Source organism: Rutidosis leptorrhynchoides, unplaced genomic scaffold, assembly GCF_046630445.1.
Source record: "Rutidosis leptorrhynchoides isolate AG116_Rl617_1_P2 unplaced genomic scaffold, CSIRO_AGI_Rlap_v1 contig152, whole genome shotgun sequence".
NCBI lineage: Eukaryota > Viridiplantae > Streptophyta > Magnoliopsida > Asterales > Asteraceae > Rutidosis > Rutidosis leptorrhynchoides.
Window position 1 is genome coordinate 15794 of NW_027266404.1, and position 72089 is coordinate 87882.

The 72089-nt window shown below is 36.2% G+C and overlaps 2 protein-coding genes and 2 pseudogenes across 2 annotated transcripts; 3 read left to right on the forward strand and 1 right to left on the reverse strand.

The window, feature by feature from the left end:
* The first annotated feature begins 18685 nt into the window (after nucleotides 1-18685).
* Nucleotides 18686-19618, forward strand: LOC139881427 (uncharacterized mitochondrial protein AtMg00810-like). The gene is made up of 3 exons (XM_071865900.1): nucleotides 18686-18882; nucleotides 19016-19289; nucleotides 19364-19618. The coding sequence occupies exons 1-3, from the start codon at nucleotides 18686-18688 to the stop codon at nucleotides 19616-19618; spliced, it is 726 nt and encodes a 241-aa protein (XP_071722001.1).
* Nucleotides 19619-25942: 6324 nt separating this feature from the next.
* LOC139881428 (uncharacterized) lies at nucleotides 25943-37866 on the forward strand (annotated as a pseudogene).
* A 2005-nt stretch (nucleotides 37867-39871) lies between these two features.
* On the forward strand, nucleotides 39872-42578 carry LOC139881430 (polyadenylate-binding protein RBP47-like). Its single transcript, XM_071865901.1, has 6 exons — nucleotides 39872-40186; nucleotides 40627-41107; nucleotides 41468-41550; nucleotides 41653-41783; nucleotides 41991-42087; nucleotides 42435-42578. Exons 1-6 carry the CDS (start codon nucleotides 39902-39904, stop codon nucleotides 42576-42578), a joined length of 1221 nt encoding a protein of 406 aa, XP_071722002.1. The 5' UTR covers nucleotides 39872-39901.
* A 1913-nt stretch (nucleotides 42579-44491) lies between these two features.
* LOC139881429 (pentatricopeptide repeat-containing protein At4g16390, chloroplastic-like) lies at nucleotides 44492-45301 on the reverse strand (annotated as a pseudogene).
* Nucleotides 45302-72089: the final 26788 nt, after the last annotated feature.

Genomic DNA, 72089 nt, shown 5'->3' on the forward strand with positions numbered 1-72089 from the left:
TTGCTTGCTTGACTGTTCTTTGTTTACTGTTCTAGAGCTGTGTAATTCCACATAATCACTTCTGGAAATTGCGGTTTGATCTACTGTAGTATATGAACTTGACTTGGGTTGTGACTGATTTTGATTTGGTTGGGTAAAATGTTTGGCTGACTGCCTGCACTATTTGTCTGTGTTGAATGCTGCTTGTCGGGTGTTTGAGAGGGTCTAAGTCAGTTTAGAATGTGGAGATTTGTCTGCTGATAATTCCTCAATAGAATATGATGGTTTGCATGTATATTAGTGGGTTTTAGGAGGCTGCCAGCTCACTGAAATGTGGCTGGCATGCAGGCAGCTTGCAATGACTCACTGATTACTGTATTTGGTTGTCTTACAGGTGTAATTTCTTGTTGTTAGTGACTGATTATAGTGCTTTGTGCAGAGAAAGTCAAAACTGCACTTCCATAGGTATTTGGGCAGTTTTGGTGGACAGTTTAGGGCTGCCTGGCTACTGTGGGGGTGCTTAAATGGCTGGATTTGACAGGTTTAGTGGCTGCCCAGCTTAGTTATGCTTGCTGGCCGGCTGGCTGCTTTGGTTTCAAGGCTGTGTATTTTTTTTTTTTTAAGTAGTAAGCATAATGTAACATTTTATTCAGCTAGCATTTTGAAATTTGTAATTGGGCATGGGCAAGTGTAGACAATCTACAATAACATTACAATTAGGTGACCGGTCTATCACTCGACTTGAGGGAATTTTGGAGGATGTATTGGTGCAGGTTAGCTCTTTTATGTTTCTTGTAGAATTTGTGGTGGTGGATTATGAAGCGAACCAAAGTGTCCCTCTCATTCTTAGAGGACCATACCTTGCAACTAGGTATGCCTTAATTTACGTCAAGAAAGGGGAGCTCACAATGCAGGTGATTGACGGACATATAAAATTTAATGTCTTCAAAGCCATGCAACATACCAGCTCGAAGAATGTTCAATGATCAATGTAATTGTTCGTGCAATCCAAGGTAAGTGTCTCAAAATTCGCAAAAAAGAAAATCCCCTTGAATTGGCCCTTATTTTTTATGAGGATCCCGAGGATCCTGAAGTTGTAATTATGGTTAATCAATTACATGAAGTGAAATTGAAATTTAGGAGGTTAGCGAATCAAGTGCCTCTTGAATTAGATAACAAGAACCATAAAATTCCTAGATCTTCTATTGAAGAACCATCGAACCTAAAGCTTGAACAATTACAAGACCATCTCAAATACACCTTTTACATACTAACCCCACTACAGGAAGATAAGTTGCTGAGAGTCCTGCGGGAAACACAATGGAGCCATCGGCTGGACTTTGGCCGATATCAAAGGAATCAACCCCACACTTTGTACCTACAAAATAAAGATTAAGGATAGGTTTAAACCATTTGTTGGCCAACAAAGGTGTTTAAACCCCATTATGGAGGAAAATGTATGGAATGAGGTCATCAAGTGGCTTGATATAGGTATCATCTATCCTATTACTAATAGTGAACGGGTAAGTCTTGTGCATTGTGTTCCCAAAAAGGGTGGCATGATTGTTGTTCAGAATGAGAATAATGAGCTAATCCCAACTAGGAATGTAATCGGGATTAGGGTGTGCATGGACTATAGGAGGATGGATAAGGCTACTAGGAAATATTATTTTTCTTTACCTTTTTATTGATCAAATGCTTGACAAGCTAGTTGGTAAGAAATATTTCTACTTGCTAGATGGTTTTTCCGGTTTTAATCACGTACCCAGCTCCTGAGGATCAAGAGAAAACCACCTTTACTTGTCCTTACGAAACCTTTGCTTTTAGAAGGTTTTCTTTCAGTCTATGCTATGCACCCGCCACTTTTCAACGGTGCATGTTGGCAATCTTCTCAAACATGGTCGAATGAATCCGAAAGGTATTCATGGATGATTTCTCTGTCCATTGGGATACATTCTATCAATGTCTCCCTCATTTGAATTAGGCACTCACCCACTATGAAGAGACTAACATGGTTTTAAATTGGGAAAAGTGTTATTTCATGCCGGAAGACGGTATAGTATTAGGCCATACTGTTTCTGTGAAAGGTATACAAGTGGATGAAGCAAAAATTGAAATCATTAAAAATTGTCACCACCTAAAATTGTAAAAGGAGTTAGAAGTTTTTTAGGACATGCAAGTTTTTACAGGAGGTTTATATGGAATTTTTCTAAAATCTCTAAACCCTTATGCATTCTCTTGGGAAAAGATGTGAAATTTAAATTTGATGAGGCTTGCATGATTACTTTAATGAATTGGTTAACATCTGCTTCTATTATAGTTGCTCCTGACTAGAATTTACCTTTGAGATTTTGCGTGATGCTAGTGATTATGCAGTAGGAGTTGTGTTGGGGCAAAGGAAGGACAAGGTGTTTCACTCGATCTGCTATGCTAGCAAAACTCTCAACAGTGCGCAAGTAAATTACACAATCACCGAGAAAGAGTTAATAGCCATAGTATTTGTAATTGAGAAATTCCGAGCCTACTTGGTCGGTACAAAGGTGATAGTTTACACCGACCACGCTGTAATTCGTTACCTGATGGATGAAAAAGATGCAAAGCTAAGGTTAATCGAATGGGTCCTGCTTCTCCAAGAGTTTGATCTGGAGATAAAAGATCGAAAGAGGACGGATAACTAAATAGCTGATCATCTATCTCGGCTTGTAAACAATGAGGTAATACAGGACAAGTAGGAAATTAATGATGCCTTTTTGGACGAGCAAGTGCTCATAGTCAATTGTACGTCTTGGTTTGCCAATTTTGCAAACTATGCCGCATATGGTATTCTCCCTACTGATTTAACTAATTAACAGGAAAAGAATTTTCTCCATGATTGCAAGAATCACCTTTGGGATGATCCCATCTTGCTAAGGAGATGTGATGACCAACTACTTAGACAATGTGTCCCGGAGGAGGAGTTTGATTGTATTATGTACAATTGTGATTCTACACTGTATGTGTGAGTCTAGTGGTAAATCATTTTAATTATTCTAGCTCACACTAGAGCCTTTATAATCTAAATCTTAGATAATAGTTATTTGCTTGCCGCCGGAGTCTCCTAGATGTTTCTCCGCAGAGGATAGGCCTTCGAGTGTAAATCTGGGTAGGACGAGCATCATTATCATTTGACCGTAGGAGAGAGGCCGACTCGGCCAACAAGGCTCACCCAGAGACCGATAGCTAGACTAGGTCTTGGGGCATTGACACGAGTCTCGGAAGAGAGGTATCGGGATGAGTGTATGTATCGAGTTTTATCTCTAGAGAGAGACTGAGAGTACGGAACCGAGCTAGTGAGCTATGGTTGCGGATAATACAATTATGTGACAAATGTCCAATCATAGGGTATTTATAGTGAGTTATTAGGGTTCTCCCATAAATGACCATTTTTCCCCCAAGTGAGAGTCGAGAGAGGGAGGTCAATAGACCCGTGTCGAGACGGTGTGACTATCGGGATCTGTCTTAAGGACTTCAGAGCCGACCATATGTCGGGCTCTGTCCATAAGCGATCTCTCCCTTCTATCATCTTTCCTCTCATTCTCGGGCTCGGTCCTTCCGAAAGTCCTTTCTCTATCAGAAAGAAAGATCAAATCGTGTGAGAGGGTGAGGAAAAAAGAAACAAAGTGAAGAATTAGATTGGGAAGAAGAGATTAATTAAAGGAAGTGGTTAACTATTGTAAGAAAAGAAAGAGAGGGTGTGATCTAAAGAAGTGATCAATCGAGACACTTAGGAGAGGAAATAATTAAGTCGAATCCTTTCAATTAAGTGAAATTGTCTTATAATTGATAAGTGTTCTAATTGTTTTGTTTAAGTTAAACTTAATTAATCTTGAAATCATTTGAATTGATGAAGATATATATATATATAAGACTTGGAATCTTTTTATACATGTTATGGGTATGTTGATTGTTAAAGTAATTTGGATTAAAGGTTATATGATAATGTTTTATTGATATATTGATTGCGTGCATTGAAATCGACATTAGGATGCATTTCTACATTCACGGCATTTCATATAGAATTATTGGCCGATATTAATTATCAAAAATGCTATAATAATATTAAATGTTATAGGTGATGGAGATCGAGCGGGTGACCAGACTTGGGTGGTTCCGGTCATAATGCATTTTGGGGGAGGTAAGTATTGTATATAAGATACTTCGTAATATAACGGTTTTCTAATAAACCGTTGTCTTAAGTATTTTCTAATGATAAAATTAATATGACTTCATTTATAATTGTTGTTTCAGAAAATACGACATTTATAACGCGATATTTCTATATGTTAATATCGAGATATATTTGAGAACTTGATTTGATTCACCTCGATTTTGAGCTATGTCGAGATTTTGAACATAATATATATATTGTTGAATTCGAAACTTGATTTTGTTGCCATCTTTGTAGGATACGGCCGTATACCGATTATCGGAATATCTAGTTTTGGATCCTGTCACTTGCTATCATTAATGATAGAGTGACTGATTTGTAACGATGATGGGCCCACGATGAGGCTAATGGTTGCGCACCTAAACCAAAAGAAGTGGTGGCGTGTCGTTAAGTGGTGGCGTGTCGTTACTCATACCTAGACATGAGCACGTGCTATAAAAATCATGCCATGATAAGCAATTATGATATTATTGAGATTTGAAATTGCATTTATATTGTGATTTACTTGGCTTATCGTGGGATCGTAACAAAATAAATTTGTGAAATTGATATTTGAGAATATTAAATATTCTTTCGATTATTTGATAAATCTATTTATGACATTTCAAATAAGATTTTATAAATATTTTGGAGATAATTTTGTGACATAATTTATTAGAATATTGATATATTGCATTGTATATTATATTCGGTACTTACTGAGTGGCCCCCACTATCCAAAAATATATATCTCTCTTTTTAGATATTGCGGGATTAGGATCGATGTCTTAGTCTCGTCTATTCGAGGATTTGGCTCAAAAGCTTTCGAGCACTCGATCATCCTTTTGGTATATCTCCCATGTACATATGTCGTCTACATTTGTAAATTATTGATGTAAACTCTTAATCTAGTTAAACTCCGTGTTGGTGGAACTTGATTGTATGGTCTATGATTTTTAGCTTGTGGGATTGTTGTGGGCGTATATGTTATAAAGCCGAGTTTTGTTTTAAATCGGAGGTCGTTATGTAATTATTTAATGAAATCATGCGGTTGGTTATATTTGGACGTAGTTTGATATTTTGAGGCTTGTCATGATCTCGGGGTTGAGTGGATTACGACGCCGGTCATAACATGGGGTCGGGGTCGTGACATTAAATCTTGATATGTAACTTATACTCTGCGTTCTTTTTCCGTTTTGTCTTGATTTCTCTGGACTTTACTTACTTTGATTCACTTTCTCTCAAAACAAACCTTTACTCATATCAATTAACTATAGTTAAAAAAATTAGATTTTATTATCATAATAATTTTTAATAATATTTTAATATATATTTAACCATACATCAATCATCTACTATCTAATTATACTATACTTTTTCATATTAATATAATATATATTTAACCATACATCAACTATCCACTAACTCATCCAATCATCCAAAATCATACTCATTCATCCAAAATCATAATCAAACATAATCAAATCAAGACACGTCGAACAAAAACGAAAAAAAAAAAAAAAACGCACCCAAACCTATTAGGCTTGCATATAATTCAAATTATATTAATATTTATGACTTAAAATTAGTAAAAATCAATATTAAAATTCACATAAAATAATACTTAAAACTATTATGTTTAGTAAATTTTTACACATTTTTAATTGAGTTTTGTAATTAACTTTTCAGATTTCCCTTATCGTCTTGAAAACACGCAAAAATCATCTTGACCACAATTCTCTCTTCTCTCTTCTCAAATTCTCTCATAAAATTTACTTACAAGAATCGACGGTCTTCTTCCTCGAAGCTTTGCTTTTTGTTCAAATGTACAATTTGGATCAAAATTTTCTGTTAATTTCATATTTTTTTCTGTTGTTAGTGTTGTGGATGAATGATTTGATGATAATTTACTCTTTTGCGTGATTTTGATAAGTAAATAGAACTTTGCATGTAGTTTCTATTTAAGGAATGAGAAAAGATCTCTTTCCGTTAGTGTAATAATTGATATTTATGGAAGTATTCTGATTTACTCTCTCATGTTGTTTGATTCGGATCGAAGACTTAATAGTAACTGTTGTTGGTATATTTCCTCTGCATTTACTCTCAATCAGCTCTGTTTTGCTATCAATAGTGTTTTAATTCGTGTGCTCATGGTCTGTTATTCATGAATCATATATATATGTTCGTAGTTGGTAGTTGTAGTTGTCGTATCTTTCTGATCTGTTAGTTTACTCTATTTTCAAGCCACAAAATGGTGCACCACTTGGAGATGACTATTTCACATTATCAAGAAAACAACAAAGAAGCGTGGTAAGATGAATATAATTTCATCACCATTTCAATTGTTACACTTATATAAGTTATATAGAACCTTTTACTTATGTTTTATATTATATCATTGCTTTTCAGTTATTGCCAAGGGCTTGCCTGACTGAAATTCCAGGCAGTGAAGCTGCAAAGCGTATTCTCCTCAGTTTTCCAGGTTGAGGACCTATCCTATCTGTTTATGTCGTCTTCAAAGTCCTGGCAAATGGGTCATCCACACTTGGAATGATTTTGACCTAAACTCTATTTCGAGAGATCCCGACGGTAATACTTTGCGGTTTTCGATAGAGGCTTTGAAGGATCTCTTCTTCAGTGTTGATGTGACCCACAGACATATTACAGAACAAGCAGCATTGGTATGTTCTTAACATCTTTTGTTATAATTATATGATCTGTTACGTATATATACCATAGATATTTGTTTAATATTTTTATTCATTTCTCTTTTCAAGTTCTCCACCCTAGAGTGCTCTAACGATTACGACTTGCTGTTGATGAGGTCTTTCAAGTCCAACTTCTTTCCAAGTCGAGGGTTTACAGATGTGAGCTGAAGGTCGGCATGGAGGACAATCTTTCCGATAATATATCAGGCCATGAGTGGGGATTATTTTGTAAGGACGAGGAAATAGCTATAGGGGACAGATTTAGATTGCTATGAATGGGAATGACCTCAGTGGAGTACATGGTCTTCCTCGCTAAGGTTATGAGAGTAGGTCAGTAGGCCATCTTCGACTATGTCCATCAAGAAAATTAGCTTTCTTTTTTTAATGGAGGCAGCAGTCGCTCCCTCCATTCCATTTGAGTGCAGAGGCATTGGGGTAGGGTAAAGTTGTTAAAGGAATGGGCATAGAGTTGATCAAAAAATTGATCCAAAGGTTGGATCAATAGTCATCAACGCATTTCTAGTTACCCCAAATAGCCACCGCGTGAAGTGGCATTCAGGTAAGGTACAGGAGCCCTCTATCCACTTTTTCAAGAGAGGCGGCTACTCCTTGCCTATTACCCCAAATAGTCACAGAGTTCAGGGATGATGGATTGGTGCTTTAAGTACAAAGATGGTGGATATCTGACTCTGTGTGACTTTAAGTAAGTACCAACATTCTGAATTTCGATTTTTATTTTTATTCTTTAATCCCTTGATGTTATTTTTATTTCATTATAATATTTTAATTGGGTTTAATCTCCAATTCACATTTCTTGGTACTGACCTTCGCATTTTTCTATCATCTCAGCCATGCACTCGCTAAGGTCAAGATCAGTACATGAAGCTGTTAGATCGTTCAAGGCTAGCCATCCTACTTTTGGGATTGTATTTACAGTTGAAGGTAACTGTATTGTACTATATTTGGTAAGTGATTGATATTGCTTTCTTTGTTTCATTATAATGTTTTAATTGGTTTTATCTCCAAATCACATACCATGGCACTGATTTCCTGTCATTTTTCTATCATTATAGCCATGTGAAAGCAACGGTGACGTGGTAATATCGGACCGAATAGGTCAATTACGCTAAGAGAAGGTTTGGCGATGGGTGGTAAAGGATACAGAGGTCGAGTGAAGTATTGGCGTACATTTGGAGACATCATCCCAGTTTATGGTACTTCACATTCGAGTTAGTAAACTATGTGATGTTTCCAAATGTACGCCAACACTCCATTCTGATCCCTGTGTTCTTTCCCACTCATCCAAATATCTTCCTTCGCGTAATTGGCCTAATCGAGAAAGTTTGGTCACTGCGTCATTAGTTTCTTCTTTGCTGTGGCCAAATGTACCCCAATACTGCACTCCATTGTAACTGCCCCACGCAGTTTGTAGGTCTTCTTGTACGCCAACGTTAAGGTTCTCAACAACAAGAAGGGATCAATAATACACATTAATCCTTTTCAGTTAAGGACCAATGAGCTCAACTACTCCGTCTTCCAACAAAAGGATGAATGGGATCAATAGGAGGTCTTAGATCAGCTAGAGTCAGCTGTAAGTACACCTCTTGATGCCCACATGTGATTTTTCAGTATCCTTTAAAATAAAAGGATGAATGGAAGGAATGAGTAGGAAGCAACACAGAGTCTGAAGGAAGAAACCCAGATTCTGAGAGACTGAAACTTTTGTTCTCCACCAATAAAACGAGCTTGGTCTCATGAAGATGTATTAGAAGTTTCTAATGAATTGTGTTCTTCCCAGAATTGTCGAAGAAACGATGAAGAAATATAATGAAAGAGAAGATCCCAGAATTGTCGAATTAACGAAGAAGAAATATGATGATGAACTACATATAGTTTTTGTAACCATCAATAGTCATCAACTCTTTCCCTATTACCCTAAATAAATGTTTTGATCTTATGTAACCATCAATAATATTGGTATATTAAAGAAAGATCCCAATTGTCTTTTAATATACTGAAAGGAATTGAAATTATGTTCTGAATTTCAGATTTATGTTCTAGATATCTGTCCCTTTATGATATTTTATTATTGGAATTGAAATCGAATTGTCTATGCATATAAACTAATGTAGGTTGGTTTCGAGATAGAAACTGGATCGATTTTTGTTGTGCAGCGTATATTAGCCATGGTTCAGAAACCTTGGATAAGTAAGACATAAAACCGTGGCATATAATAATAAAAAACCATGGCGTTTCAAATAAAAAACCTTGGCGTTATTAAAACGTCATCGTTTGGTGACGGGTATTTGCAAAAAATTTTGCTAAGTTAAAATGTGACACGCATGCCAATCAACATATCGTTTTCAATATTTATTATTAAAAAACAATCACTTCTCAGAGAAGTTGGACAAACCCTCACTAAAACTAGTCACTCCCTCTCTCTGAAACTCAACAATCGTCAAGTACTCGACTTTCAAAACTCGACACGCCGATCGACGCTCGACAATCGATCGCCAAGTTGTACATTAGGGTTCGAATCTCGACAATCTCAGTTTAAGTTCTAAAAAGGTAGCCATTGTAAGCTATTATTGAATGGTCTCTATAACTTTAGGGTTTTTTGAGTTCGTCTTAGAACTAATTTTGGATTTTTTCTTAACTTATATTAAGGTTCATACTAAGATTTGGGTACTTTGTTGATTTTGAATGTAATCTTCAGTTGTAATCGATCTTTGAAGCTTTACATATATATATTTCAATTCTTTCTTTTCTTTGTTTGGAGTAGCGGGTGATGTTTCATTCACAACTTGAAAAAAAAAATTGTGAGTTCACCTTGAAGTTAAAATGTATAGAAGAACATGATTTTTGTGATTTGATGAAAAGCATCGACTTTTAATTGTTGGATCGAAATGTTCCTATGAATGACCATTTTTCCTTTAAAGCTAGGAATGAAAATTTGCACAGAACGATTTATGCATTTTGGTATGTATCGTATTTTTTTCAACTATATATATATGTGCAAAACATTTAATTTGGCCATGATATGCTCTTTTGTATGCGTTAGCTTCTTATTACTTCCTTTGTCCCTTTAGACCTCAACACTCATCCAGATTGGTTAATTAATATGGAGCGTAAACTTGGCCTAAGGTTCGTTTCGAACAATGACGAGTTGATAGGTTACTACCTAAAAAACAGAGTCATCGGGAACCATTTGGATAAGCTCAACGAAACAATCGTAACCATTGATGATTGTAACAAGCTTGAACCATGGGATTTACCTGGTTCGTGACTTAATTTTGTTCTATATATGTATTTGATAATCCTTTTTGGATTAATTTTGCATTATTAATTATTTTCTTCTGAAATATGTATACATATTCAGGTCTCTCACTTGAAACATTGTTGGAGAACAACTGGTTCTTCTTCTGTCAGTTGCAAAAAGATGTAAAACATGATAGTTTTAAAAAGACTACCTTTGAAGGTTATTGGAAAGTCACTGGTTCTGTTAAAAATTTCTCAACTCGAGAAGATGTGAAATTTACAAGGAAGATATTGTCTTACCAGCCTGCTAGAATTGCTATCAAAATCAAATGTGAATCCAAATCCAAATGCAAATCGAAAGTGTTGGAGACAAAATCCTCATGAATCATTCATGAGTATACAACAGACTTTAACATCCCAAACCCGGTATGTATGGTGATGCATGGATATATATATTAATTATAATATATGTATATATATACTCCTTGTAGAACAACTATGTAGTTTGACACTTGTGGAGGAAGGGAGGGAATGGAGGTAGTACAAGTAATTCTCAAGCTGCAGGCAATATTCAAGATGATCAGGAGAGAAGATCCAATTCTCATTCGATGAGTATTTAAAATATGATTACTCTAAATATAGTCTGAAATCATATAGCATAGCTTATAGAAGTATTATTGTTGAATTGTTATCTAGTCAGATTAAAGGTACTGCCTGCTGGATTAATTGTTTTACATAATTTGCATTATACATGATACTAGATTTCGATTTTGTGATAAGCTTTACTAGCTAGCTTCTACTTGAAAATCACATATCTAATTGTTTGTTTTTGCAGGTACAAGGCTTGGAAGTTGATCTTAATTTGTGAGTTGAGAATGCATGGATTAACCTTTTGTACATGATAAGGTTTACTAGCTTGTACTCTATGTGATTAACATATTGTGATTAATGATAATGCCCAATTATGCTTTTGATTCCCCACCGATTTTGCAATAAGTTGTTTGTTCTCGAGTATATCGGTTTCGTTTGTAGGTTGTTTTTCTGTATTTATTAGATTTTATGTTGGTATTGCTTTTGCTTTGCAAATGCAGGAAATAGGGATTTTTTTAGATGTTTTCAAGTGCTTATGGAAGTAGCGATATATTACAAGTCGAAAGGATTGGAGTATATGCAGATGTCCTGACTTCATCATAATTTTCGGACTTCATCTATTGTGATTTAGCGAAAGCAATCAACATGAAAGTTGTAGCTTAATGTCTTAGCTTTCCAAGACATTAAAAATTAGGTCATTTGAATATCGAGAGCTCAAGTTATGAAGAAAATACGAAAACTGGATGAAGAGTGCAGAACCGACGCCTAGGGTGTCGAAATCCACACCTAAGGCGTCAGATTCACGCCTAGGGCATGGGAGCACAATAAGGTGATGCCCAAGGCGTCAGGATGACGCCTAGGGCTTGAGATCGACGGAAAAAAGCCCAATTCAACTAGGAAACTGATTTTTAGACTTCAAAGCCTTATGCTATAAATATTAGAAACCCTATTCTTTAAAAAAAGACCTGGAGATTGAAGAAAACACATCTTGGAGCATCGAAAGGCTACGACGAAGAATCTTCCATAGAATTTTTTCTACAATTCTAGGGTATTTTCTTGTTGTTATCATTATGTATCCCTATAATAAGATTTGTTTTCTTTATTTCAACATGAACTAAAATCCTTTCTAGGGTTGATGAAGCGTTTGCAATACAAATTGTCTTGAGATTGACGTCTTTTCCGATTAATCGATTCATGAATTTACTTTTGTTAAATTGTTCTTAATGCGTTAATTTGCTTGATCACCAAATTGATTGATTGGTTATCTTAATCAAAACTTAGGAATAGTGAGATTAAGATTAGATCTAGTTTAACAAATAATTGATTGAACTATTGCTTGATTTGTCGACGAAGGTAGGAATATAGCTAGTTGACCAATTAACCTAGCTTAGACACGAATTAGGAACTTCATGCAATTAGGGTTAGTTCATACACATTCGGGAGATATGGTCGTTTAATCCTAATTAGGGTTATAAGCCAAGGGTCGGAAGACACTTTTGAACAATTATGGGTATTGGGTTGTAAAGTTAGGAATCGAGAGATAGGAACTGACAGTTAATCATGCATTGAATATTGTAAACATGGATTCGCAAGACCCTAGATTTCCATCATTAATTGTTTGCATGCTTTTTAATTCCTTAGATTAAATTCAACAATCACCATTACGATTTGTCTGGACAATATCCAAATTTCAATAGCTAGTACTTGGTTTGCATTCTTCACGATTCCCTGAGATCGATAACCGGACTTTACAGTCCCATTACTACTTGAGGCGACACATTTTCTGGCATTTCATTTTGAATAACAATACCCTAAAACATATATTTTAGATGGAATCATGGAAAGGTTATACTTACTTGGGTCTACGAGTCAACAATGTAAGATCCTTGGTTATTTATCCTGACTCCACAATCTATAGATGCAGGCAATAATAAACTCGAGCAACCTCTTATTTTTTGTACAATTTAGCCCTTAAAAAAAATTACAGTGTTAGGCTGATGAAGTCTTGAATCCCATTCTGAGTCAGAGAAATTACAAAATAATACTTGAATGTAAGTTTACAAAGAAGCATAGCATTTGGCTTCACTTGAGAAAATAAGAGGGATAAATTATATTGGTAGGCATATACCAGTCTGCAAACCCTCATGTGCATGCAAAAATTGAAGCAATACTGATTGTGCTAGTTTCTTGTCCTTTCTGAGATAGCCGAAAAATGTATTGTCATTGTTCCAAGAGTGGCCTCGGCTTCTAACGTCTTTCCATCAAAGGATAACAGCAAAAATTTTGGTCAGTTGGATTACTTAGGTAATTGTATCATGATTAATGTTCTGCGAAACTGTGGAGATAAGTAACATAGAACTTACAATGAAGCGACCTAGATTTGGTTTCAGTTTTCCCGCCAAGACTTTAAGGGCAATCGACTATGTCATTGGTTCCCACAAGGCCCAAAACCTGACCTGGCCTTGGAACAGGTAATTTGCAAGAGAAATTGTCCACCATGTTAAAATACAAAAGAGTCTGAAGAAGGGGGTTCGAAATTATTCAAGAAAGCAAATCATTAAAAAAAATGTTTAGTTTAAAAGTGTTGGGACCATAACAATGAGTTGTATCTTTATCCAAATATTTGGGCAAGTTGATGAGTTGAATTGCTTCAAATGGGCATTTCTGAGTCAGAAGATCATACACTTAGTTTCACTTTTATACATGGCACAAATAGACTAAAAGCAGAAGTCAAGAAATGAAATATCTACCTTGACACATATACCACATCCAATGCACAAGTCCTCCGAAATGAAAGCATTTCTTGAAGCAGGAGTGCAGAACTAACCTCAATACAAAGTTTCCCTGCATAAACGGGCAACACAGTTTAAGGACATATGAATATGTTAAAGGCTACACAGTTATCACATGTCTCATATTGTACATACTACAGTCATCACACTTACATTCGATTCAAAATAGACAGTGTCGTGTACATACTATCAGTTAAGCCAATTCAGTATTATTTTCATCTTGACAAATGTTAAGAGACAACTGAACTGCTAATGTTTTGCTTTTTTGATGCTTTTGAGGAAACAGATGTTTTTGATGTTCAGAGCTGTTAAACAGATGTTTGTGATGTTCAGAGCTGTTAAACAGCTCCTTCCTGTTGTAAGGACTTCCCATACATGACGAAACCATCAAGTAGTAGCCCATTGTATCCAGAGAAGTGCATGTTCTTAAGATTTTGCTCAAAGCGTATTTTCTTGTCGACTTCGATAAATTGGATCGAATTAACTTTATTTGAACCGGAGTTCCTTCATGCAGTTTAGATTCAGAGACCAAAACATCAATGATCAATGTCTGTGATTACAATAAAAGTTAGTCAAAAATCATTGAGAAGAACAAAAATTAAATCCATGGATATTTGCCAAGAGGTGGAGATAAGAACTTTAACATCAATGATCAAAGATACTAAGACTCAAAATGCAGGTTCAATCTAAATTCCAGTAGCAGCTTAGGTGGTTGCAGGAAATTTTCTGGCTACTTTCTTCTTAGAAGCATTTCATTGAGCACCTTGTCTACACTTGAAACATGCAATTTAAAAATGTATTGCTTCGTCATAAACCGAATCAACTGAAGAATACAAATAAAATAAAATCAACTTAAAATTCCCAACAATTCTTATAAACAAAATAGAGAAATAAACAACAAATGGTCATTACATTCAAACCTGATGCTTTTCAACTTTTTCAGTGCTGAACAAAATTAAAGTGGTGCACAATTAGTTCACTTCGAATTAGGAGCTCTTCCATGGGAGATTCTGCAATTAAATCTTGAACAAAATTAGCTAAAACACAGTTAGTATACACAACAAAATATAACCGTGATTACCGATAAGCTCAAATCGCATCATTCTTACTTATTTGGGTAACCAACAAAAGAAATCAACCATATAACATCATATGAACAGTTTAAATAACTGAATAGAAGATTGTTATTTCGCGTCAGTTTGAGAGAGAGAATCGGTTGGGTTAGCTATGGCGATTCCTTGAGAAATCGAATTTTGTTTTTCAGCTTTCGTTTTGTGTTTTTTTTTTTGCTTCTAATGTACAAAATAAAAATAATGCAAGAATTAAGAAGAATCTCGATACCCATGTAGATGGCGACATCTGCGATTCCGAGGGTAGGGACGATAGAGGGCGTGGCATTGGGGCCGACGGCTAAAGCGAAAGGCCACGGTGAGGCAGTCGAAGACGCTGATGATAATGTCACGCATGATTTGCGAGAGGTGATGAGATGAAGGAAATTTGAGTATTGAGAAGAACACTTTGAGAGGCAACTGGTTCATAAATTGAGGTTGGTTTCTAATCATGGGTGAGAAAAATGAGAGAAGTTTTTGCGTATAAAAAAATTAATTAAGTAATCATTTCTTTTCATTATGACGCCGTTACTTCAAAATTAAAAAAGTTGACGGACGCGGATGTGAGGATCAATAGGGACATTTCGTTCAGTTTATTTCACACGTTAAAACAAAACTTAAACAAATGCAAAGGAAGCGAGTGGATGCAACACTAATCAAACTAATGGACGTGCTTCTCACACGCGAGTTATAATTTCACTTGCATAAATCCTATTTTTTTCATTTAATAAATTGTTTAGTTGATACTTGCTTAACTGAAAGCTATAAATCCTCTATAAGTGTACTCATCCTGAGCAATTCTTACATATATCTTCTTTCATAAAAATTCTTACATATATCTTCTTATTTTTATGGATGATTAACTTTAATGAACCTTGACAATATCCCTTCATCAAAGTAAATATAAATATAAGTTCTAAGATAAAAACTAAACCTGATTTTTTTTGCTAATATTTGAAGGAAAATCTTTGTAGAAGAAGAAACACATTAAAGTACAATTAAGAAACATTAAACGATTTAACAAGAAGATTTCCAATTATAATCACTATATCATACATGGCTAAATCTTTTGATCCACCAATCAATTTAAATATTGTTGAGGAAGGCAATACAAAGCTGCCTCCAACGGTCAAAATTGAGAGGAAAGAGGAGATGCAAAACTTACCGTTTTGCGTAATGGGCCAAAACAAAGCCCAAGACGGCAGAGAGTTTGTTAGCTAAGCCAGGCCCGTTTCTTCAGTTAGTTAGGTAGTTAGTTTTGGCGGGAAAAGCTGTTAAGCTTTCTAACTGTGTAACCGAATCAAGCAATGTACATATATAGTACTCACTGTGTAATTTCAGTCTTAGTTAATAAAAAGTACATTTTTCTTTCACTAATGCTTCTGCAGCTTGGTCTGATCTAAAATCTCGCTTCTAGAGAGCTCCTCCTGTTTATATTTTTGCTCTTCATCACAAGATTTCTCGTGCCAATCAGGGTAGTGATTCCATATCTACCTATTTCAACAATCTCCGTTCCTTATGGGCTGAGCTTGATAGCATCATTGATCTCAAAATTCCTGATGCATATTTTGAGGATGTCAAGTTTTATGAGTTCATAATGGGACTCAATGATTCTTACCTTGTAATTCGTGGCCAGATCAATTTGATGAATCCTCCACCATCTCTGACTAAATGTTACAACCTGTTGATTCAGGAAGAAGCTCAGTGTGATCACTCTTCCCAGTCCATCATTCCTCAAGTTTCAGTTGATGTTATGTACTATAATACTTCCAATTCTTCCTCTTCTGCTCCTAAGAAACAGTTTCAAGGCAATTATGATCATTGTGGTGTACGTGGACATAAGAAAGCAGAATGTTACAAGCTCTATAGTTTTCCAAAGGACTTCAAGTTTACTAGATCAAAGACACAGGCTCATAATGTTTTTCAAGACAGTCAAGATTCTAACAACAACAACATACCTGTAAATTCAAGAGAAGCTGATGTTTTTTCTTTTACTCCTGCTCCAACTTTTACTCCAGCATAATATGCTCATCTTATGAAGTTGATTTCTGGTGAATCCTCTCCTGCTGCCATGGCTAATGCTATGTCCATTCCTTTTGTTGCATCTTCACATGTTGTTAGTTCCTCATCTCAAAGTACAGGTCCTTCCACTTCCAACTCAGGTACTGTTTTTGATAGAACCTGGATTGTTGATAGTGGTGCCATAAATCATATGACATTCTGTGCTAATGGTTTGCATAGTGTTTCATCATTATCAAATCATGTTCATATGCCAAATGGAAATCATGCATCAATAAATCATACAGGAAATCTCAGTATCTCACCAAATCTCTCTCTGAAAAAATATTTTGCTTGTTCTTAGTTTCAAACACCAATATGTTAAGTGTTCATAAGCTAGAAAAAAGATTCAATTGCTTTGTTTCATTTTATCCCGAATTTTATCTCATGCAGGACATCTCAACTAGGATGGTACAAGGGAAACAAGGCTTATACTATCTACCATCAAAGATCACTCAGCATACTGCACCATCTCATGTTATCAATCATAGTTTTGTATCTCTAGATAGTAATTTTCAGCTGTGGCATCATAGATTAGGTCATATCAGTAATAATTCTTTGTCTACTCTACTTAATTCTCAGCAGTTCTCTATAAATAAAAGTGATCTTTCTTAATGATCTTGTTTGTGCTAAGGCTAAGCAACACAAAAACATTCAAAAATAGTACTACTACATATGTGTCTGTATTTGATCTTATACATATGGATATTTAGGGTTCCTATAAAGTTCTAACACATCAAGGTCACAGATACTTTCTGACAGTGGTAGATGACTATTCTAGGTTTACTTGGCTGTTTCTTATGCAATCTAAAATTGACACTTTTAGGTTCATAAAACAATTCGTACAGTTTGTTAAAACACAGTTTCACAAAACAGTCAAGATAGTCAGAACAAATAATGGTACTGAATTTGTGAATCATCAATGCCATGATTTGTTTACTACTAATGGCATCATGCATCAAAAATCATGTCCATATAATCCTCAACAGAATGGTGTTATTGAAAGAAAACATAGGCATATTCTAGAGGTTGCTAGAGCACTCAGATTTCAGTCTTCTATGCCTATTAGGTTTTGGGGTGAGTGTATTTTGACTGTTGTCTATCTCATTAACAGGACTCCCTTATAGCCTATTAAAAATCATACACCATACTACAGACTATATAATAAGCAGCCAGACTTAACATATTTCAGGGTTTTTGGCTGCTTAGTCTATGCTAGACTACCATTGATTACTGATAAGTTTGCTTCTAGATCAGATTTATGTGTATTTATAGGATATCCTATAGGACATATAGGTTATATTCTGTATAACATGGCTAGAAAGGTTTTTTGATCAATAGGGATATTACCTTTCATGAGTCTGTATTTTCTTTTGCTACTATATCTTTTAAAATAATCACTCATTATCATATTTCTTCACTCATTGATCATGATTCTGCTACATATCCATTACTATCTCTTGAGTTGCATGAGTCAGTCCAAATACCTGCTGCTTTACCTGCTCCAGTTCCTGCTGCTCCAGTTCCTGCAAGGGTTAGGCCAGCCAGAAGTGTTAAACCACAAGTTTGGATGAAGGATTATTCAACTGCTTGTGCTTATCCTATTCAAGATTCTATTCAGTATTCTAAGCTCATGCCAGCATATCAGTCTTATATTGCTAAGATAGACAGTATTCTTGAGCCTGTTTTCTACACAAAAAACTGCAAAGGATTCTAGATGGGTTGATGCTAAGAAATCAGAGTTGCTAGCATTGCAGAACAATCATACATGGGATATAGTACCACTACCTACTTCTAAAAAGCTAATTGGCTGCAAATGGGTGTTTAGGGTGAAATACCATGCTAATGGTGAGGTGGACAGGTATAAGGCTAGACTGGTAGCCAAAGGCTTCAAGCAGAAAACTGGTGTTGATTATAAGGAAACCTTTTCATTTGTTGTCAAGATGGTGACAGTCAGGAGTGTTGTTACATTGGCTGCTACATTCAATTGGCCACCTCTATCAAATGGATGTCTACAATGCTTTTCTACAAGGAGATTTAGAGGAAGAAATTTTTATGACTATTCTTGAAGGACTTGGTAATTTAGGAGGGGACAACATGGTCTGCAAATTGCACAAGTCATTATATGGCTTAAAACATGCAACAAGACAGGGGAATCACAAAGATAACAAATGCTCTCACACAAGCTGGATACTCATAGAGTAAATATGATTACTCTTTGTTCACTAAGCAAGATGGTGGAAAGATAGTAATAATTCTCATTTATGTAGATGACCGGTTGATAACTGGAAATGATGCATTCATGATTGATCAGCTGAAATAGACACTGCACAGGCATTTCAAACTCAAAGATTTGGGTGTTATGAAGTATTTTTTGGGAATGGAGGTGAGTAGATCAGATGATGGGATAGTGATAAACCAAAGAAAGTATGCATTAGAGCTAATAAATGACATGAGCTTGAGTGGAGCCAGACCAGTCAGTACTCCATTTGAACATAATCTCAAGCTCATAACAAAAGAGTATGATGATTCTGTAGCAAAGCAATCAGAAGGGGTCGATACAGTGAAAGATCCATTGATGAAGAATCCAACAAAATACAAGAGACTGGTAGGGAGGTTGTATTTGACAATTACCAGACCAGCATATATTTTGCAGTCAATCATGTGAGTCAATTCATGAAGCAACCTAAGGAATCTCACTATCAAGCTGCTATCAGAATAGTGAGATACATAAAATCTAATCCTAGAGAAGGGTTATTCATGCCACGAAATAATGAATTAGAGGTGAAAGCTTATTGTGATTCGGATTGGGCGTCGTGCATCATTAATAGAAGATCAGTGACTGGATATTGTGTGAAGTTGGGAAGATTTCATGGAGATCACGAAAACAGAAGACGGTGTCTCGCTCATCTGCTGAGTCAGAGTACAGGGCAATGACTGATACAGTAGCTGAATTGATGTGGTTGAAAGGACTTCTCGTTGAATTGGGAGTGAAAATCGATCAGCCAATGAAGTTGTTCTGTGACAATGAGGCAGCACTTCACACTGCAGCAAATATAGTTTATCACGAGCGAACGAAGCATATTGAGATAGATTGTCACCTGGTTCGAGAGCAATTGCAAAACAAATTGATTCAGGCAATACTTCTGTCGACAACAGAACAGCCAGCAGATATGTTCACCAAGGCTTTGGGAACAATACAACATAATTATTTGAAAGATAAGTTGGGGATGAAAAACATTTTCGGAAGCATTGAATTGAGGAGGGGTGTTGAGGAAGGCAATTCAAAGCTGCCTCCAATGGTCGAAATCGAGAGGAAAGAGGAGATGCAAAACTCACCGTTTTGCATAATGGGCCAAAACGAAGCCCAAGACGGTAGAGAGTCTGTTAGCTGAGCTAGGCCCGTTGCTTCAGTTAGTTAGGTAGTTAGTTTTGACAGGAAAAGCTGTTAAGCTTTCTAACTGTGTAACCGAATCAAGCGATGTACATATATAATACTCACTGTGTATTTTAGTCTGAGTTAATGAAAATACATTTATTTCTTTTGACATATGAATTATAACAAATACTATCAATCCTGCAATATCAATATTTTCGGTCATAGGGTGCCAATAACACAGAGGAAGGTACAACATAATCAAATAACTATATAAAAGATGTGTAGGGCCTACATGCTTTGGAATTCCTAGAAACATCACAGCCATTAGCATAGATAGTCACGATAGACAAATCATATAAAGCATCTTTTTTAAAAGCAACATGTGTTGACTAACAAATCGAAACTGAACCATAAACTGAATGAACGAATTAATCACTCAACATAGCGACAACATGCTGTTGTAAGTAGAAGTCGACCAACAAATCACCAAGCAGAAAATAAAATAAAGGAGCAGAAAAGATATATTTAGCTAGACACTCATAAGAAGTGCAAATTCCATAAAGGAGTCCCAAATATTAATGAAAAATAAAGCAAGATGAAAGTTTGAGACGACAAACGAATGAAACCCCACGATTTCTATAATAGGAAGAGCACTGAGGAAGATCATTGACTAATCTGTAAGCAAATAATAACGTAAATATGCTATCTAGATGTCACAAAATGTATAGGAACTCCTGCATATTAAACACTTGTAAAAATAAGAGCTTCAATGAAAAATCGAATCAAACGTGGAGAAGAAGAGAACAATACACTATAAATCAAACAATTTAAGAAGCAGATGATGAATTTTACCGATTATGAGAGAGAAGGTATGAGAGAGAGCTTACCTAATTTTTCTTTTAGAGAGATGGTGTATTTTTTTGAAATTGATGGTAGGAGGAAGATTATAAAGTAGGTATGAAGCAAAGAAAACACATTATTTGATGCAACAATGATGAAATTGGTAGTCCCATACAATAAAAGTAAATAAAAAAACACGAGTACGACTGCACATAAGGTTGTTCGGTAAAAAGGGAGATGAGAGACAGAGGTGCGAACACGTCACCGTACGACAAGAGAATTTTGAGGGAGTCGGAGGAGGATGGGACGGATGGCTAAGATAAGCCGGCGTGACACACTAGTAGAAGCCATTGGAACTTAAATTTAGAACGAAAATTGTGTCGGAACATTTTTATCATTTGGAACAAGGGACGATTTGGAATCCGTGCTTATATTATGCACCAAATTAAATAGGCACGAAAGATGGAGGCATGTTTAGCGTACTGTACATCCAGCAATCGTACATTATAATCGTGTAGAACCGTTTGTGTACGGATTTACACTAAGGAGAATGTACACTAAGATTCACCGCGAAACGATTATTTTTGGATAGAAAAAACTGTACCTAATTACGTGACCAATAGAAACGGATACAACTGACCCAAATAGGCACACTTTTAAAATCGTGCCAATTTAGAACACTTTAAAATCGTTCCAACCGACACGTGCGCTGTCAGTACTGATGATATCAAAAACTATACGAATTCCAATATCAAAAACTATACCAATTTTCCAGAGTGCTTTATCGGAAACTTAATATTTAATTAGTAATTTTTTTGTAATTAATATTTAATTTGTAAACTGTTTCTGTTAATAAACATTTAAATTTATCGGAATAGATTTTTTTTCTTTTCTTTGAAGTTAATAGAAACAAAAAATTATTAATTTATATTATGTTCATAATTACACTTTTATTGAATAAAATTGGTAAATAAATGTACTGAATAATATAGGATATTTATCATCATTCATTAATTAAATTTTTTATTACAAAATTTATATACAACTCATCATTCTTAGGTATAAATACATGTCCTTAAATAATAAGTACATAATTATATGAATTGTGATGCTCCTATTTTCATCTACGAAAAATACCTATCTTGCACTCAAAAAAAGAAAAAAAAAGATACATATTTTCTCTTCTTTCTTCTTCTTCATCTTCTTCTTCTTGCCTTTCTTAAAGTTTTATATTATCAATAATTTTGTTATTTTTTGGATTTAGGAAGCATAAATATTGCACTCAAGCTATTTCAATGTACACTTTTGTGATATAAAAACTTGCATCAACAAAACAGATGGAAGAAGATGATCATTTAGAAATGGGAGATGTGAAAAGTTGAGATGGAAATCAATAGTAGAAAGTAGAAATGAAGATGGGTCAACTTTAATTGACCAACCACAATCCTTCTTTTATGATTGACTAATTAATGACAAATTTTCATTTCTACATAAGAATAATTAACTCTAATTATTTAATTTATTTTGCATTAAAGCTGTGTTAACTATATGACGATACAGTATTTAAAATGTTCATTTGTGTTTCAATGGATTCTTCTCTCACGGATCGATTTCAACAACATACATAGGATGTCTAATTTATCTTCAAAGTATGAGCTGACTTTTGTTTATTTTAGTGTTCATGGTCCTTATGTAATTATACAAACATAATTATATTTATGGTTGTTTCGTTTCGTTTCTTTATAATCGCAAAAGTCTTTATTGGTTTATTATATTATAGATGTTGATATATAATTTATTTAAGAAGAATAATTATTTATTTTATATATCATTAAATGATTATATATTTATATATATTATGTTAAAGTTGGGATTTAAGAACTTGGGACTATACAATGAAGAATGTGAGCCCAAATTGTGATGAGTCTCAAATTTTTATGTCTTTATCTTGGTGTTATTGACGTGTCAAAATTTTAGACTAAAAAATGAGCATTGTACTGGTGATGCTCTAAGAACATCTTATCTGCAAGTCTCGATTTAAGGTCTCAATCTTTACTATATAAACAACACATAAGCAATATGAGAGAAAATTTTGAATTTATTTAATTTTGGGATCATTTACTCCATTACATAGTTTCAATCTTTAAATTCCAATTTTAATTAATCTATTATAAAATAAAATTAAAAAAAGAATGATTGACAAGCTATAGATGTGGTCCCACCTTTTTATTGAAAATTATCTAAAATAATATAAAATATAAATTGGGACAAAGAAAATAAATCTTTGCTTCCAAGAATTAAGAAAGAGAAAAATAGTGTCAAAAAGCTAGCTAAAATTCAAAAGCCGGTCCGAATCTTGATGATATGGAATTATTGAGAATGCATTATAGATGTCTAAGAGTACTTTTTTTGCAAGTCTCAATTTTTACACATTACAATTATTGGGACCAAACATGCAAAAAAAGTAAAAAAATTGGGACCTGAATTGGCATAAAATCCCTCCATTTCTTTCTTCGGATCTCTCATCACTGGAACTTTACAAGAGAGTCCCAATTTTACTTTTTTAATGTTATCCAATAGAAATATAGGATGAAGTTATACGATTACCAATCGTTTCTTTTAATAATATTTTATAAATAAATAAATAATCATAATTATATATAAAAAATTGGGACCCGATAATGTGGTCCAAATTTTTTCAAGTCCCAATCTTTTTCTATTTACGTCTACATGTAATCAAAATGGCATAAATCGAAACTTTAAATTGAAACTAATAGTACGAATGTTCTAAGTGGCGGACTCTTGCCCTAGATTTTATGTCAGATTGTTGAATTAGGCTCTGTTTTAAAACTGTTTCAAATTTCGAAACAGACTTTGGGACAGTTAATCGGTAGGAACGGAATTTTTTGTTCCAATTTAGTACAATTATTTTTATTTTTCGTGCCAATTTGCGTTACTAATTTTCCCATATTTAATCAAACTCAACTTTGAAATTTTTTGCTCCTAATTTTCGTTCCTATTCAAGAGATTTCTATTAGTGGCAAATCGGAAGAAGTAGAGGAATGTAGTTGATGAGTGAATGTCAGCCGAACCAGCAATGCATGGTCGAAAGAATTTTAATCGTCAATAAGTAGTATAAACGAATGAGATGCGATGAGGTGGCAAATCTAATAGTGTAGGATAAGGACATCCAGTCGAACTTTTATAAATTAATAATGTTCGGACCATTAAATTTTATTAATTTAACGAGATATTAGTTAATCGCTTATAATTATTAATTTATATATATTATAGTTTATATCTTTACTATGTGAAAAATGATCATGATATATATCAACACTATTTATATATTTTATCAAAAAAAACTCTAATTTATATATATTAAGTATTAGTCACGCATATTGATTAAATTCTTGTATTTTCATTGATTAATTTTTAGTATTCCATACATATCTCATACGAGCTTTTAAGATCCATTATCGTCGACCATTTTATGGAAATCATTTAGAGGGTTTTTAAATTGGAAACCCAAGTCCATAAAAGATTAATGTTTAAGATGCGATGAATCTTGCAATCTCGACAAAGAAAATAGATGTCCACTTAAGTACTATTACAAATTGTTTTAAGCATTGTAAACTTCGATTGTTAGACGGTGAATCATCGGAAAATCAATAAACAAATGAAAACTCTACATCGGATTTTCTTAATGAAATAAAAAATGTTAGAGATGAGATTTAAGGTGAAATTAATTTTAAAAAGAAACAATTAACACTAGATTTATATTTTTAGAAATTTGTTTAGTTTAGTTATATATGTATTTATGTATAAATATTTTGATACAAATCATGAATTATTAATTTATATATTAAATGAGACCTATATGAATTTAACTTTTTGTATTATCTGATTAATTTAGAGAATTATTAATTTATCACGTTGATCTCGACTCGAGACCAGAGAAAATATTATTTTAACGAGATTATTAATTTATCGAATATTAATTTATCGAAATTATACTGTTATATGAAAAAAGAACGGATGAGATGTAATAAGGTGGCAAATCCAACGGCGTAACCCAATGAACAGTAAAATTGACCAATATCTCTCAAAATTGAACCGTGGCCAATTTCTACATACTCTTACAATGTTTGTTTTGCTGTAACTATTATTCCAATCTGCTTATCGATAAGGAAAATACTCAACATTTTAGATATGAAAGTATCATGATTGTAATTTATTTTTTAATATTCAAACTCGAACCACTTGAACGAATTAGGTCAGATTAACATAAAACTAATTCAAATTAATAAACATAAATAGTCTAAGATAACAAACAAATGTATAAAACATAGTTAAAAAAAACAAATGTAGAAAAAAAAATTTTACTGACAACTAAATATTTCAACGAAAAATATATTTTCTAAATACTTTAGTAAAGATAATATGCATACCTTTAATAAATTCAAAAAATATAGATATTTATATATATATATTCATACCTTTTAATATTATAATAAAAAGTAACTTAAAAAAAAAATAGAAAGTCAATCTTTGTTAAGCGAAAAAACGCCAACAAACACGGCATAAATTATAGGAAAAGAGAAAATAATACAGTAATTTCTTTTGACATTAGAAAATAATAATTATTTACAATCATTACGAACATGTAAATACTCCTAATCTAAGTTTCTAACCCTTAGACGACGTTCATAAAAAAAAAAAACCCTTAGACGAAGTCGTTTGTACCGTCATCATTAAAAAAATTTGATCTCTGTATTTTCAACTAATTTAACAGCTCCATATAACAAATCAAGTTTTACTGCTCCAGAGAGAGAGAGAGATCTGTAAATCCGAAGCAAAAAAGCGGCCATGCAACGCCATTAACAAAGCTTTTTGAATCATTTTCTCTTTGCTGTTTTTTGGGTCCGATAAAGTTTTTTTTTCTTTTTGAAAAAGTTCAGAGCTTTTTGAAATAGAACAAGAGGGAATCTGGAGCCAGCCTCATTAAATGCCTTTCTCTTTTTTAGCTTCCCTCTAAATCCATGGCTGAAGACCCTTTATCCTTCTCAAAGGTTTGTAGTTTTTTCCATGTTTGTTTATTATTTATACATACTTTGCCTTGAGCTTAAAGATTCATTCTTTATTGATATTTTTATATTTATTTCGTTGTTTAAATATTCAAAAACCATGGTGTTTTGATGTTTGTTAAGGTCTGTGGACTGTATATATGCTCGATTTGCCTAAAGCAGATTATCATTGGGAACACCGTTAGATTTTTCGATTAATTACAAAAATATTATTTCATTTTAAAACGTAGACATAGAATGTGATGTTTTGTTTTTTTTAAACAGGAATACAGAGATCGGGTTCTAGAATGTTAATCCACTTAATTAACGAGTAATTAACGAGAGAAACGGGACGTTCATGCAATGATTATGTGATAATTGCAATTCTAAAGCATAACCGTGATCTTAGTTTACGGACAACCATGATCGGGTTCTGGGATCACGTTTTTCCTTTAAAAAATGCAAGATCGTGAACCTAGTTCACGTTTTTCCTTTAAAAAATGCAAGATCGTGAACCTAGTTCACGTTTTTGCTTTTAACAATGGAAGTCAAACTTACACCCTGTCAGTCTTGTCATGTGTGTCTGTGTCGTCATTGTTTTGTGTGTCTGTGTCGTCATGTCATGTGTGTGTCTTGTCTGTCATTCGGCTTGTCTTTTGTGCATATACGTGAGCTCAGAACCCGAACATGACATATTCATGAGCCAAAAACACTATTTTGCATGCTTTTGTACGTGTCCTCCAGGCGTGAGGTTGTGTTAGGATAAATTTTATCCTTCCATACGTTCTATGAAAACATCTGTCTAACCCTACCCACACACATATATTCTCTCCGTCCCTATCCCCAAATACATTTGTCTATCCTTACACTTATATATATCCTTCTCTCCGTCTCTATCTCCAAATACTTCTGTCTCTTAATCTCTTAATATTTCTATCTCACATATATCATTTTCTCCGTCTCCATCCCCAAACACTCCTTTTCATTTTTTTGTTGTATTTTATAGACCTAATAAGAAATATTTATTCACGTTTAGGTTATGGAGGCGTCTACGTCAGGTGGATCCCAATGATCTTCTTGGGTTTTGCAGGGACCCGAACTGCCCGCTCTTCTGTGGATGCAGCCGCATCACCGCTCCGCCCATATCTTCCGTTCCGTCCATATGTACGACAAGGAGTTGCAAGTAAGAAGGTCTGACCGGATTATCTGGGATTTAGTTGGGGATGTAGATTACTGTCCGAACATTGTCCGAGAACAGATTGACAGGTTGGGGTTCGGATTGTTCTCTAGGATTGGTAAAGTTATATACGGCCATCACTTAATTACGGCGTTGGTCGAGCGTTGGCGGCCTGAGACGCAGACATTCCACTTCACCGTCAGAGAGGCCACAATTACGTTACAGGACGTGGAGGTCCTTTTAGGTCTACGGGTAGACGGTGATCCGGTGACAGGACCTGATGGGCTACCCCAGGACCCACCCGAATTCTGTCGGAGGTTGTTCGGCTTTATTCCTGAATTAAAAAAGTCGAAAGTCTCGCTTAGTAGCCTCAGCGACCACATTTTAACTTTTAACGAGTCAGTCCCGGCTACACAGTTGCAGGCGTTGCAGAGGGCGCGATGCTTCGTCGCGTACTTGATCGTCGGGTGCTTGTTTTGCGATAAGAGAAGCACACATGTGGATCTCTTCCTATTGACTCAGCTAGAGAATGACCACGTTTGTGGTACCCTAAGTTGGGGTAGTGCCCTTCTGGCGCATACGTACCGACGATTGTCTGCGGCTGCACAGTTTGAGACAAGAGATATTGATGCATGTGGGCTCCTAATCCAAACATGGGCTTGGGAGAGAATCGCTAGGATCAGACCGGACTTTCGTCGTGGTGAAGTAGCGCCAATTGTTGGACTTCCATTGGCTGCGAGGTAAGCTGTTTGGGCGATTTATCAATTAAATTCCTTATTGGAATCAGGTATTTACCTCCCAATATTGTAATATAATGTATTGTCATTTAATTTCTTGATGCAGGTGGAGTAGGCAGCTGAGAAAAACACAGATCGCAAGCCACAGTCTAGTTGCACTCCGAGATCAGTTGTCCTGGTTGGGCCATAACGACGTAAGTTCATATCGAAATATTCTTATATTATTCAATTTACTTATTTTATAGTTCATAAATAATTATTATAAATTTCAGTTCGAGTGGATGCCATACAATGAAAGGTTTCAAACACTGCCGAACGGTTGTCGTGCTGGACATAATATATGGGCCTCCGTCACCTATCTCCACTTTTACCATATCGTAGAGGCACACCAACCAAACAGGGTATCACGACAGTTCGGCTTGGTGCAGTCTATTCCCTCCGACCCTCTTCTTGATCGAGAAACGCTAAATCGTCTTCACCAAATGAAGAGGTCATGGAAGAGTAAGAACTGGGCGAAAAGCATGCCGCATACCTCGAGCATTGGAACATGCGGCAACAGTACTTAATACACGGTACTCCTGTTGGGTACCTTACGGTGGATGACGATTATTTCGAATGGTACAACAGGCGAACCGTCCAATTCGTTGAAGATCCTGGTCATCGGCACCGTAGGAGCGGTTACCGTGGTCACACATCTGTTGTGAGATCCATGGTGAGTACATTTTAATTACATGAATACTATATTTATTTTAAAGTGCATTCAATTATCAATAAATCTTATGTGTTGTTTTATAATTGTTTACAGTTGGGGACGTTTGGTAGAATAATTCGAAGGAACTTACACCGAAATGATGACGATACCCGTTGGACTGCGGAACAGATCACAGAGACATGTCTTGCTACTGACACGCAATTCAATGATCCGACCATCGGGTCTAGCCAAGGATACACACAAGTGGACCCGTCACAAGGATACGACTTGCCCCATGCTAGGGTATGCGGGGAGCGCCGGAGGGGACAACGAGCAGCATGTGAGGCTCCTCTGCAGGCTGAGGCTCCGCCTCCCCCACCAGCAGAAGCATTTCCTCTCTCACAAGAGGGAATTCACACCCAAACAGGTGGTGGTGCTACGTCTCAGGGATTATTCACAGGAATATCATTTGATTTTTTAGGATCCGCTTCAGGCAGGTCGGACGACCAATCGCAAAACCCAATATATTCCGACTACACTGCATCCCGACATGTGGCTGCGCTCTTAGACGATCCACAGTGTCTTTCACAGCCAGTTGAGCGGACGTTTCTCGAAATTGGGCGCCGTCATTCCACGAGCAGTGCTTATCCGGTGTAGACTCGTCGAGCCAATTTCAAACACCGATAATCGATGATACGAATCGTGTCGATTTTGGGGCTAATACAGGTTCACCTATAGGTTTAGGTTTCGACCTTTATGCGGGATCGTCTACAAATTTGGTTCTTCATCACATGGGGCGGAGGAAGGCCAGGATCCGAATGCCAATATTCCTAGGCACGGATACAACTTGCGTGACGTCATAAATCCCCCCACGTATCCCGGGAGCTGTAGTGATCATAGATATATGGGACGGGGACATCAACATACGCGGTTGAATCTCTGTTCCAACGGTCCAACTTGTACTTTTCACCCCTTTCGTTTTTTTTATCTTCGACAACAGATTTGCTCGAACGTGCAATAAGCAATACCTGTGGAAAAATATTAAATTAAAAATTATCATTACCTGAATTGTTATGGAAACCTAGCCATTCTAGGATTTTATCATTACCTGTGAACTCCCCAACCTGGGAATTTTTCGTCAAGCTTGTCGACTGCAGCCAGGATGCCCTTATGACGATCTGATATGATATATGTGAACCTACGCCTCAAAACAAATTTCTTCAGGTATTTGAGGAACCAGTACCAACTGTGCGTAGATTCCACGCCTATGATGGCATATGCGACAAGCACAATCCTTCTGTTTGCTGTCTGGACCATCGCAACAATCCCCTTTCCCTTGTACGTACCACGAAGATGCATAGCATCGACAGTAACTACCGGGGGACTGTGATTAAATGTCGGTCTTGTGGCTCCGAAAGACCAGTACACGTACCTGAATAAATATACATGAGTAAATATGTTGTGTAAAGTTATTACCAAATGAAAAAATGTAAAAGCAAGGTTCAAACCTAAAAATTCTTTTCGTCATTGGTACACGTCCGTCCACCTTATGGAACTTCCACCGAACCCTCGTCCCATCATTAGAGTCTTGAAGCGCTTTCAAGTAACTAGGTAACTGGGTAACTCCCGGAAATTTGTCTCCCAATCTCCGTACACCATTTTCATCGCTACCCGCTTACCGTCCGACGCTTTTTTCTTTCCAATTTTAACGCCGTATACTCTTTCGACGTCCCGCTGAATATTCTTTATCTCGTAATTTGGACTATCTCGTATAGCGTCTGCTATGACATGGGCTACAAGACTTTGTGACACATTCATGTCGTTGCCTCTGGTATTTATTCCGTGGCAATTGTGTTCAGGACACCATACAACCACTTTCCAAAAATTAGTTTCGTCATTTAGCGAAACCCGGATCCTCCAGTTGCAATCAATACCATGACGTCGCTTTATAGAATAGTCAGGCTTGCGCGTTCGGCATTCTGCAACCCATGTTTTCTTGGTGCTCTCCTTAACGTAATAACCTCTTCCTCTTTGTGTAGACCATCTCGCTATCGCATCATTAATCTCTTTCTTGCCCTTACTGAAATTTGTTCCGATAGTTATGGAATTAGGGTCGCCGGAGTACTTAGCTGGTGCAGCTGTCATGCGGCGATTTGATACGATGTCAGGTCCTTCCATGTTGCTATAAACGTGATAAGTAGGTCGTACGTGTGTTACATCAGGCTCGATGTAATCCTTGCCTTCAGAAGATTCCTCATCGCCAGAAGTCTCGTATTCCTCGTCATCTTCTTCCGACTCAATCATAGGGAGTCCGGACAATTCTTCCTCGTCACTCTCTGCTCCATTATCGTCCTCATCGTCAAGAATGTCTACTTGAGACCTACTTGATTGTACGTCGTTATGGTATCCAGATATTTCTGCGGAAGTTTGATTTGGAGCGACAGAGATGAAGACTTCACGACTAATTGTTGCAATTCGATATATCCACGACAGTGAATCGTCATCATGGATCATTATAGGAGCTTGCCTTTCTCCGTTGCCGTCCGTGTATACAAATTGGAGATACAACTGCACTGATTCTTCCGGACGAATACCAACACTATTATACATTAATTCTAAAAATTCATCATAACTCATCATACGATCAATTAAACATTGTGAGTCAGCAATACCGTAGCACACTAATTTATTATATACTACAAGTAAAGAATTTCTCCAATATAAATTCAAATAAAAAAAACTCATATTATGGTCGAATTATAGGAAGAAATTTAGAAGAAAGAAAGTTGTTAAAAAATTGAAGAAGAAGGGAAATTTGTTGTGAATGATTTATGCCGAATGACAGCCTTTTTATAGTAGCATGTCACCGACAATTCAAATGTCGAACAACCATTCAACATTTAAAAATCGTGTTCTAAGAACGCGAACATGAAGGCGGCGCCAGTTTTTGAATTATGATGATCGTGTTTCTAGAACACGAATTTTGTAAATTTTATTTTTTTAAACATGATCGTAGTCCTCTCGATAATAAATTATTTTTTTAAAGAAAGATCGTGTTTTGTAATTTTTTTTTTAAATACGTACCATGATCGGGTTCTAGGAACCCGATCTTGTTAATTTTTTTTCCCCAATAATGATCGTGAACTTGGATTAAGATCTTGGGAAAAAATTATTTTTTTAAAGCAAGATCGTGTTCTGGGAACACGATCTTTAAAAATTTTTTTTTTTAAAAATAAATAGCATGATCGTGAACTTGAATTGAGATCTTGCAAAAAAATTTTATTTTTTTTAAAATAAATAGCATGATCGTGAACTTGGATTAAGATCTTGGGGAAATATATTTCTTTAAATAACACGATCTTTGTAAAAATTTTTTTTTTTTAAAAATAAATAGCATGATCGGGTTCTGGGAACCCGATCTTCTTAATTTTTTTTTAATCACACCTTAAGCATGATCGTGTTTTGAGAACGCGACATCCCTATTACACCTCCACCATTCCGTTTCAATCCTTAAGACTGTAGCCGACTCCTAGATTTTTGAATGTGGAAGTAATTCAACTGCCATGTCCTCGGCCTGAAATTGAATCGTGGGAAATTCCTTTTGTTCACTATCCAAAGCCTGATATTTACAGCAGGTAAATTGAGAAAATCGCTTTATTTATTTACATTTTCGAGATTCTAGGTTGGTGATAACTTTACTTATATGGTTTGTTTTCTTTTATGTGAAATTAGGGCTGAATGTGCGTGTAATCCTGTCAGGAATTTTGCCATTTTATCCATGCAGCGATCTGGGAGTGGATGGTTTGAGACATTATTAAATAATCATACCAACATAAGTTCAAATGGAGAGATTTTCTCCGTGAAAGTCAGGCGGAGCAACGTTTCAACGATTTTCGAGACTCTGGACAGAATATATAATCTCGATTGGTTAAGTAGTGCTTCCAAGAATGAGTGCACTGCTGCAGTTGGATTAAAGTGGATGCATAATCAGGTAACATTTCCAGCCAAGGTTCATGTTGGATATTCATACTTGAAAAGGATTCTCACATTAATTTTGATAGTTTGACATCATGATGTTGATTTCCATGTCACGTTGAACTCATAATTTCCAAGAGTTTGTCAACATTTTCTCAAACTGCTCTACACCCAGAGTTGAGAGTTTGGGTATTGTTTGGTTTGCTATAAAGGTAGATTTTTACTGTTGGCTCATCTTTTAAATATTGATAATGAAAGAGCATATTTGAAGGTTCAAACTTTGAACATGTTACATGTGTTAAGAACACTTTGAACCTAATTGAATTTTAATTTGTAAGGACTACTGAAACTAAGTGGAAACTTAATTATAGGATAACTTTTTATCTGTGAAGTTATTCACAGATTTTTATGGAATGATCTGCATCAAATTCTATCCTTGTTTTAGCTTAATGGAAGGGAATTCTTGTGGAATGTTTAACGCAAGCAAATCCTGCGTTCTTGGGGATATATGAAAATGTCAAATCTGTTGGAATAGTTTTAACTTTTATGTACTTGGAATTTTAAATAAGAGAAAACACTGCCTTTACCATTCACAAACTCACATTTTCCCACAGTTCTCTGCTTTTCCCCCCAGTTGATATTTATGATTCATTCTTCTGATAGTTTGACCTCAATAGAGAATCAGATTTAAAGTGGAGTTATTTTATTTGAAGGTTGTGATTTTAGGGCGTGTTTATCTAGAAGGAGCAAGCGTTTTTACTGCCTTAGGATGCCTAAGTGAGGGTAGCTTACAAATGCTGAACCAAAATTAGAGCTCCATGCATTCATAATTATTCAGTTATCGTGGTCATAGTATTCGCAATTACATCCCTTACAAAAGTAGATATTGCAAACTGGTTATGCCTTCATTGGCATTGTCATGTGCTGGATTAGTCATGTGTTTCCACTTTCCATCTTACAAGATAGAAAGACTATGATTCGGTGAATTTATATGGTAATGTAATTGCAATTGAAAAAATACAAATATAGGGATTGATGCAGCATCATGAAGAAATAGTATATTACTTCAACACTAGAGGAGTTTCAGCCATATTTCTGTTTCGAAGAAATCTCTTGCGCTGGATGATTTCAATTCTCGCAAACTAGTACGATCGAGATAATAAGCTCTTGAATGGCACACACAAGCCTCATGTTCATTCACCTGACGAGGTCTCTCGATCATACACAAATTGATATTATATATGTAATATTTCTTTTTACTTACATTGAGTAATGGATGAATGCAGGCAAAAATACTTGCAAGTTATAAGCCTCCGGTTAATGCAACGTTGCTAATTCCCAACTTGAAGCAAGTCGCAGACACAACAGCCAAGGCTTTGAACTATTTCAACTCCACTCGCCATATTATTCTTTACTATGAGGATGTAGTCAAAAACCACACCGTAAGAAAGTTTGTTTTTTTCTTTTTAGTATTACTGTTAAATACATGCTTTGTGATAGTTTGTATGTGCTTTTGGACAAACCATATTTTGTTAACCACAAGCTTTCTGCATTACAGAAATTAGTAGACGTGCTGGACTTTTAAAGAGTCCCACAGATGGAACTGAAAAGTCCGGCAAATTATAATTGTACCCCTAAACCCTAATAGGTAGACACGATAATGAATATTTTCGTTCACCTGAACGAAAATACCATTCCCGGAATTCCCGTTATCGGGACTGTTAATCTTAATCACGTAATTAGTGAGTCCCGGATTCCACGTTACCGGGAATAAGAGTCCCGGTTTTCGCGTATACGGGACTGAGGAGAGATTGCCACGTGTCGCACATGCGTGTAGCGGTTGACCCGGATTTGGGGTAACCGGGACTAGTCCCGGATTCGGCGAAACCGGGAATGGTTTCCTATACCGATCCGATCTGGGTTTTCTTCCTTCTCCTTCACGCGGCAGTTTCTTCATCTTCTTCCTCTTCTCCGTCTCCTTCTCCGTCCGGCAGCCTCCACTCCCTTTTTTTATTTCCGTCCGTCCGGATTTGGCAACACCGGGACTCCACTTGAACAGGTAATTTTTTTTTTTTAATTTCTCTGTATATTTTGTTTGGTAAACAAATTTATTCCGAATTTTTATTAAAAAATTAGTTTGGATTGTAGTTGTTTGTAGTTATTTTTTGTGGAAATTTTGTTAGAATCGTCGTGTTGTGAGATTTGGGGTATACGCAGATTTCTTTTGAGTGTGATATGGGCGAGTAAATGATGCCGGGTCGGTGATCCGGTTCGATTTTCCGGTTCGATTTTCCGGTTCGATTTAAAACATATTAAAATTAAATATGAAATTGAAATACTTTTATCTGTCGATTGATTTATAAAAATTATACAAATTTTTATTAAGTGCAAGTAACCTGTATTTTTGTATCTATCGCATATTATGGACGAGAGATCAGCATGGATTCCTCAGGGACCGGAAATCCCACAACTGTTGTGGTTTCAGCCGCAACATCGATCTCTCCATATTTACGCATCCGACGAGCAGTGTGAAAAGCCACTGCTTGTTCGTCGAGCAGATTCATTTTTTTGGGAGTGTAGGGAGTTACATATCTACCGCATACCGCGGGTGGAGTACTACATTGGTTTGATGGGTTTCGGTTTAGTATCCACCGTCGGCTACATGGATTACGACCACCATCTGCTGACAGCCCTGGCCGAGCGGTGGAGGCCGGAAACACACAGTTTCCACTTATGCGTACAGTATGTTGCCGGCCCGGAACTCCGAGACGCAACGGAGGACACTTGACATTGAACGTACGGCCTGGAGAATTTGGGTAGGCTGATACTTCGTACCGCCTCGCTTCCATCCGGTTGTGAGCGAAGGTTTCAGAAGGTATATGTGCAAGGGCAGATCTATACCTATTTATTTTCGCCATCTCGTCAGTAAAAATCGCCATAACTTTTGCGTGAGTGGCCTGGACGAATGCTCTTATTGGCAAGAATCGATCGCCTCTTAGGACGTTATTGTAACTCTCCGCGTCGTTGGAAGTAGTTACCCCCCATCGATAGAATCCGTCTTGGAACAATGTCCACTTCTCGAGGGGAATACGTTGTAGATATGCAGCTGCCCGGTCACTAGTTTGTATCAGATCTGTCCAAGCCTTCATATATTGTGCCTCATCCAACGCGGTAGACACGGCCCAACACAACCCATATATTCCTTTCTTCTTGGGGACGCTGGCCATCATATTCGCACGAACGTGCTCCATGCAGAACCTGAAGGGAGGAATATGTATAAGTAATGGATTTATTTTAATTATAAATGAAACTGATATTATTGTCGTCACCACCTGTGAATTCCCCATTCCGGAAATTTCATATCCATCTTCGAGATAGCAGAAATGATGCCCGAATTACGATCAGATATTATGCAGGTGAACGAATCTTCCAGGACGTATTTCTTTAGGTATTTGAAGAACCAATACCAGCTGTGCGTCGATTCTTCATCTATAATGGCGTAGGCGACTGGGACGATTCTGTGGTTAGCGGTTTTCACAAGCGCAACTATCGCCTTACCCTTGTACGCCCCTCGGAGATGCGTTGCGTCAACCGTAACTACAGGGCAACTATGTTCAAATGTGAGTTTCGTGGCACCAAAATGCCAAAATACGTACCTAAAAATCTTCCTCCCACTATTTATCGCTCCGTCCTCCTTCTTCAACTTCCACTGCACTTTCGTCCCATCGTTGCAGTGTTCGAGAGCTCTCATGTAACCGGGCAGTTGCCGAAAATTAGTCTCCCAATCTCCGTACAACGTGTTCAGAGCCACTCGCTTGCCGTCCCAAGCTTTCTTCCGGCCTATTTTACAGCCGAAATATGTCTCGCAGTCTTCAACAATGGATTTGATTGGATAACTTGGACGGTCACGAATCTTACCCATTATGACGTGGGCGACATGACTTTGCGAGATATTTCGATCATCCCGTACGTTGTTTGATCCGTCACAATTATGACCCTCGCACCAGACTGTCATTTGCCACGTGCGATACTCGCCCTTAAAACAAGCACGGATCCTCCAGTTGCATACAGTACCGCTAAACGTCTTCTTATCACGTCTGTTAGGACGATTTACGCATTCTGCCGCCCATACAGTCCGCTCTGACGCGGTAGTGCGGTACTCTGCTCCCCGCCTAGCTGACCAAAGTGCTATCGCACCCTGAACCTCTTCCTTGTTCGAAAAATGCGTTCCGAGCTTTATGGTGTTTGGGTCACCATTGTATAACTCTGGACGGGGAGGTAAGCGGCGGTTTGTTACCTCATCAGGTCCGTCCATATTGCTGAATACATGATAATCTGTAACGCGAGGAACAATGTAATCCTCGTCTGAGCGCCCGCATCCCCGCCGCCCGCGAGGCCTACTGCTCGACGCTCCCCCGACATTGAATCCCGGTGTACTACCCGAATTATGAATCGGATGGTAGCTTATGAACAAGTCACGACTCCAAGATTGATGCTGATACATCAACGACAATGTAGCATCATCATTTATCACGATACATTGTTTATCACCGTTGTCAGCGGCGTATACGTAGATTAACCTCAATTGTACCGCTTCTCTTTCAATGCCAGCATAACTGCACATAATTCTTGAAAAATCGTCATAACTCATCCTTGGGTCGATCAAGTACGTCGCGTCGGGGACACAACAAAAACTGATCTTGCCATCGACAAATTGTACAGAACTCCTCCAATATAAATTTACATATGAAGACATATTTAATAAAAAAATTAAATCAGTACCAAAAAATATTATGACACGAATATTTGAAGAAAAGATTTTGAAGAAGAGATGAAGAGATGTGAAAATGAATTGTGCGGAGTCGGGTTTTTATATAGGCTTTTGCATTTCCGGATATCCGGTATACGGGAGAAACAAACCGGAATCAATCCCGGTTTTGGCGTAACCGGAATCAAACCCGGTGTTGGTGTAACCGGGAATGAGTCCCGGTTTTGCCGTAACCGGGAATAAGCCCGGTTATCCCGTTATCGGGAATACCTGGTTCATTCCGTATTTCATGTTACCGGGAATGCATTCCCGAATATCCCGTTACCGGGAATAAGCGTGATTAGTGATCCCGGATTCGGGGTAACCGGGAATGGTTTTTGGTGTCCACCTCTTAGGGTTACTGTATACAACAGTGTCGCGCCCCTGAAAAGTCGTCAAGTTAAGATACACAAAGGATCATTATCCACTCATGTCGAGAACTGGACGGACGTCAAAAGGACGCTAAAAGGAACTCCTTACGAAAGCTTCCTTCGTGAAGATTATCGAAGATAATAAAACTGTTTTAGATGGTGATGTACATAGGAGGCTTTTCTTTGTTTTCTATTATTTTAACTGCTAGAGCCAACAGGAGATTTACCCAAGACCCTGTTGAAATTTTGTCGAAATTTTGTTTAACTTGATTGTAACTCAACTTTTGACCCTAATATTTTGTTGATTCTTTTACTTTAATTCATTTATTTTCCACGGAATTCGCAGTTTGTTTTGTAGTATTTTTGTGTGAAAAAAGCATTGAAACGTAGTATAAAAATGTTAGGGTTAGCATAAAAATAGAATCTATCCAATGATTTTGGACAAATTTTTTTTCCATTTTTGTATGTAATCTTGCATGTTTGTAGGATTCACTTTTGATGTTTGTGGATGTTATAGATTGACTGAAAGTCGTTTTCAGGTTTGCTATTTTAGATTCCTTTACTTTCTGATCTAGTTGAAACAGGATGATTTTAGCATATCTATCCAAAAGTTGTCCATGACCATTTCGGAAATGGAGTTATTTCCATTCCGACACCAAAACTCCATAACGTTTTCATCCGAAAAGCAGTAAAATAGTAAGCGAAAAACTTATTCGCTGATCGGATCGCTACCAAAGATGTTCGTAAATTCATACTTTTTGGGTAAAAAGTGTCTAGTTATATAAGGACCAAAGCATTTATGTTTAACTAGCAATTTTCCTTTATTTCCCTAAAAAAAGTTGGATTTTCTTTTGATTTTGATCTGTTTCGGGCAAAGTAATTTTTCTTTTAAGATTTCCATTACTAATCATAAATAGTCTTATTGTTCAAGAAAGACAGCAATCGACCTCGCTCGCATGATGTAAAACTTCTTGCTTTGCAATATTCATCCATGAAATCTAATGAGAGTGTAGTAGTCTCGTCTACTTCTCAACTTTTGCTGTATCTAAATTTTTTCCCCTGTAAAAAAAGTGCACACTCCAAAATGTGTAATTAATGTCGTTATTTATTTCTACAGTACTTTAGACATTTATACTTGGACCATAGTTTCTTTACACTAATGAAATGTAAGATGCGTTGATTTATTAATATCGTGATTTCTGTTCGATAAATGTCAGACTAATTATAATCGTATCTATCGATTTCATTCATGATGTATAATATATATATATATATAATCATTTTCTATAATGATTTCTATAATTACAACGTATGTATCATGTATGCACGATCTTGTAGGGCGTTTTTGCTAGTCAGATTCCTTTTTGAAGTTATTTTGCTAGTCAGATTAAGGCTTTGTCAAATAATTAAGGAAACAATCGCTTAACGCATTACGTTGTTAATTCAAGAATCAAGGACGATAGCTAATCTCTATCATGTAATATACATAGTAATGAAAATCCATCCGGTTGATTAAAAAACAAGAAAATGTATATATCATGTATGCACAACAGTACGATACCAAAAATAAAATTTCGTCTCACATCATATGAAATTACTTGTCTTAATCAGATGAGCTTTTTTCTAGGTCATGTATTATGACATGTTTTCTCCAACCATAATGAAAATTTCGGGGAGTATCACTTTTGTATAGTGATAGAAGTGAAAATAGGGTGGAGATACTTCTAGCAACTAGTACACAACTTGCCATTCAACTTATATAAAAAGGGATAACGGAGTTAGGTTGGAAGGATCTGAGCCGTACACGTAAGCAAAAAGAATAGGAAGAAGAAGTCGCGGAGGAGGGGAAGGGAATCATTGTGAAACCGAGGCCCTAACTAAATCTCACAATCCGCCTCCCTTTATAAACTCTCATTAACTCCTCCAATCACTCCTCTTTACAAAAACTCTCTCTTATCATCAAAACTCTTCTCTGAGAGAGTCAGATTCTCTTTACTTTTTTTTTTCTCTCTCAGATTTTACTTTTCGCAATGGCCACCACGACGGCTCCTACTTCCAATGGTGGCGTTGATTCCAAACCCAACGGTCACCACCAACACCACCAGTCCAATCCGACACCATCACAGACGCCGCCGCCACCTCACCAGCAGTGGGTGCCGCATCACCAACAATGGGCGATGCAGTATCCAGGTGCGGGGGCGGCTATGGTGATGATGCAGCAGCATCATCACCATATGATGATGTATGCTCCACAACACTATATGCCATACAGCCATAATCCTTATGGCGGCGGCTACCAGCAACAATTTCACAACAAGCAACAACAATCGCCACACTATAAGCAGCAGCAGCAACAACAAGAACTTGGATCGAGTGAAGAAGCTAAGACGATCTGGATTGGTGACTTGCTTCATTGGATGGACGAGACTTATCTCCATAGCTGCTTCTCTCATACTGGCGAGGTATATATTTCAATATCACTTCCCCTCCTTTTGGTGTGCGATTCGTGTTCTGATTGAATTTCTTTGTAAATGTAATGGCGACCAAGTTGAATTTAAGCTTTTGTTTTCAATTGTCGAAAAATATGAATTTTGCTATTATGGTAGATTTTGTTACGTAGAATGGAGTTGTTGGAATTGCATAATTTAAACTTTCGTGGGGCAATGATTCGCTGTTGCAGGGTAATTACAATCGCTGTAATGTAATGTAATGTAGCTCTCCTACATTTACCTAATGTTAGATTTTGTATTTTCGTTAATTTTCTTGATGATCCTTTACATTACCACATGACTTGTACTTAAAGTTCTTAGTATAAAATGTAAATATGATCTATTTTTTCTGCTGGCATGATTTTTGTTACCTTATTTTTGACGTTGAGCTCTTTTGTTCTGTGAAATATCAGCTTTGCTCTGTAAAGGTAATTCGCAACAAGCAAACTGGCCAGTCGGAACGATATGGATTTGTCGAGTTCTCATCTCACGCGATGGCTGAGAAGGTTTTGCAGAGCTATAATGGCTCTCCGATGCCAAACACAGATCAGCTCTTCCGTTTGAACTGGGCATCCTTTAGTGCAGCTGAAAAGCGACCGGATTCCGGCTCCGATTTATCCATATTCGTGGGAGATTTGGCTCCAGATGTTACTGATGCTCTTCTGCTCGACACCTTTGCTAATAAATATCACTCTGTCAAAGGGGCGAAGGTTGTAATTGATTCAAATACTGGACGATCTAAAGGTTATGGTTTTGTTAGATTTGGTGATGAAAATGAGAGGTCAAAAGCCATGACAGAAATGAATGGCGTGCAATGCTCAACTAGGGCCATGCGAATAGGCGCAGCGACTCCAAAAAAAGCATCTGGATATCAACAGCAGTATTCTTCACAAGGTATGTGAATAATACCCTACCCAAAAAGCCATGAAGCCTCTGGCATCCAAGTGGTTTTCATGATTTGGTGAGCTAAATTGTTTGTCTTTCAGATATTAATTGTGGTATCCATACCTACATTTCATTATTATTTGATAATTTCATTCATATGTTCCTTCTTGATTCTTCTTTTTCTTTTAATCCCTATCATTTTTACATATATCTTGACAATTGGAGGCAAATATTCTCCTTGAACTGGAATCCCTTTGTGTGTTCCAGAAAAAGAACATATAATTTCTATCCTAGGATTCCTAATTGCCTCAAAATAGCCTGCATCTTTGATAGGAAGTTACTGTATTTTAATCTTATGTTTATCTTTAGCTTTGGTATTATCTGGTGGTCCTACATCTAATGGTTCTGCTATCCAAGGCTCTCAACCTGATGGTGAAGCAGACAACACAACTGTGAGTCCTTTTCTCCGAATTATTGTTGTTAGTTTGTATCATATATATATATATATGTGTGTGTGTATGTATTTTGTCCTGAATATCAACTTGCGATTTCAGATATTTGTGGGTGGACTTGACTCTGATGTCACTGATGAAGATCTAAGGCAACCTTTCTCTCAGTTTGGTGAAGTTGTCTCTGTGAAAATACCTGGTGGAAAAGGATGTGGCTTTGTACAATTTGCTAGCAGGTACATATTTTCTTTCTTCATCATTCCAAGTTACATTGTTTTCAAAAGAATTGTAATTACCGAAATCTAGTAGAGCCGCCTTTAATAGGAATTGTTTTATTTAGATTTATGCTGCTATATGAACCTGGACTATATTATGTTGGCTGTACAATTAGCGTAAACGTTATTAGCTTTTTCGTAATGGCTGTACATTATCTCTGTTTATAGAAAAAATGCCGAGGATGCATTAGAGAGACTAAATGGAACAGTTATAGGAAAGCAAACAGTTCGTCTTTCTTGGGGCCGCAATCAAGCCAACAAACAGGTAAAATTTATTGATTTTTTTAAAATTTCTCTTTATTGGAATTGTACTCCTTTTTAATTTGACGGAAGCATCAAAAAAAGAAGAGGAAAAAAAAAACAGAGAATGGTACTCGTTTACTTATATTGTTTAGTTTTATTACCATTTTCTCTTTTGGTTTCAAGCTCACTGCTGTCCTTGGATAATATAGCTGTTATATATATCCACAAAAGTGAAAGAATGATCACATTGACATCTAACCCTTTTTTCAGATTTTCATAAATGTTAATTTTAATTGCTTTACATCTTTTTTTTTATTATTATTTTTTATTTTGCCTTATGGTGTTTTTCCTTAAATATTGGATTTGCAGTGGAGGAATCAAAATAACCCGTGGAATGGAGGATACAATGGAAGGCAACCTGGTGGATATGGTGGCAGGTACGGATACATGATGTCACCCAGTCAGGACCTGACCATGTATGCTGCTGCTACAGCTGTTCCCGGAGCTTCCTGAGAGAGGTATTTTATGATGGGATGTTGTTAAACAACATGTAATCTTAAACTAGAGAGAAGATGTGGCTTTTCTTCATTTTATTGAACTAGGATTTAGCAATAGTTTGCTAAATCTGTTGTTTTCAAGAATTTTGTAGCTGGAGTTTGGAATTATTATTATTATTATTATCATCATTATACCTTTGTTTTTAGGGAGTGAATTATAATATACTCTTGGAAATTTTGGGTTGCCTTTAATAATGCGCGCGAGTGAGAAAAACATTCTTTTAAAACTCATGATCAGGGATGTCTGAATATTCAAATACTTTGCCTTATGATTTTGTTGATTTGTTAAGCATGCTAGATCAATCAGTAGGTTTTTTTTTTATTTAAGATCTTTAACAATTGTTGTGTTTTCTTTGTGTTGGAAATTTCGAATTCGTGAGTCTGTAAAACATGAACATGTGGAACCTTAAAATCATCTTCGTTGCCATTTTTAAATTCGCTGTCTATTTTAGAAATTTAAAAGGCATGCTGTCATGCATGTTGTTATATATTTTGGCTTATAATCTTCTTTTCTTTTTTGTTTGAGAAATTATTTTGGCTTTATTCTAAACACATTTTGGTTATATATATGTTATACTAGTAGGGGCCCGTGGCTAAAGCCACGGGATGTTTGACGGACGGCGACGTGATGTATTTCACAATAAAGGTTTAAGTTTTTGTAACTTTAAAAATATTTCGAGTTGTAGCCTTGTTTAAATAATTTCGAGTTGTATGCTTATCTAAATTATTTCGAGTTTTAGTCTTGTTTAACATATTTCGAGTTGTAGGGTTATTTTAAAAATATTCTGAACAGTAGTCTTGTTTAACCCATTTTTAGTTGCAGACTTATTCAAAAACATGCCGAGCGATAACTTGTTTAACTCATATCGAGTTGTACGCTTATTTTAAATCGTTTCGAGTTGCAGCCTTGTTTAGCTCATTTCGAGCTGTGGGCTTATTTAAAAATATTCTGAGTTGCAGCTTTATCTGACATATTTGGAGTTGTAGGCTTATTTTAAAATATTTCGAGTTGTAGCCTTGTCTGGCATATTTGAAGCTGCAGGCTTATTTTAAAAAAATTTCGAGTTGCAGCCTTGTTTAACTTATTGCGAGTTGTAGGCTTATTTTAATTTATTCCGAGTTGCAGGTTTGTTTAAAAGCAAGTAGCGTGCTTTCGCAAAAAATGTTGAAATAAGAGGGTTAGGAGCTTTACACAGTGGCAGAGACACCACGGCAATATCGTTCCCACATTGCGCGAAATCTTCGTTGCCCTCCAAGGTCCCAAAGCTTGATAGTCACGTTTCTTTTTGTAACCTTCCGCATATTAAACCCCACCTAATTTGAAAATAAAAAGAGAGACTGCATAAATATCTCATACATATCTTAAAATATGCAATTCAAGATAGTTGAAAGTAATTTTTCAGGTAATATGCCATGGGTATGTACATTTTAGCTGGGGCTGGAGTTGTATATATGGTGTGAAGAACTATTTTCAAGTCATACCGATGAAAAATTACGTTTTGATTAACAATGGGTCTTAGATTCTTTCTACCTTAGTTAATATCCCGCCAAGATTAATTATATAATAGTGTGAATATGCAAAGGAATAATATAAGCAAGCTGACGGTGGATGTTCTCAAATCACATAACATAGAAAGAACAGATTACTCTATTTCAATTGGAATACTTTAGAAATTCAATTCTTAAATTTATCAGTTGTATGAATATATAAAGGTATAAAATTCATAGTTCCCTAATACAATACAAAACTTTCTCATCTATGTAGAGAGATGTAATGAAATGCCGACAACATCATTGGAAATATAGAGAAGTACATTATGTTTGTTTATAGACATTACATGCTCATGTCAAGAGAAGCTACTTAAATATCTAAACAATGGCTACTTCAGCAGTACTTCTCAATTCCAACCATGACTTGGCAGCATCACTTGTAGTCAAGAACCAACCAACCTTATCAGGAGCCTCGTGGAATGGTGCATTTAGTTCCTTCAAATGTGATTCAAACACACCAGCCAACCCTTTATCGGAAAACTTGTGCTTTCCGTGCCCAGGGTTTATTCCAAGCACAGGAGGAAGCTTTTCCTCAAATTCCAATGCCTTAGTTAAGTCATTTATCTAAACATGTAAAGCAGTCAAAGCAGCACCAAGAGAAAGAGACTTCAAATATAAGGACCACTGAGTTGCTGATCTAGACTGTAAATCAATATAAATATCCAGTTTAAGTCCTAGGTCAAGCAGCTCACAAGCTCTTTCCCATTGATTGAGATTGACGCAAAGATCGATCAGGCAATTACAGTATGCCTTCTTAACATCTCTACCAATGGAGCTTAAAAGTTGTGAAGCTTCCTCTTTGAAATCTCCCTCAAGGTTTCCCGTTAGGAATTTTACTACATTGCCGAGCTTCGAATCGACCTTCTCGACGCATTTAGTAAGCTTGTGGAGCTCTTCTTTTGGTGTTTGGGTCATCACATTCAGAAGACAACGACAAAATCGTTTATCTGGAGTTATGCCCAAATCTAGGAGCTGATTGACAGTCCTCACCACATCATCTGTATACTGTGCTTTTCCATAGCATTGGATGAGTGATGTCAACATGAAGATATTAGGCTCGAAGCCTACTTCCATCATCGCATTCAACATGCCTTCTGCCCCAGATACTTTTCGGCAACAGGAATACATTTAGCTATATGCTGTAGAGAGTGAAGAAAAGATATATGCTAGAGAGAGAGAAGAAAAGATATATTGTGAGAATCATAAACTCAAAAGTAAATCAAGTCCAGTCACTGTAACATGATTTTAGTTTCAATCTTTCAATAAGTGAAAGACTGCCTCAACTTTTTTCTAATATTTTCAATAATCTGTGCAAGGTTCACAGTGTACATGTGGTTATTCATAAAAACTAATTCGATATATTTAGTGAACCTACTAACATGGAAAAATTAAAAGTACAAATGTATTGGTGTAAGAAAAAGAGTTTTCTAGACAACCTACTTAGTGTTGTTTTTCCAAGAACAGAGATAGGCTGATTGATGCTGATTAGAAGAAAGGCTTTACCTTGCAGAACCTATACTTCTTTAGTCCAGGACCATAAATGATTTTCTCAACAACTTTGGTTCCATCCACTTCCTACTCAAAAGTCAAAAGTAAAATTACAAATGTACAGTTGTAGTGCCAAAGACTCGTAAACGTGATCCATAACGAAGTAAAAAATCTAAAAAAGTTTCAAAACGCAACAGAAAGTGCAAAGTTTGACCATAAACCAAACGTGAAAGTACAAATTGACAATCTACATATAAATTTGCTAACAAATAATTGGACAAAATGCTATCATGACGCATTACAACCAGGTGAAAGCGCGAAATCATAGGATCATTTGTATGCAACAGGAGCAAGCTACATCGAACATTGCGACAATATAGATTCTCGTAAAAGCATTCTCTGATTTCCTTCAAAAACATACAAGGTTTTGTGCCAAATAAATTGGCAAAAATCATAAACCAAAAATGTGCAAATAAATTGATCAAAATCAGAGACCAAAAAAAAATCGAGCCTGAACTAGAAACATAAAAATCCAGCCTGTTAGAGCATAAATTCAACAAAGCAAGGGACGCCCAGATTTAATTAGAGGCAATGCAGCCACAAATTAACAAAAAAAAAAGGAAGATTGGCCACTGAACTCCCGAACGGAAAGTTTCACAAGGTAGAAGATCAACCCTTTCTCCTAACCCTCGGAAAATAAGATTGCAAATAACTCACAGTCAGAGAGTTTGTTAAGGTCTTTTTGGTGGAAAGTGCAAGCCTCAGATTCAAATCCTTATCAAGGCAATATATATCCACAACCATGCGGCGGACGGGATTCAATCCAACCTAATAAAAGGGAAGTAACTACTTTAAGCGAAGTCTCCAAATCAGGTACAAAGGATAATAAAATGAAGTTAAAGGACACAGAATGGAAAACTAAGGTACGCACAACAGAGTGATTTTAGTCATGCTCAGTTGAAGATCAAAAGCTTTTGCATTACATATGTGATGCCTAAATATACTAAATATGCACTGAACCTTAAATAACAGGTGCAATATACTACCCTTATAATTTAAAACAACAAACAACTGAGTCGGCATGTGATTTAGCACATTAAGAGACTATAAGTATATTTCATAAGCTGCAGAGAACTTGCCTTGTTTAGCTTGAGATGTTTTGCTTCATCTACAGTGCATTTGCATGAAAGAGCTACACCCGGTTGTGTACTATCAGAGAACTATAGAGATGGAGTTCTTATTTCTTATTTGCCACTCAAATATGAATAAAACATACATGGTTTGAAAAACAAATCAATTGAATGTAATTGGTACCTTGATATGGTATGTATCCTTCTGCTCGACAAAACCAAGTCCAATATTAGAACAACGTCATTCACAATATTCTCCATGTATGAAGCTGGAACACTTGTATAAAAAGATCTTCTCAGTTCTCTCAAAGTGCTTTCTAAAGCTGGAGATCTCCTAGCAGCATCTAGGCTAGCTTCGGGGGTCCTGAATAAGGAAAGATCCAGCATCAGTCGATTATCTCACGTTGGATGAGACAAACATGAACTATAACATGATTGAAATCCCCACAAGATATGGCTTATTCAGATTGCTACTTCATGTGCCAAAAGTCCATTGCATTTGCATCTAATCAAATAATTACAAAATAATACTATAACTATCTACAAAGCCACAGTGGACAAAACATTCACTCGCAGTGTTACATATAAACACAACTACATCAATGAAAAAGATTTTACTTACCCATGAAAAATAATTTTACGAAATCTAGTAACCAGATTAAGCTTCATATTGTGCATCTCTTCACTCTCCATTTTCTTTTTTATGGTTGTAAGAGAAGCTAGAAGGTCTTTCTGTACATTTTCAGCAATAGCTATCCAAGGGCCCCCAGACAGATTATCTTGCACTTCATCACCCTCTGGAATGAAGATAGACACAAAACATGTTACCATGTTATTACACCTCTGTCGCTCTTCGTCCAAAAAATATAACTCATGTTAAAAGTAATACTGAAATGGAAAATTCCAAACCTTTATTTGTACGAGGATCGACAAGAATAAGTGGTTTCTCCCCTGTCCTTTGCTAGACATGTTCCAATGAGACTGGCCTAAGTTTGACAGATGAGGGAAGCTCCATGTTGTCACTGAAACCAACAACACACCATCTAGAAACAGCATCTGAAGCATAAACAAACTTTCTACCCTTATAATTAGGCCTACTCGATGCCAATTTTAGGCCTTTCTTGAATCGAGAAACTAAGGAATGAGGAACTGGGGAAGGCCTTCCTCCGCTCTTAGAGTGCCGCTTGTGTGGAGGGACGTAAGCCATAATATTCAGTATAGCAATGAAGCACACGCCAAAAACCTAAAAAAAATAAAAGGACGCCATGTTTAGTAGTCATATTCAACGCAGTAGGTTGAAACACTGTTAATGCATGTTATCTAAATAAACCAACCTATTGAATCAAACGAAGTAAAGTTGATGTATGAAATACCAAAAAGAACACATTCAGAAAATCGAAAGCCTTACTTTAAAGGATGGAGACTGAACCTGCAAGGGAGTTTCTTCACCGCTGTCCTCTGAAATACTTGCCATGAGCATTCCCCATTCAGTATGCATCCCAACACCAGTTACCTTGAAAACGTAAACATGAGGATAGGCAACGCAATATAAAAGCAAAAAAGTGATACCAAATACTTTTATGCTAAAAAACCCTCATACTCATCGTGAATATTACTGAATGAATTTGATTGACCAAGCATGCATGAGAGACCAACAGAGAGCCATACAATATGACTCATCATCTGTCGATGCATATATTTATCCAATCTAGAATACATAGAATAATTTGCCAAACTGGACATAATTTTTCACTGCTCATTAGTAATCAAATACATTATAGAGGGTTAACTTGAGCATGCACAGAGTACTCAAACGGAGATACCAAAAATTCATCTCTTCCACAATCTTTCGGATAGTAATCGAAGTATACCTCTAGCTACAAAAGGCATGTGTTTTAAGAGACATGGAAAGGCTACAGACACAAATGTGACTTCTCATAATACACACAGATTAGCGCCGGTAAAAGATTGGATTGATAGAAGTAATGTATTTGTAAGTGTGTTGAGTAAATCAAATTTATAGAGAATAAGAGACGTGCATTGAGAGAGAGTGCAAGAATGATACAGACTCATTTCATGACAAGCGGAAAATAAAACAATACATCTTAAACTGACTAATGAAGGTTAGATAAAAGAAAAGAATCGATAATTTAAATTAAAATAAAAAATTAGACACAACAGCTGATAGTTCACACGTCTACCAATGGAATCTTTGAGCATGTTCAATAAAAAATGACATTTTATTTGCAATTCAATGAAATGTGGAAAAATCTACATTTGAATCAGCAGCGAGTAGGAAACAAAAGAGAAAGTAAAGATTATGAGAGCGGATCCAAAATTTACCATCATTACACCACTACCATCAGCCACTTTTGCAGCCAAACATAAGAAACGGGTCCTTATTAGAGTCCAAGGCTTCTGGTATTTGTGTTTGGCAGCCGAGGAAATGAAAGGCTTTTTATACAGTAAGAGAAATTGTGCTTCAATAATTAATAACAAAACAGAACCGACTAAAGAACGATTACTTTCTCTATCAGCAGGAACAAACATATATACACATTTATGATTACGCATAACACCATCAAACCACTACAAACCAACTCCATAAAGCGAGTATGAAATCGTTATATGGGGACTAATTTAAAGCATACAAAGCATAAGCAAGCAGCTATCAATGATTGCGTTAAGGCAACGAAAACCTTCGAAAGATCGATCAGTTACCTTGTTTGACGGCTTGAACGGCTTGAACGAAGGTGGAGGATCTCGTCGTCGTCGTTGTGAGGCCGTATCTTCATAGTTTGAGTGGAGATCGACGGCCGACGGCTCGTACGAAGGTGGAGCATTTCGTCGACAGGGCTGTGAGAACAATATGATTTTCAAAGGAAACACATTGGCTGTCTTGCATTGCAGACATGTGATCAGCCGCATCAGCCGTCGCCGTTGGCGTGAAGATCATGGGGAAAGCCAACCTCAGATCCAGCACTCCCGACCTTAATTCCGGCGTCGGTGAGTCGGAAGAAAGAAGAAGATGATTTGAGAGAGAGAGAGAGGGAAAAAAACTATCTGAATTTGGGAGAAGAAGCTCGGTAGTCTCCCGAGACTTCTCGAGAAATCATCGTGTGAGTGTGAGGGCAAGTACACAATAAGCCAAATAGGCTCGGAAATGGACGACCCAAATGAGTAAAAGAAGCATATCGGACGGTCGAGATTAAGTCACTGTTTATTCACTGTTCATTTAACCATCTGGTGTTCCAAATCACATGTTGAAGAGATCGGACGGATCAGATCGAAACACTATAGCTAGACTGTTCATTCATCCCACCACAAATTAGATATTTTATGGAACCAATGTGATAATAACTACTCGTAGAAATATGAATGCCACCTTATCTTTTAAGGTTATAAAAGAGAAAAAAATATATGATGTGGGTCATCCTACATTGTCATTTTTCTTTTTTACTTCAGAATCTATACTATATCCTCTTCTTTCGGCTCAATAATTTTTGGTCCACGTTCTTTAATTTGATGTCAGTCCTTAGATATAATTTTTATTTTTTTTAAATCATTTACTGGCAAATGTTTTTAGAATTTGAATATATTACATGAGGTTTTATTAATTATTTTATTACTATATACTACATATAAAGTACTAAAAGTATTTCCTAAGGAATGAAAAATATATATATATATATATTAAAATACCACGGTGTAATTAATCAGATACATTAAGAGTAATTTTGGAAAAAAAAATTCTTAAGTTATCCTAAATTGATCAAAATTTCATGTATAGTTTAAGAAATGTTTTCGTTGATAAAAATAACCTTATTATATCAAATTAATTACATGATGTCATTTTACTCAAAATATCAACTTTTCTGAAACACAGTAATAATCAGTATACTAACCGAACATGAAAAATAAAAAATCAGTTCAAAATTAATCATATATAGATGTAATAAATAAATGATCTTCACATTCTAAATTAAAAATCAGTACTCCCTCCATCTCTCACTATATATTTTATTAAAAATTTTATTTTATTCCAAAAATATTGCTTTTCTAGAATTTTGTCTCAAAAAATGCCATTTTTAGATAAAAGTAAGTCGTCTATCCCATTTTACCCTATATATATAATTAAGTCTTTTTATTTTATGTTTACATAAAAAAGAGAGGATAAATTTGACAAAAAAAAATCGGAAGTCTGAAAGTAATTTCGCAAAAGTTTCTCCTTCCTCAATGTCGTTGAACCAGATCCCACCTGCCGCCTTTTCTTCTTCGCCGAATCCAAGATATGATGGCCTTGAAAACCCCATTAGCTTTGCATATCGTTTGTAGAGCTCATATAAAATTTTATTGCTTTCAAATACCATTAAAGTTTTCGGTTCCTCGATCAAATCTGTCTTGGAACTATCCACCTCCTGCTCAAACCATAAATCACAAAATGAACAACGATCAAAGTTCCATTAATCAATGAGTTCCATATGCTAACGTGAAAAAAATAACATTGGATGACTTAACTGCTAGATCAAATTCGACACATTCATCAAGATGAAGTACATATGGATATGTGTAATTCTCAACCGATTTAGCACACCTTAAAATCTGTAAGAAATTGGGATCATAGTTCAATCATTTCACCCATTACGGTTAATCAAAATCTATAGACATAACCCTAATCCCAAAAACTGAGATAAATAATCATTAGCATTAGATCCATTTTTTAAGCTCACTTTCTTCATTAGGAATGATGGCGGTTTGTCATTATAGTCAGATTCTTCATCCTGGAATGTATCTGTCAGTCGGAGTCTATAAAACACAAATCTTCGACTACATTTCTATCCAAACTTAAAAGATCCATAAAACCGAACGAATCTTCCATTGCTTATGGATTAAGAGAAGTTGATTCTAAAAAAAATGGATTAATAGAAGTATAGATCCATGTAGAGAGTTGGGGTTTTGTTAAGAGGGTTGAAATCAAACACGATCGAATGACTTACACGATTTTCTCTTCGATGGAAGGAAAATTCAATTTTTGCAGTTGATGTTGGGTTGGAAAAATTTACATAATTGATCCTTAATTTTAATTCTTGTGAATAAAACCAATACGAACCAATGATGGAATGGTTTTTTTTTTTTTTGCCCGCAAAATGACCGAGGACATATGGACTTAAAGGGTATACATAATAGACTTTCTATTTTAGCCAACCATTTACATAGCTGAAGGTCATAATAGACAATACATATTTTGTTGTGTGATGGAATAAAAATATTACATAACATAGAAAAGTAGAATTGTACGAGAATATTTCTTTTCGTACCACTCGCACCTGCATATGTCTCGCATCAACGAGCACGATCCCAAAAAAATAATATGATAAGAAGAGAGCAGATCATGAAAATGATAAATTAATTAATTGGGCTCCATTCAATTTCTAACTTCAGTTCACTTATGAGATAAATAGATAAATAAATATTAAAAACTTATTATGATCTCACATAAAATTTAATCAGTTGGGAGTCCAATTACTCCAACAAATTATAAATGTACGTACGAATCTTAAAAGATAAATATTTTATTGAAGATTTTGTGAAATCTAAACGAATGTACATGTTTTGGAAATAGAATTTTCGGGACCATTAACTTAATCACAACGATTATGAAAATTTAAATTGATTTAATCTTGTCTCGAAAACCATAAGTAGGGGACACGACAATCCCGATATTACCAAACACGGGACAAGGTGAGACACTTCAATCCGAAATTCTCATTCACGGGATCAAATTTCAAACTAAAAAGTGGGTTATTTTGGCTTAACGCCGTTTATAACTATAAATGTGGCGTCTACCTGGATAATTGGATTAACTAATAACATGGCATATGACATTTTACGTGGCGAAAACTAGCTATCTCCACCTACACTCCACGTTAACGGTTGTTAGCAGCGTTAAGCTAAAATGATAAGGACTACACCCGAAATTCTCATTCACGAGACAAGAACTATATCGGATTGCAATAATTGTGTAATTATGTAGTAATAATTATTTTTTTGAAAAAATAGAATTTTCGGGATCATTAACTTAATCACAACGATTATGAAAATTTAAATTGATTTAATCTTGTCTCGAAAACCATAAGTAGGGGACACGACAATCCCGATATTGCCAAACACGGGACAAGTGAGACACTTCAATCCGAAATTCTCATTCACGGGATCAAATTTCAAACTAAAAAGTGGGTTATTTTGGCTTAACGCCGTTTATAACTATAAATGTGGCGTCTACCTGGATAATTGGATTAACTAATAACATGGCATATGACATTTTACGTGGCGAAAACTAGCTATCTCCACCTACACTCCACGTTAACGGTTGTTAGCAGCGTTAAGCTAAAATGATAAGGACTACACCCGAAATTCTCATTCACGAGACAAGAACTATATCGGATTGCAATAATTGTGTAATTATGTAGTAATAATTATTTTTTTGAAAAAATATCCTCTCTCAGAAACGCGAGTTCCGGATTCAAGTTAATTGAAAACACTCTTCTTCATCCCAAAAATCTCATTTTCAAAATAATTTTTTTGTGTTTACTTTTTAAGATTAGGACGTATAAAAGTGACACGCCCCACGTAATCACCCCATTTGTTATGATCATTCTCTCATCACATCATTAATCCCTCTATTTAAACATCTATGATGTGGTTGATCTTAAGACATCTTTATTCTATATCCAATCTTAAATGGATCATACTCATCACATAAATATTTTAATCTTTATATTCTATATATATTTTAATCACTCGCATTTAATATTCTCGTCACTTTATCCATTATCTCATGTTTCATTCTCATATTTTTTATGTATATTATATTATTTTATATTATATTTATTTTTTTCCACAAACAATTATATATGATAATAATATTTTTAAAAATTAATCTTTTTAATATTATTGTAATTGTTACAAGTAACGGACCGCGCAAAAGCGCAGATTGATGCTTAATGGGTAAAGATGTTTGTTCGGCTTATTTTTTATGTTTTATTTATTTTTTATTGTTAAGTTAGTGGGTTTTTTTTTTTAAAAAAAAAATAGATTAATCATGTCTTTGATATTTTTTAATCTAGTTACACTATACACTGATAAAAAAAAAGTAGGGAAGGAAATTAAAGTTTTTACAATTTGTGATTTTGACGTATTAATTTTAAAGTATGGAGACCAGTGTTTTTTTTTTTTTAAATGTTAATGGTTCAAGTTTTCTCATTTAAAAGATGAAGACCAAAGTCTTAAAATGTATAGAATTTTTTATAGGGTACTTTAAAAAAATAAGTTGTTATATAAGGACTAATATATATTTAGCCGTGAACTATGGGGTCAGAGTGTATATTAGGTTTTTATGACTGGAAACGATGGGGGATGACCCTAAGGAAATTTTATTTTTAGATCTTCAGAGACTTGAGAGCTTCATCGTCATAATGTCGTCCAGTTTTTAGAGTGGCTTCTGCTCATCTTTCCCCTTTATCATGTCTTCCTTTCACTTGAGGATTTTAGTTGAAATCCCATTACTGGGAAGCTAAAGGGTCAATGTGGGAAGCGAAAGCTCTTCAATTTCCGTCGGGATTCCTAATCTTCAGCATCTTCAAGAGCAGGTAATCTTGGTTAAGCTCTGTTCTGTTGCAAAGTGGTGATAAGAAATTGATGCAAATGAAGTAATGTTACTAATTAATTATTCTTTTCCTGTAAGCGTGTTTTCATATGGATTTACTATCTATTGACATGGCTGAAAGAGTTCTTTCCTGGAAATGTTCAGCCTCGATTATAAGAAGTAACTAATGCCATATTTTCCTTCAGAAAAAAAAATTAATGCCATCTTTGCTTCTCTGATATATACTTTGTTTCTCACTGTTTTGTTTATTTAGTGTGTATTCATTTTTGTGCAATGAACTCAAATGCTTTTTTTTCCTGTTTATTCACAGCTACTGTGGTTCTTGGGCTTCTCGGTTGCTCGATTTCTCCGATTAAATTTCTCTCTTGCTTGATAATATCCTTCCTTAGTAATTTTTTCATTAGGAGGGTTCATCAGCGTTTTACGGACTTAGTGTCAATGTTTGGTATTATAGGATTGATGGAATTTGTGTTTTTCTTCTTCTTTTTTTTTCTCTCTGTAGATTTTTTCCTTCAGTAAGTGTTTTGTTGGAAGGTTTAAAATTGGATTGAAAATATTTCGATGTCTACTTTTTGTCAATAAGCTTCGTTTTGATCGTTTGTACTTTTTTTAACTTTTGCTTAGAAGTTTGACAGTAAGCTTCGTTTTGATTGTTTGTCCTTTTTTAGCTAGCTCTGTCGTCGCTTTGTTCAAATGTAGTAATATATTAAATCTTTAGGTGTGGTTCATTTTTTCAATCCATTTATTTGCTGGTTCAGAATTGTTGCAGCATCCAGCTCAATCTTGCTATCATTTATAAGTTTCTCGCATGTAGAACATTTTTTGACTTAGATTTTTCTTCGTTGCTTTTCTATGAACACTATGCATGAAATAGTTCACCTCCTGGTTTAATTATGAGTAATAAAACTTTAAAATCTATTTATATTGTCTGCTGTGTTCATTACGTTTGGACTTTCGTCTAAATCTAAGTATTTCAGCTCCTTTTGCTGGAATTTGCATCGATAATTGCTATAATTCTGTGTTTTCCCTTGCTATATTTACTCTTGAAAGCTGATGTTTTTATTTATTTGGTGTTCTCGAATTATCTGTCCAGATTGCAGGCGATGTGAAGGTGAGGTGAGGTGTGAGATTGCAGGCGATATGAATGTATGGGAATTTGCTAAGATGGAGGTCATATTTATTTGTTCTAAATTAATTTTGGAGGTTATGAATATCACGTGTTGCATATTCCATGTGGCTTTGGTAGAAGGAGAACAAGTGTTAGCATGTGTTGGGTGGCATCTTCCAAATCGCCAAGTGTCTTGTTTTGTACACGTATCCATGATTGGTGATGAGCTCGTTGAATGGCCTACACTTGTCCATCTGCTGCTTAGCTTCAGTCCACATGCAGTTTAATACAATTGTACATGTATGTGTAACTAATGACTAAGCTCGGTAAATAATTTACACGTGTCCTTTGAGTGCCTATTTTATAGCGTGTTATGAACCTGAGCTGGTTGAAACGATATTTGAGGACCAATTTATTATTAAATGAAAGTAATGAATTGTGTGTTTTCAGTTTATTCTTTTTCTTAGTTTTGTGAGGATTATGGAATTTGAGGACGTACTATTAGGCATTAGCATGCTTGAGAATGTCGGTGTTCGTGTTTGTAGCAAAATGCCATAACTATGAGGATCAATGTTTAAGTAATGAAGGAGTATGAGGGGTAAATATGTAAGCAAATGAGAGCGGGTTTGTTTAAACGTGCAGAACTATGAGGACCAATATTTATGTAACGAATAAATATGTGGGTGAATGTTTAAACTGCTAGCGGTGAGTTTGTTAGTAGTGATAATTTAATTTTAAAAAATGTGAGGATCATTATTTAACAAATTTAAAACTTCAGGGTTTAACAAAAAGAAGAGTAAGTGGATGTGTTTAGGAAATGGGAATAAGCGCACGAGTATAGCTATCATAGCTATAACAAATCCATTCATATATTGTTATAGATTTATAAAAAAAAATTTATTTGAATGATAAATGACATATCATGAATAATTTTTTTAATTAAATATCATGAAATTTTTTATAGGAACATGAACAAAATAAAATTAGTAGCTACATTAAGAAATGCATTTTATCTTAATTATGAAAGTTTAAATAAATAGGAGTAAATACAAATTGAAAAAAATAGACATACTAAACTTGATGCTTAGAGCTCATAAACTTGATCAACTCGTTGTTGTTTTTGAACTTATTCCAAATATGCTCCACTAAATCATCTTGGAGTTGACGATGCATCTGTCCATTGTGAAGGTTACCATTTTTTTGAAGAATCAGTGCAAAGTTTGGAGAAGGATCACCGTTAATATCACATGTTGATTTAGTTTGGTTGTTGTTAGCGTGGTATACGTAATAACCCTCTCCTTCGTCTCGTTCATCATCAACAATCATACCATGCAATATAATACATGCATACATGACATTGTTAAGTGTTGGTGTATCCAACATTCGTGTCGGACCACGTATAATAGCAAATCTAGCTTGTACGACACTGAATACTCCTTCGACATATTTCTGAGCTGCTTCTTGGTGTAGGTGAACAATGTTTCGTCTGTCCTAGTGGTAAGCATATCATTTTGACAAATGTAGGTCAAGTGTGATAAATTTCATTAGCCAAGTAGTATCCAATATTGTATTTTCTAGCATTTATCTCGAATACAACATCATAAACTTATCATTGCAAGTTGCGTGTGAAAAAATCAGATTAATTTAACACGTTAAGATCGTTGTTTGACCCTACAACACAAAAAATAATGCCAAATCCATAAATCTTGAGACACGACCACTTTGAGCATGCCAGGAAAGCCTCATTTTCCACAAAATGAAGTAAATGAGCAGTGTCGTTTGTGTTGGGCTTCCTTAAGTAGCAGGGATCAAAAATCTCTTTCACGCCTTTGACGAATTTTCGAAGGCGTTGGATTGTGGTGCAGTCGCTGATTTGGAGGTATTCACCAAGCTCATCACTATGTGCTCCATAAGCCAACATTCACATTGCAACCATCATTTTTGCATTGAACATAGACTACTCCTACTGGTTGCATCATTATTTGACTGAAAGTAAGGATATCAATTTTCTAGTTCATTCATTATGAAAAGAAATACATGCTTTTTCATTCGAAATCTCTGTGTAATTTGATAATCATTATAGACTTGTAGCAACCATTAAATTATGTAAACATCTAGTTTGACTTTATCCATTGCTGCTTATACTGATACTTATCCTTGGTATTTCCACCAAACTTGCAAACATGCTTCTTGAACATATTTGAGATAGCTTTTCAAAAGCTCTTTCCTGTGTGATCAGATATTGAATCTTTAGAAGTTTTAAGCCATGAACTTATTAACAAAATATCTTCAACTTTGCTCCATCTCACTCGTGTGTTGGCATCTTCTCCATTTCAACCACTTTAACCTCATGATGTTTATTATCATTGTCCACATTCAAGTCAATAGTGTGTAAGCCTCTTAGGCTGGCCATCGATTGAGAAAAAGAAGCTTGACGTGATTTTGATTCATGATTAGAATTTGGTGTTCCCATCTAAGAACCACCTGCAGTCATACTGGATTGGTATTGATTAATAGTAAAATAGCCAAACGGTTGTGACCACATATTATTTTGCATTTCTTTAGGCATTGAACGAGATCTTGAATATGGAATTTGTGTATATAGAGAAAAATGAAAAAAATGAGGATATTATGGAAATAGTGAATGTTTTGGAAATTGTGAACCTTGGGGTAATTGTGCATTTTGAGTTAATTGATTGTGTTTTACATGTGAATTTTTGGGATTGTAATTTGAACTTTTTTTTTGAAATTTTTGAAAACTTGACAAATCTTTATCATGATAGGGATCCAAGGGTGCTACCGTGAGTGGAGAATCAATGCGTAGTTAAACGCCTCTCAATTTCTTTCTCTATTGCGCAACCCCTACTTTATCCCTAAACCACCTTCTATTTTATCATCCTATTTACCTCTTCATATTCTACTGATAAAGAAGGCATATAAAAAGGTTTATTTTTTCATCTTAATACGGATTTGAAAACACATTTTCCTCTAAATCAAAAACATTATTTTTTTTCTCTTTCTCCTAACCTAAATTTGAAAAGATAATGTACGTATATAAAAAGAGGACGTACATAGAAGTAATGGGTAAAACAAAATTGAATGATCAGAAGAAGCTTGAACCTATGAATTAAAAAGAAAAAAAAAACCGAAATCTATGAATCCAAAAATAAAAAAGAAAGAAAGAGAAGTAATAGCCTTTGAATAATAAACGAAAAGAAAAGAAGAAGCCGAAATTTAGCACTAGGTGTGGTATGTGCTTTAACATTATTATTATTATTATTATTATTATTATTATTATGACACGCTTCTTTCTTATGCAAGTGAAATTCTGAAAAAAAAATGGTAATAAGACTGGGAAAACAACAAATGCATATCACATTAGAGAACTAACGTTTAAGGTACCTATCAAATTACGTGCAAGGGTGAATGATATATCTACGCTTCCACAGTTGAAAGTGAGATATTATTTTATTAAAAAAGTAAGATTATAAGATTAGTTTTTTACTAGAAAAATGGTTAGAGACTGTGTCTATATATAAGAGAAAGATACATCGATCTTACTTCAAACAAGAAAGATATATCAATCTTACTTTGTTTGAAGAGTATATTGATCGTACTTATTTAGAAACATATATAAGACAAAAAATTAAATTAATAATTAAATTAAATTATGTTTTACTACAATTATCATCATCATTATTGCTTTTTAGACCATATTGTGGTTTAATGATGTGTGCAATATGCTAGAAAGACTAAAATGTACTTTAAAAAGCATTATCGAGAAAAATAGGTTTCAATGATTCTAATTCTATCATGATATACTAATTATTGATGCAGTTGCTTCCAGATTACAACACTAAGGAGAGGTTGTCAAAGGAGGTCCTCATTCATAGAAAATCGTTTGTTTTTCATCTTGGAAGGAGGTGCTAGATATTCTCCAAAAGATGAGAACAAAATGTCAAACTTAATGGACATGAAAACAACATATGGCTATTTCTTGGAAATGGATGAACGTGGTATATATATATGAATGATGATGCTTTATTTTAAGGTGTTGTCGAACCAATGAATTTTATTTACTAACAAATGAGTTTTTTTTCTTCTTTTTTTTTTCGCAAAACCTTATTATGATCATATTACTTATATTTTCTGTTTTATTTTTTAACTAGAGAAAAGACGAATACTTCTTTGATTCTATATTAGAGATAAGAATAACTTTTTCGTCGTTCATCGTTTATCTGCTAAGCCTCTTCTTTTATTTTCACGTCCCGACCTTGGTCAGTCCCTAGCTGAGGTCTTTTTTTGTTCCAATGAATCGTATGAGCCCTCTTATTTTAATATCATTAGGAGACCCGATAAAATACCCCCGCGTTCTAGTTTTCACGATTTTTTTTTGATCCTATATTCATTTGGCCCGATTCCCTTGCTCACAAACTTTGACAGCTAGTATAATGATGGCCCTGTAAAAGGGAAAGAACCCGCTTTTAGCAAAGAACTCGCTTTGCAGCTTTGTTTCAAACACGTCGCATTCCAAATTATCTAGATGCTTACATAGGATGGAATGCCCTTAGTAGTTTTGGCTCTTATATAACCGTCATATTAATAGTTCCTTGATTTTGTATAAATGATGGTGGAATCTCTCCTTTGGAATAAAACATATTGATATTAGTAGTATCCGACGGCCCAAAGGTTAGCGAATCTGATCTCCATTCTTTTTGAATGGTTGACGCTCATGTAGTGCACACTATGGATTCAATAGTGCATTGTGCATTATGAATAAAACAACTTACAGAGAAGTTTATTTGATCGCATGGATGAAGTAGTTTCTTTTGAGGAAACCAAATGTGTCAAAAAAGCATTAAGTTTTCTCATCACTCCAGTCCATCTTCCATTAGAAAGTAAGTCTATTCTTTCTTGTGTTTATATAATTACGTAATTAATGTTTTAGAGGGAAGACAATCTAATGCCCCTTCATTATAGATTTTAGGAGATTTAATTTATCTAAATGTGATAACAATAAAAGTGAAAGAGTTTTGTATATCTAGAACAACTACATCTTTCTATACAACATTTGGAGAAAATTACCATAGGCCGAAAGATGAAACAACCAGATTGATTGGGGGGTTAAAATTACCCATGGGTTTGGTGAAGGTAAGACAACATAGTTGAATCATTATTTTAAACTGTTCTTAAATTCTTACAACCTCGATATTTAGAAAGCAAGGCTGAAGTACATCCTTTAGACAAACTTTAGCCTATCATACCTCATATCTCATGCCTCATTACTCATGGCATGTGCCATACCCAACTCAATGCAAGATTGCATTGGTGTAATTCATTGTTTTAGTCTCGATTGATGGGGAGAGATTCTTGTGTTGTCAATAAATATATGGCGTTCACAATAAAGTTTGAGCTTTCATTTGTGTCAATGTGATTCAAGCATTAGATATTTGGGTTGCATGAAAATTTTAGGCCATGCATTTTCTTTCAAATTATTCTTTTCAAATGCAATAAGTTTTTAAGTTTCTTTTTTTTAATCCTGAAGTAGATGTACTAAATCTCTCGTATGGAAGTGATCAAACTGACATGCAAAAAGAATTGGAATGAGGATGTGCAATCTACCAAGTGATTACCCCGAAAAAGTTTTTATTATAAGTATGTTTACATACCGATGTGATGTATGTGGTTTTAACATTTACATTGGCTTTCAGTATTTCATTTTGTTTATCTTATGATATGTTGCACGGTAGTATGTGATAGGGCGTTCTACAAAGTAACTTCAGACTTTATCAATGCAACAACAAGCGGTGCAATTGAAGCAATAAACCACAGGTAAACTCTTATTAGACCCAAACGAAGGATGTCCTATGTGAGTAAACATATGAAAAGATAAATGTATTTTTTTATGTTTTGAAATTTTTTGCTTCGCTGAAACCAAAATTGTAAGATGGCCTCGTACATCTTCATCCCTAATGTTATCCTCATTTTACCATTTTGTAAATATAAACAATAGGTGCCTAGATGAAACTAATCACTTTTGACTTGTCTTCCTTCTTTGCTTGTGGGGTGACTATTTTTTTATAATTCCTTTGGTTTCTTATTTGTCATTGCTTTTATATTGCAGTTTTTATCAATACTTATTATAATTGTTTGGGATAGTCAATAGTTGTCTAATCGGCTAGTTAATGGTTGTTGGCATATGTATCACGTAAATATCCTTTTGCTATATGTGTACAAAATAGTATAGCCTTCAATGTTGTTGAGGATGTTGATATTAAGGACCTTAAGGAAAGAGGTGTAAATTCTAACATCATGAGCTCTAACTCTGGCCTAAAGCAAAGTGTTGTTTACATATAGTTCCTCAAACAATGAGTTGGTTGCCACAAAGGCGTATTAGACAAAGAAAACCCCCAGACTACACTATCTTGCTATGGCCATTATTGATTACATGGGTCATAGAGTGGTACCTCATGTATGTTATTATTGAACTTGTTAAAACCTTGTGATAGTTTTAGTTGTAGGAAACTATCTCTCTATAATTAATTGTTATGTTATGTTGCATATTATTGTTCTAGGGTGTTATGCTTGACTTTCTAGATCTTATTGATGTAAACTCTCATTTATATGGTTCTTCCTCCCTGCCACAATTACATTGAAGAAGAACTGTTTCCAAAAGCTGGTGAGCCGAGTAAAAATCTTACTTTGTTTTGTTTCTTTCATCTTTGTGCGTGCAAGTAAAATTCCTAATTTTTTTAACAAGTTAGTTTATATTTGGGTTGTCTCTATAGATGAAAGAGGTTGCCCATAATCTTCATCTGAAAGAGCATTTAGTTCTTGATGGATCTACACATCAATTTAAATTAGTTATACTTATGGAATTTCAGGGATTCCTCTCTGTTGATTGCAGGTAATTGGTTAACTGGTCGAGTATACGGTTAATTGACTTTAATTAGTTAAATTTATTACCGATGCATTTTTATCCCGTTCTAAAAAAGATGTATATGTTTTATCCCTATTTGCTCTAGTTTTTTCCTCTGACATGTTTCTCATTTTCTTCTACATCATTCCAATTTTCATGGCCTAATAAAAATAGAAAAATATTTATACCTAGACACATGCTTAGGCTTTTTTGTTTTCATTGTGGAAATAAAACTTAATATAGCTATCAAACGGTCTTATATTTTTTTCAAATGACTTAGATTTTAGTTCAAGTTTAATTAGCATGATATATGAACCACATCAAATCTATCCCCTAGAAACTCACATGCTATCTTATTTGTACTTGTTATTACAATTGTATTGAGCATAACTTTTTGCTTGTCTTCTTTCAAGGAAAAATCTTTTGGATTTGACGAGAGCAACACCACGTGATGCTAATTATCATACACCTGAACCATGTTTTTTCATCTTAAGGCTATAATATTACTTAACCACAATTATGTGCACAACGTTTTCATAGCATTTACTGATTTTGTTTCAACTTTGATATATATAGTCTCGAATCACAAAGAGAGAGTCGAAGCAAAAGATTTATTTCAACCCAATGTGTTTACCAAGTTTGCATTGGGTGGAAGTGATGAAGTATGTTTCCACTTTGAAATTTAGGCATGTATACAACAACAACAACAACAAAAACAAGCCTCAATTCCATCGAGTGAGGTTGGCTATATGAATCCTCAACGGTTAAGCCCAAGGGCATTGTGTGTCCTACATGCCATATGAAGATACAAGTTGCCGTATTACGTATATATAATATAAATTGTATATAAAATAAATAGAGTATGATCATATTATCTAGCACACGACTATATAACCTATAGAAAGACATAATATAATCAATAGATAGCTTTTGATCCATATCCAACTATCTATATAAAGTCGATACTACATAGCCACTCTCCTCTCTCAATTATCAATTTTTCTGAGATATCTAATACTTCTAAATCCTTTCTAACCACCAACTCCCTCGTGAAATTAAGGCATGTATGTCTTAAAATAAAATAAAATTTTCTACATGTCACTTGAATTGCTAGGAGAAACTAGAAGATGAAGAAAATGTAAGAGAAATCTCTTTGAATCTCAAGAGGGAAGTCATTGAGAAATTTGTGTAGAAATTTGTGGAAAATCTCAAAGTGTTAAAATTCGTACCCGCCGATCGCTAGGCATTGATTCACAAATTCTATAGTCATGGTATAAACTTACGATACCTCGGAGAGGTAACATTTTAGTGCTTTGTTGAATCTGGTGGGTATGTAACTTATAAGATCGTAGACTATCTATGAAAAATTATCTTCATCTATGCTTGGAACATGTTAGCAGGGAATTATCAGGGATTATATGCTTTTTCTTACCCAAATAATAAAATGTTGCTCCTTGATGTGAGGATATTTTTTACAGGTGGCTAAAAACGATAGAAAAGAAAATATATATAGAGTATTTTCATGATCTTTGTTTTAATGAGGTTGTTGTTACGTATGCTAAGCATTGCATCACTTGCACCCTCTAAACTTTGTAATATTTATAGTTTTTGATTTACCTATGTCAATGTGGTTGGAGAATGGTTATACAAAAGTTTGTGGACTTAAATATGTGATTCTGATGCTTGTATCCTTAAATGTTCTTATGATCACAATCTTTGGGCATTCTTATTTTAGTTAGCTATGTATAGTGTGCTAGAAGTCTCACTGAACATATAGTTAAAATCATGAAAACATTATGGATATTTACTCTTTCGATATGCTTGATTTTTTTGGATAGAAGATTAGCAATTTTTATTAATTAATTAAAAAGGTGGCCAAGCTCGCTAATGTCAGCTATCCCCGATCCGCCGGATGAAACCACGTGGGAAAAATTCGTACGTGAGTGGGAGAGCGTCGTACAAAAGCGAGAGGAAAACATCTGGTAATAAATATGAGAGTTTTTTAGCTTCACACATCTCCTCGTATCACATGCTCTTCTCCTTATCATATCTGCTCCACTCGACAAAATTGCACATTCAGCATGCTCTCCTAACATATCTACCAACCAACCTATCCCTTCCACAATCTGACAAACATCATCCAGGAAGATCCAGATTTGTAGAATTTAAATCACTAGCTAGTTATTAGACCATAATAAAATTCTAGCTACATTCCTTTGCAACTCAGCCGATGAGTAAATGAAAGAAGGCTTCACTGCTTTTAACCATGCTACTGCTCGGTGAATAATGAATAGATCAAATATCAATCCATTGAGGATGTATCTCATCAAAAACCAATCTGTTTCTTTCCAACCAAATTGTCCATACAACAACTCCGAATAGAATGTTTATAAAAGTCTTTTGCATTGCTCCTTTGCCAAGGAAACTCCACTATACAAAGAAATCATACGAGGACTCCGGCACATGAAAAGAAATACCCCACCAATTAAACAATTTACACTAGACCAACCAAGAAACATAATAGCGAATGAGTAGATGGTTAGCTGTCTCAATGTGACATTGATAAAAAGCACAAGTATTTTGGATGGGATGAAGCATATTTCTATTCCAAAGAAGATCCCGAGTAACAATTTTATTTTGCGCAAATTGCCAAAGAAAGATATTTACCTTTGGAGGGGCTTTGCTTTCCATAACAGGTAGGTATGATCTTCAGCTGGCAAAGGATTTATGTTTTACAAAACCTCACAGCTCGACTTTGTCGTAAATAAAGCTGTCTGACCAGGCGTCCAACTTACAGAGTCAGATTTGCTTTGATTCAAGGAGACCTGATTGATGATTGCCAGAAGATCGTGAAGTTGATCATGCTCCCTATCAAAGATTACTCTTCGTCAAGGGAGCTTCCAATGCTATACATCGTTGTTCTATTCTGCCATTTGGGCAACACTATAATTCTTCCCATCTGAGATAGAAAACAACCTAGGGAATTCTTCTTTTAAGACACCAACCGGAGTCCACCGATCCCACCAAAACTTGAACTTCAGACCATTCCCTATGATTAAACGGCCTCTTGAACCATAGAGATGTTTGAACCACAAACATAACATCATTTTTGAGATTATTACCGAATATAAATTTATGAAATCATGCTAGCTTAAGATTGTATTCCACTATTCTTCTTCCTTGAGAGATTTGACTGACTGGACTATTAATGGTTTTAAATGACTTGCATAGAAAGGAGTTTCTATCCTACTATACTTTACTACTGATGGTGTGCATCCTTTGTAATGTGAAGAGAATGGTAATTGATTTGTCTGACATCGATGCCCTTTTGCTTCTTAGTATATATTAATTTTAAGAAACAATAGAAGAATCCAACCTGTACAGATTTTTCAACATTATGTCCCTTTTTTTATGCAATAAATTGAATCAGGCCTCCTCTGATTATAATATTTTTTCCATCGTGCACTAGCTTATTATTTTTGGTTTCTATTGAAAGTTGTTTTTGCTACTTGACCATTAATTTTTAATCTTATTCAAGCTTTAGTTGAGCTGTAATTGACAAAATGGTAGATAAATATCCAAGATTGTATTGTGTGTGTATGTGTATAGTAAAATTTTAAATTCCTTTATTCTTCTATATTTTGGATTGCAGGATAGTTTACGGCAGACCAAAGATCGTGATGTTTGTACATCTATTACACATTGCCTCAATTGTTTCTTCAGTATCAGTGAGAAGAACACAAAGGTATGTATATACATGATACTTATCGTATACTCATTACTTTTGCCTCTTTGACGATTTATGAATGAATGTAGGTTAGTGATTTGTATTCTCATGATTTATGTTGAAATTTGATGCACCAACATGTTCCGTCGAAATTGCGAACATGCTTGTTGAACATATTTGAGATAGTTTCCCATAAACTCTTTCGTGCCTGATGGTAATTAAAATATAAAACTACAGCAACTATTTTTAAATATTCAACATGTCATAATTTAAATAAAAAAACAATATGAAATGCATTATTCATTATGAGTAGCATTCAACAAATGACAAAATAATTCATTATTATATTTCTAAACAATATGCACCCTTTTCATATCATATTCATTCAAAATTTTCTTATCTTCTTACATATCATATTTGAAAGCATAAATATAGTAACGATAATAGAAAAGAAAGTATTACAATTCATAAATATTATCAAAACATGACAAGTACCAAAATTTAAACCGTAACTAAAAATTTTCCATACCATGTGAATTAAAAAAAAAATATTGAATTATTATCATGTTTATATAAAAAAACATGCTTTTCTCATAACATTATATAAAGAATAAGTTTAGAAATTTCGCACATTTCTCTTTCCATTAAGTTCACCCTTTAATCATTCTGGCGGTGCCTCTGTTAATATGATCATCATCTTTTCTTTCTATCTTGTGAAATTAATGACATCAAACCTATCGACTTTCTTGATGCCTACAACGTATAGTTTAGATTCGGTTCCCTCCATCGCTGTAGTGATTAGAATTCCTTAAGATTGTTGGATTTCTCGTATAACAAGTAATGATGAAGAGGTTTTGAATATGCTTGCAATTTACACCAAAGTATTCCTATATAGTGATTCTATGTCCTTAAGGAATTATAGCCCCCACTATGTTGCTACCGGTTAGATGGACGACATTCCTCCAACATTTTTAGTAAGCACACAGGATTCCCTAAGAACAAAACTAAAAAATCCTTTCAAGTTTAGAGAGGAGATAAAGCGGTAGATATTTAGAGATTACTTGTAATTGTTGAAATTTGATAGCCCTAACTCTTTTCGACTAAGTTACTCAAGAATAAACTTAACCAGTTACAAGTCAAACCTAATTTGACAATCACTTGTATATATCTCGGTTTTATCAAAGTGATTCAATCAGATGTACAAATGATCAACTTAAAAATAAACTTAATACTAATATAAATTCTATTCGTAAGCTAGATACTAATAGCAACATATACGACATGGGGGCTTTTAGATAATCTGGACCGTGCCGTCATGGGTCCCTCCGGCTAGGACCGGCCAGGTACAAGCAGCGGCTCCGTTCCTTTTGAGAGCTACGCGCTTGGGGGCACAGACACCGCTGGTCTCGCCCTCCCGAAGAGGCCAAAGAGCCCAAAGCCGAGGAGACCTACGACCTCACAACTGTATAGGTTGCTTTCAGCACTGACAGTCCAAGTCAAATCTAAAGGTCTCCCCTATATAAAGGCCCCTCTCGGATGTCCAAAGTAAGTCAAGACTTACGCTTAGAGACACATAGGAGATTGAAGGGCATTTACACTCTCTCTAGAATTCGGACACTTCCCTCTCTAGACTTGAGATCCACCACGTAGCCGCTCGGCTTCATGGTGAGCCTCACTAGGCCCGGATAGGCCATAGACGCTCAAATACTTCTCAACCCCCATTATGTCCTTAATCCGAAACCTAACTTGAAGACTGATCGGAAAGAGGCACGTGCTCTCCATCTTCTGACTAGTTTAGATTCACGTCGAAACATTGGTGTCGACTGCGGGGAGTTCTTGAAAAGTCACATTTTTTTTAGCATCTAGTCTTCATTGAGTTTTCCAGGTTCAAAGCTACAGTTGCCTCTTCGGGTAACTTCCTCTACAAGCTTACCGAATAGCATACCATTCAGTGAAGAATGCGTACCAGGTCAGCAATCGCTCGGGACGGCAATGAAGCCAAAGCCGAGCGTGACCAAGATCTGGAGGGAGAAGGTCGTCGTCGCTGGACGACTCATCGTACTGACATGATCCTCCATCAGAACCAGCCTTTCTCCTTAGAAGGAACTAACCTTGAGCATACCGACAATCCCATCTCGAAAGCTTCAAACCGGGAACTGGGCCAATGCTCCAGTCACTCTTCAAGAAACGTTCCAGTGACTGTGAATCCAAGTGCTCCAACTTCATAGCACACTCCTCCCGAGGAAGGAGAACACCATGCTAGAGTCGACCGTGCCATCCTCAGTGGAGATCCATCTCGTCCTCAACCTCGCTCTTATTACCCTGAAAGAGATCTTCGAGATTCATTGACGAATCGCATTGCACGCGACGGGATCTATCCTGTGACTGACTTGTATGACTCGCTCACACGACGCAGAGAGAAGGGAAAGAATTTACCCCCCAATCATGACGCCTACGGGCACATCCGGTATGTCCGGAGCTTGAAAGAAAGGTTAATAGCTAGGAGCCATAGGAGACAGAATAACATCCTTAATGATCCTCAAAATTATGAGGATGTACCGGTTCAAGAAGTCGAGAGCCCTTCTTCGCATCTCCCAGAAGAAAGCCACCAAGGTGGCAAAAAGCACCAAGGTCAAGCCGAAGGATCAATCGTCTACTCTCACCAGACTAACACTGTCAGCCGGATGATTGAGTCAGAGGTGTAGCACAGGCTTCATTCACGTAATGGCCAAATGTCGTCGCCGGTCTCAGTTAATATGGTCGTGCATAATGCCGAATATCACCTAGTGCCGCAGAACCAAGCTGCTCAACAATTCGGAGCTGTACTCCAAAAGGGGCAATCCACAACATCAAATGGGACAACCACCAGGCCATCACGATTACCATCAGGCCGCGGCCCAGGCATACGCCGAGAACGCCGCTCAGGTCCTGCAACCTCCAGCCTATGGAAGAATAGGCGGAGCCGTGCCAAACTATGTCACGAATCCTTCTCCGTTTGTTCAGAGGATAATGGATGAACCCCCTCTAGCAAAATGGCAGATGACAAACCTATAGAAATTTAACGGAGAAGGCGACCCAGCAGCTCCTGTGATGACATTTGATTCCGCCATGAATCTTCACGCCGTACAGAATCCCATCCGATGCCGAGCTTTCCCTATAACGCTCGAAGGGGTAGCACAAGTGTGGTTCCGACTGTTACCCCCTAGAACGATATCTTGCTTTGCCAAACTAGCTGCCTCCTTCATCAACAGATTCGTCGGGGGACAGGTCCAGGACGAAAATTCGATAACCATACTGAAAAGCATGCAGAAGAAAGAGGAAGCCCTACGGGAGTATTTCCAACATTTTTCGGAACGAATGAAATGCGATCGGCCAAGCCGTCAACATCGTCTTCACAAGGTCCGCTCTCATTAACGGGACCACCAACGTGTCTCTGCAGGCTCAATTAACCAAGAGGCAACCAACTTCCATGACGGAATTAGCCGACATAGTCAGAGAAGAAATGAGGGTGGAAGACTTCCTCAAGGACTGTAAGACCGGAAGATATCACCCTCAAGAGAACAAGCCGTTCTATAGGAACCATATGAATGACAGGAAGATAAGTCGGGATCACAGGGACCAAAGCCATGAAGATCACGGTCAAGAGTCTCCCTGCTACTATAACCATTCTCCTCTCAATACCACTCGAGGCCGTATCTTAATGGCTATCGAAAAATCTGACCCTACGGCCATCAGGTATCCTAAGCCCATGAGGTCGGATGCACTTCGTAGAGTAATGACCACTATTGTGACTACCACAAAGATCATGGTCATACCATCGAAGATTGCAGGCAATTGAAGGACGAGATCAAGCACCTCATTCGTCAAGGAAAGTTATGCAATTATGTCAAGAAGACTGACGATCGGGGCTGGAAGGCCGATCAAAGGAACCAAGGGGCCCCGCGCCGAGGAAACTACAATCATTATGCCAAAAGGGCAGACAGGCGTGACCGAACTCAGCCCCCCCCCCCCCCATGCCAGCAAGCGGAGGCGTGATACATATGATCTTTGGTGGAGAAGAAACCGCAAAGAGCAAGAACGCGAGGCGTGAAGCCGAGCAAATTATGGTTATGACCATAGCCCCATCAGCGCGCATGACGCCCGACACCGGAGGCATGATAATCAACTTCTCCGAAGACGAATTGGTCGAGATTCAATACCCTCACACTAACCCCTTGGTCATCTAGATGGTCATCGCCAACACAACGGTGGGCCGAGTACTGGTGGACGACGGCAACTCAATCGACATTTATACTACCATGTCTTTAAGGAGATGGGTTTTGACGATGCTTACCTCGTCTCGTCACCTGGACCAATCTTTACCGTCAACAAGATCAGAATCCCAGTTAAGGGGCAGATCCAATTCCCTGTTACATTAAGAGAAGGAAGCCTTAAAGCACTCCAGGTCATCAACTGGCTAATCATTGAAGGCCCAACAAATAACAACGCTATCCTCGGTAGGAGCGGCATAGCCGCCTTCTCAGGCGTCGGCTCATTCCTGTACCAGGCGTTCAAATTCCCAACACTGGGAGGCATAGGCACCGTGCGCAGCGCTCAAGCTAAAGCCCAAAAGTGCCACCTGAATACGATATAGTCCATTCAAGAGAAGGATTTGACTGAATTGCTCGAAGCTGCCTCCATCTCCGACCCAGAACGAGGCGAGACCTCCAACAAGCCCCCAAGCAAAAAAGATACAAGTCACTTAAGGCTTCGGGTTATGTGCTCACTACCACAGTAGAGCATGAAGCCGAGTTGGCCAAAAGGCGCACGCCGTTCTCACCAACCCAACCGACTTCCCTCGGCCGCAAGCGAAGCCGCCAAGAGACGTCGTTGTTGGTTACAGCGACGTCAACATAGAGCTTCATGCCCCAGCCCTCCCTTTCGGAGCTACGATGTTGGATAATAGCATCCTTGCTCGAGAGGAAATGGAGGAGAAGAAGCCCATATCGAGTTATGTGGCCAAAGTTGTTAGCGCCCTAAAAAAGGCAGCAAAAACAATCACAGCTCTATGGAAGAAGCCGATCTCTCCACGACTCTGCCGAAGGTCGACCTTCAACACTTTTAATAGTCTGGCCCCGATGTGGATATATCCCCGGCTCGCAACAACAGGCTCTATCTAGTGAGGTTTACCTCCAAGTAGATTATTCGGCCCTGTGCGACATATTTTGTAAGCCCTCCCGAGGCACAAAAACTGTCTATGAACTATGTGTAAGTCTCATGAGCGGCATCATTCGACATATGTAAAAATTCGTAAAGACACGGTGGGGCCTCGAGCAAAGGATGAACATAGACCCTCGAGTCTTAGTCCGCTTGGCCTTCACCCCGCACTAGTCCCGACAGAAAAATATGTTTAAGGCATGACTGGAAGGATCTTCGACGAAAATAGACAGGGCAGTCTTAGTCGACATCCGCCATGGAGCGAGGCCACAACCACCCGATTGGTTATCCTACTGGCCTATAAAGCATATAGACCAGGCCAAATGAGCGGTTTGATGGCCATGGGCCCGGGACCATCTTAGCCCTCGGCCTGGCACAAACGTTATGCTTAACTGAGAGGCCGGGGGAAATGGACAAATTTGTGAATTGATCACTCATTGTTTCGACCTTTTTCACTTAGCCGACCTCGGTTACAAGCAGAAGAGCGGTTGCGGCGCCACGCCATAAGAGGTGCAGAGCGACGACCATAAGGTACCCCGATGGCTCCCGTTGTCGAGGGCAAAGCAAAAAGTAACTTTCGGATCTCGGGAATATAGCGACTGGTTAAGAGGGAAACCCACCCCAGCGTTAGCGCTGGTTAAGAGCCATGTCCATCCCGGCGTCACCTCGGATCCGAAGGGTT

Coding starts and splice junctions, on each gene's coding strand:
- LOC139881430 (XM_071865901.1), top strand. CDS start 39,902: ATGCAGTATCCAGGTGCGGGGGCGGCTATGGTGATGATGCAGCAGCAT. Junction 41,108..41,467: donor ACAGCAGTATTCTTCACAAG/GTATGTGAATAA, acceptor GTTTATCTTTAG/CTTTGGTATTATCTGGTGGT. Junction 42,088..42,434: donor GCAATCAAGCCAACAAACAG/GTAAAATTTATT, acceptor TTGGATTTGCAG/TGGAGGAATCAAAATAACCC.
- LOC139881427 (XM_071865900.1), top strand. CDS start 18,686: ATGGATGTCTACAATGCTTTTCTACAAGGAGATTTAGAGGAAGAAATT. Junction 18,883..19,015: donor ACAAGCTGGATACTCATAGA/GTAAATATGATT, acceptor GACACTGCACAG/GCATTTCAAACTCAAAGATT. Junction 19,290..19,363: donor CAACAAAATACAAGAGACTG/GTAGGGAGGTTG, acceptor CAATTCATGAAG/CAACCTAAGGAATCTCACTA.